This window comes from Myotis nattereri (assembly GCF_964212035.1).
Source record: "Myotis nattereri genome assembly, chromosome: 5".
Lineage (NCBI taxonomy): Eukaryota > Metazoa > Chordata > Mammalia > Chiroptera > Vespertilionidae > Myotis > Myotis nattereri.
Genome location: NC_138080.1, coordinates 58,691,442 through 58,763,530, shown reverse-complemented (window position 1 = coordinate 58,763,530; position 72,089 = coordinate 58,691,442). Strand labels below are relative to the sequence as shown.

The 72,089-nt window shown below is 38.6% G+C and overlaps 2 protein-coding genes across 3 annotated transcripts in view; one reads left to right on the top strand and one right to left on the bottom strand.

Moving 5' to 3' along the window:
* The window catches only part of ABCE1 (ATP binding cassette subfamily E member 1), a 28,724-nt gene extending 20,236 nt beyond the window's left edge, over positions 1-8,488 (top strand). For both annotated transcript variants that reach the window (XM_081091008.1, XM_081091009.1), the window contains exons 11-18: positions 261-482; positions 1,850-1,909; positions 2,009-2,067; positions 3,910-4,020; positions 4,096-4,238; positions 4,353-4,475; positions 6,277-6,388; positions 7,958-8,488. In XM_081091008.1, coding sequence (XP_080947134.1) covers positions 261-482; positions 1,850-1,909; positions 2,009-2,067; positions 3,910-4,020; positions 4,096-4,238; positions 4,353-4,475; positions 6,277-6,388; positions 7,958-8,005 — 878 coding nt within the window. In that variant the 3' untranslated portion in view covers positions 8,006-8,488. The remainder of the gene's footprint in view (positions 1-260; positions 483-1,849; positions 1,910-2,008; positions 2,068-3,909; positions 4,021-4,095; positions 4,239-4,352; positions 4,476-6,276; positions 6,389-7,957) is intronic.
* A 9,449-nt stretch (positions 8,489-17,937) lies between these two features.
* On the bottom strand, positions 17,938-61,396 carry OTUD4 (OTU deubiquitinase 4). The gene is made up of 21 exons (XM_081091007.1): positions 60,894-61,396; positions 54,924-55,007; positions 52,106-52,156; positions 48,433-48,479; positions 46,588-46,660; positions 44,329-44,410; positions 41,694-41,826; positions 38,507-38,564; positions 38,163-38,280; positions 38,006-38,070; positions 34,429-34,523; positions 33,308-33,411; positions 33,020-33,206; positions 27,598-27,760; positions 24,858-24,981; positions 24,513-24,568; positions 23,716-23,796; positions 22,698-22,836; positions 21,940-22,200; positions 20,887-20,927; positions 17,938-19,440 (listed from the first exon to the last, which is right to left on the bottom strand). The coding sequence occupies exons 1-21, from the start codon at positions 61,050-61,052 to the stop codon at positions 18,235-18,237; spliced, it is 3,327 nt and encodes a 1,108-aa protein (XP_080947133.1). The 5' UTR covers positions 61,053-61,396; the 3' UTR covers positions 17,938-18,234.
* Positions 61,397-72,089: the final 10,693 nt, after the last annotated feature.

The window sequence follows — 72,089 nt, the reverse complement described above, 5'->3', positions numbered from 1 at the left end:
CGTAATGAAAGGATGTGCTTTGTATGTGTGTGTATATATATAGGCCACATATATGTGCACGAATTATTTAAACTTTCATTAGATACATAAAACACTGGGTTGTCACTACATGTTACCATAAATCCACAGAAATTAAAAGCCTGTGCTTACAGTGATCCCGAGAGAGCCTGAGGTTTGAACTCTTATGTAATAATTTCTTGCTGTAGAGAAAGTTTTTTTAATTGATCTTTACTAATCTATTGTCAATGATTTTTCAATAGGCATAAACATTTTTTTGGATGGCTACGTTCCAACAGAAAATTTGAGATTCAGAGATGCATCACTTGTTTTTAAAGTGGCTGAGACAGCAAATGAAGAAGAAGTTAAAAAAATGTGTATGTATAAATATCCTGGAATGAGAAAAAAGATGGGAGAGTTTGAGCTAGCAATTGTAGCTGGAGAGTTTACAGATTCTGAAATCATGGTGATGTTGGGGGAAAATGGTAAGTTTTTCTAATTTTATGATATGTGAACATCTGTTTACCTAGTAACTTAATTTTAACTGCTCCATGAAAAACTAAGTTATAGGTCTGGAAGCTGGATTGAATCCATACATTTCTCAGTATAGTTCACATTTTGTAACATTATGTGATTTAATCTCACTGTCATTCAATCAAGTTCATATTATTTTGTCTTATAACCTTCAGTAAAAATAAGATTTTTTTGAAATCTAGTTTCTCTATTTATAAATTGATAGGGCATTTATTCACATAGAATACTGATAAGAAGGAAACAATATTTGCAATTCACAAGCAATCATGTTTTAAATGTTCTTGCACTCTTTCTTTTGGAGATTTTCTTATTTCAAATCCAAACTAGTCTACCTTTGTAAATAGTTCTATTACCAGCACTTTTTAATATTATGTTGCCATCATAAATATAATTATGAGATGAATTTGAGTACCAAATATCTGATATTGCTTTCATCATTTAAAAACAAACACAAAAAAACGTTTGAATGGTATACTATCTATAATAATAAAAGTTAAAAATGAGTTATTGAGCCACAGAGATCAATGGTTCTCTCATCATTGATATGTCTGTCTCTCTCTCCCTATCCCTTCCTCTCTGAAATCAATAAAAACACGTTTTTAAAGTGTCTAGAAAAGGTATTAAGACTATAGTCGTCTATTCATTTTCACTAAGAAAATGCTTTTAAAATCTGATAGGCATCTTTTCCCAAAATGAACCTTTAAAAACCTAATATGCCAATTAGACCGGATGTCATTCCTTCTGGACAAAGCCGCAGCGGGCAGGGGTCGCGGTAGAGGACCCCCGGCCGTGGCGGTGGTGGGCAGAGGCCAGGGCCAACACCCTTGCACAAATTTTGTGTATTGGGCCTCTAGTAGCTTATAAAGCTGTGGAAGAACATTTTTATGAGGGTTGTTCAATGTATCAGCCTTTAGTTAATGAAGGAATTTTGAACTGGGTTGCAATTAACTTAAATATTTCATGTAAATGGTCTTCATAATGATGGTATAAATTATACTATTCTGTCTTAATAAATTATATGCATTGACATTTTAGCTAAATATCATATTTTAAAAAGTAGCCAAAGTCTAATACTTAGGCCTATCATTTATTAAAGTGGTCATTATTAGTTTTAACTAGTTTATATTCCTCCTAATTAGTTTAGAATGATACTTGAGAGGTGAATCATGAAAGTATTTCTCTGCATGACCTTCAGAATTCAGTAGTGTCAGTGTATATCTTTAAAACTAATTTCTCAATTAAAACCCAGTAGTACAGAGTGATTTACACTAAATGTGGAGCATCTTTCAAGTCAATTTGTTGTATGTTGTGTTGCCAGGTACTGGTAAAACGACATTTATCAGAATGCTTGCTGGAAGACTGAAACCTGATGAAGGAGGTACTGTTGTAATCTTGATTCCTTTTATTCAGTTCTACATAGTAAATGTTAAAGATCTGGGCAGTGTTCAGTGTTTTATTTATTTGCATTATTTTGCAGGAGAAGTACCAGTTTTAAATGTCAGTTATAAGCCACAGAAAATCAGTCCCAAATCAACTGTGAGTTATTCTGTTATTTGGTTATTAAAGTTTATACACACACACACACACACACACACACACACATACATACGTACACATAAACATATATATAATGTTAATCTTTTCTATATCAAAATTCAAATTAGTTTCTGTACAGTTTTATCAAAAAGTGTCTAGAGTCCAGCCAGCGTTGCTCAGTGGTTGAGCCTCGATATATGAACGAGGTCATAGTTCGATTCCCGATCCGGGCACATGCCCTGATTGTGGGCTTGATCCCCAGTAGGGGGCATGCAGGTGGTGGCCAATCAATGGTTCTCTCATCATTGATATGTGTCTCTCTCTCCCTCTCCCTTCCTCTCTGAAATCAATAAAAACATATGCTTTTAAAGGTCTAGAAAAGGTATTAAGACTATAGTCGATTCATTTCCACTAAGAAAATGCTTTTAAAATCTGATAGGCATCTTTTCCCAAAATGAACCTTTAAAAACCTGAAGTAGTGTGCTGCAAATAACATGATCAAGAAAGTGAAAAGGCCTCTCACAGGATGGAATAAGCTGTTTGTAAATCATTTATCTCAAATATATAAAGAACTCTTAAAACTAATTTAAAAATAAACAACAGATTTGAATATGCATTTTTCCAGAGAAGATATACAAATGCTCAATAAGCACATTAAAAGATGCTCAGCATCATTAGTCATTAGGGAAATGAAAATCTAAACCACAATGTAATAACCACTTCACACCCACTGGGATGACTTTAAAAAAAGAAGTATTGGTGAAATATGAACCTCATACATTGCTGGTGGGAATGTATAATGGTGCAGCCACTTTGAAAACCAACTTAGCAGTTCCTCAAACAATTAAACACAGTTACATACGAACCAGCACTTTCACTCCTAGATATATCCCCAAGAGAAATGAAGACTATCTGAACACAAGAATTTGCACACAAATACATTATTCATAATAGCCAAAATGTGGGAAATAACCTAAATGTCCATCAGCTGATGAATGGAATAAACACTGTGTATATCCAAAAAATTTAATGTTATTCACCCATAAAAAGAAATAAAATACTAATACATGTTGTAATATGGATGAACCTTGAAAACATGAAGTTAATCTCTAGTTTCTGCAGGTGTTGTAATGAACTTCTTGACTACAATATCCATACTCAGTACCTCAACACTCTCTTAGGTCTATTTGAGGTGGCTTAGCGTACAATAAAAAATTTTACCATTGATACTTTCTATAAAGCTTACCTTTTTAAAAAATATTTTTTTTTTATTGATTTCAGAGAGGAAGGGAGAGATATAAACATCAATGATAAGAATCATTGATCAGCTGCTTTCTGCACACCTCCTACTGGGGATCAAGCTCGCAACCCTGGGCATGTGCCCTGACCGAAAATCGAACATGACCTCCTGGTTCATAGGTCGATGCTCAACCACTGAGCCACACCAGCCCGGCTAAGCTTACCTTTTAAGTTCGCAAACTCAGACCTCTCCAGAAATAATCAGCAGTGCATCTTAAGATTCATCCTATCAGTTTGTATTATCTTACTGATACATTGACCTTGAGAATTATTCCTACTCTCAATGACTTCTCCCCTGAAACATTCATCATTTATTACTTTCAAATTTCAAGATTATTGCTTTTCTTTTTATTGTTGGACATGATGGGTTTAATGTAAAATTTTCAGAACATGCCATAGATGACAGATAAGCATAAAAACACCATTGATATCTGTTGGTGGCAAATTGACATAGTTTTGCTCTGGAACTTAACTTTGTTACAATTCATAATTAGAGTAGTTCTGTACTAAAATAAAATTTCAATATTTATCCATTAAAAACAGGGAAGTGTTCGACAATTACTACATGAAAAGATACGAGATGCTTATACTCATCCACAATTTGTGACTGATGTAATGAAGCCTCTGCAAATTGAAAACATCATCGATCAAGAGGTACTCTAATTTTTTTGTTATTTTATTATTTTAAACTGGATGTCTCTAAATGGTTTGCTAACCTTCTCCAAATAGGTACAGACATTATCTGGTGGTGAACTGCAGCGAGTAGCGTTAGCTCTTTGTTTGGGCAAACCTGCTGATGTCTATTTAATTGATGAACCATCTGCATATTTGGATTCTGAACAAAGATTGATGGCAGCTCGAGTTGTCAAACGGTAATGACCTCATGAAAGTATTTTTGGTTATGTGTACTGGCATACAGCTGTGCTTAATATAGCATTTGAATATTTGATTATATAAAACTGTGATTTTGCAATTATGTGTTTTAGTTTCATACTCCATGCTAAGAAGACAGCCTTTGTTGTGGAACATGACTTCATCATGGCCACCTATCTAGCAGATCGAGTCATTGTTTTTGATGGTGTTCCATCTAAGAACACAGTTGCAAACAGGTAAAACTACTTTCTAAAATATTCAGCCTAATTATAACTTTTAATAATTAGAAAGTTATTTAAAATTTTCCAATAAGCTTATAAACACTACTCATACTATTTTTTTTTTTTAGTCCTCACCTGAGGATATGGTTTTTTTAAATGATTTTTAGAGAGAGGGGAAGGCGAAGAGAGAAACATTCCGTTGGTTGCCTACCATACTCGCCCTGACTGGGAATCGAACCCACCCACTACCTTTTTAATATATGGGACAAAGCCCCAACTAACTGAGCCACCTGGGGACTCAAACCATTTTAATTTTTAAGAAGGAAAGATAGCCAGAAATAGAAATTATACACTGACATCCAAGATTATTCACATGGAATACTGGATGGGATCCGGCAGAATCGTTTTCAGACAATGTATAGAACTCCTGGCCCAGGGGGATAAGCATATAGAGTTCTGAGCCTCTCACTTTTTTTTTTTTTTTTTTTATATAATATATATTTTATTGATTTTTTATAGAGAGGAAGGGAGAGGGATAGAGAGTTAGAAACATCGATGAGAGAGAAACATCGATCAGCTGCCTCCTGCACACCTCCTACTGGAAATGTGCCTGCAACCAAGGTACATGCCCCCGACCAGAATCGAACCTGGGACCTTTCAGTTCGCAGGCTGATGCTCTATCCACTGAGCCAAACCAGTTAGGGCTCGCCTTTTCATTTATGTTAAGTTTTACCTGCATTATGTGGATTTCCGAAACACATTAGGATTCCGAATTTGCAATAACCTTGAAAACGATACGTGTCACATAGGATATATAAAGATCAATCCACATAGGTTACATGATTGTGGTAAAGGTCACAGTAGACCCCAAATGTAATGATTTTACTATTTCTCTTTTTTTCCTATCATTTTTCTCCTTACTGGCTTGAGAGCATTTGTAATGTAGAGAAGCCTAACATATAAGGTTGACCCATATGAAATTACTATATTCAACCATTGTCGACCCATAAAAACAGTAATTTTATGTGATTCCAACATAACATTTTCTGGATTAGGGAGGAATGGAGTTGCTATTTGAATAATTCATTCATGAAATACAAGTATCTCCCACTGGCAGTCGATCGAAGACAGGGGGACGGGAGCACACCGGGTTTGCCGCTCCGGCGGCGCCCGGCCCACACCCGCTGGCGGTCGGTCGTGGTCGGTCGAAATATAAGTATCTTACTAAACTTTCCAGAATTCCATTATTTTCATTTTAAATTTATACATCAATTACTGATTAGGGACATTTCTTAGGCCATATAAGGCTTATTTATTCAAATAATGATCCTCTTTGTATTTATGTTTATAAAATGTTCCACATATGTGATGTGATTTAGCATGATTTAGGATGAATAAAGCAGACATTTTAAAAGTTCTTATTACTAGAAATCATTATGTTGTACAATACTCCCTCCAGTGCCTAATTTCCAACATAAATATTACCTTTTCTGTTAAAGTCTTTTCTCCCCTAAAAATGTCAGATTTGAAATTCTGTAATTTCCTAATTAATGATCTTTGCTTTTCTGTAGTACTTCTTAAATGTTTTTTTCCAGATCAGCAACAAGTTAAATTAAGTTTTGCACAAAAATATTATAGCCAAACTATAGAGAACACACGAAGACATTTCAGAACATAGAGTTTATAATATGCTGTGGTTATACTACTATCCAGATGACTTAGGATTGGGGAGTTAGAGGGAACAGTGATTCTTTATCCCAAAAAGTTAAATTTGAGGGGTAGAATGTAATAAAAATTGGCCTTATTTTTCTTCTAGTCCTCAAACCCTTTTGGCTGGCATGAATAAATTTTTATCTCAGCTTGAAATTACATTCAGAAGAGATCCAAACAACTATAGGCCAAGAATAAACAAACTCAATTCTATTAAGGTATGTAGAAAAACTATCTTAAATCTTGGATAACTCAAGGCATGTTTCAAATTAAAATCTGTATTATATTTTATTAATTCCAAGAGTCATGCTTTTCATATTTTAATACCTGGTGGCATACTTAAGTTTTACAGGCAGCAATTGGGATGTGGCTGCCATTGCTACCTGAACTCCTGCAGAGCTGTTCATGTCATCCGAGTTGTACCCACTCTTGTACCACCTGTGTTAATTGCCATTTAACTGCCTTCAGAAAGATTACACTAATTCACCAGTGAAACAAGTTTTTAAGAATACCTTAATCAGTTTGGTGTTTTTTTTGTGCATGCATAGGAACAACATAATTAAAATATATAGTTTGTCTAAATAAACTCCTTCAATGATCATAAAATTCTAAACAATGGAAAAATATTTTGTCAGTTTAATTGGCACTTTTTCTTTCCTTGTGGTATCTAAAATAATTGTGCCACCTACACTTGATGTAGTCTGTGAAATACCATTTGTTTCTGTGAAATACCATTTGTTATCAGAAGGCAATAATCTCTTGGTCACTAAAAATTCATTTTTAAAATGAGTTTAAAAAAAACACCATTTGTTTTCATATCCCCTGCAGAGCCTCTTTAAAATGCTGCTTACATTTTGTGGTCTCTGGCTATCATAATACTTTAGAAACTGTAGAAGTATGTTATACATCGTACCTGTAGCAATCACTAGATTTTATTGTTTTGTACTCTGCTAGCTTTATGACTTAACCATTAGTTTTTGGAAGGCAGAGACAAAGTCATCGTACACATCATGTTGCCTTTAGCCTTCTGTGTTTTATTTATGGCTGTTGCTCACTGGCCAGGAGAATGAAATGACAGATTTCAGTTTTGGAAAACATTAAGCAGAAAAGAGGACCTAAATTCTAGAACATTGATTATGGAGAACTTATTTTTCCTAAGAATTTCTGCTGAAGTATTATGAACACGGTTTTTTATTTTCTGTGTTTAGTTCCCCCCCCCTCCCCCTTTATGAACACTGTACTGTTTTGTTTTGTTTTTGTTTTTGTTTTTTGGGTTTTTTTTTGCAGAAATGTATGGTTTGGTTCTCTCTGCCCACTCATCGCAGTCATACCTTAACCCTAGTAAGTGAGCAGCTAGGCAAATAGGTAGATGGGTCATCATTACTGGCCAGTCAGGAAAGAGCACTGGGGACATTTTTACATATTTTGTGTAATAGGCAGTTCTCAAACCAACAATATGGACCTTTTGTACCAGGAGCTTAAAATGATGAAAATGGAATTTAATAATTTTCCTGGAAACAGTATTTTTCATGGCAACTTTATAAGTATTTTATGTGAAGGGCTTTGCTTGACGTGAACCAAGGGAAGTGTTCTGTAGTACGGATGGGGAGCAGAGGTAGTAATCTTGCTTCTAAGTCATGGACCCAGGAATATCCAGAAACAGACCTGAGTGCAGAGGAGATTGTAACTATTGTAAACAATGCTAAGTAATACTGTGAGTGAAAGTCTTACCTCTACATGTAGGAGAATGGTGTTGATTTTTGTTCCTTCTCTATTTTATTTCTTAGGATGTAGAACAAAAGAAGAGTGGAAACTACTTTTTCTTGGATGATTAGACTGAATCTGACAATATCGATAAACCATTTATTAAAAGAAACATTGGGATTTTTGTCATATAAAACTTTAATCAGGTTTAAAGTCCCACATACTCTAGAGCCTGAAGTAGAATTTACTTATTGTAACATAAGCCAGTTGTATTGTAAATTGTAGTCTGAACCACAAAAAACATGCCACTTTTCTGTTCTTGATGATAAGGCCCTTTTTGCCTCTTAACATTCTAAAATGAACACATTTCAAGCTATATTAATTACCTCCAAACTTTAATGATGTATGGGAAGATTTTTCAGTGGATGTACTATATTCATGTACCAAATGTTGACCAGTGTTGCCCCCTTTTAAAACTCTTGAAAAAGGTTTCTGTACTTACTTACATAGTTTGCCACGTATGTCAATATAATGAACTGCCCTTCTTTTAAAGTTGGTCTAAGATTCCACTGATGAAATTTGATAAATAAATATTAGGATTATATTTGTTTTCAGTCTTTGCACTATATTATCAGTGTGTTTAGACTTTCAAAAGATCATCATCTACAAACCACCACTGTCAGAAATTGCTGTTACCAACTTAATCATTGCTTACAATTTTTGGTACTTTTGAATATCTTCATAAAAATCATTTCAATATCCCCCAACTTTCACCAAGAAAACAACCTAACTTCACTTTGATATACTCAGCTTAGCATTCCATAAGATTCTATATTCTGTAGTTGCTCTCAAGGTAATGGTTCTCTAAACATACCTTTTTATAATCACTAATTAAAGATTTAGGAAAATGCATTATAAAGAATGCTTGCTTCCCTTAAAAGTACAGGCTCAAAAATCTCTCAAGTTGGTGCCTAAGCAATTATATATTTGTAAGTTTCCACAGGTTTCTGGTGGGCAGCCAAGAACTGTGAGCCACTTATCTAAAGGCAACATTAATTCAAACACTCCCCAGACAGCAATACAAAGTATCCCTGTACCAAATACACTTAATTCTAAGTTTGGATATAGAGCAGTGATGGCGAACCTATGACACGCATGTCAGGTGACACACGAACTCATTTTTTTGGTTGATTTTTCTTTGTTAAATGGCATTTAAATATATAAAATAAATATCAAAAATATAAATCTTTGTTTTACTATGGTTGCAAATATCAAAAAATTTCTATGTGACACGGCACCAGAGTTAAGTTAGGGTTTTTCAAAATGCTGACATGCCGAGCTCAAGAGGTTCGCCATCACTGATATAGAGGATATTATGTGCATCTATTTCACTCTTTTTTTTTTCTTTTGTTTAGTTTTGGATAATGCAAAGCAAGAGTTCTAATATTTTATCCAAGTCCTCAGTTTGAGCAATAGAAACCTCTAGTGTGAAACCACGTTCAGTTTATACTTCTAATTTTATTTTTTAAAATATTTTTATTGATTTCAGAGAGGAAGGGAGGAGGACAGACAGATAGAAACATCAATGATGAGAGAATCATTAATTGGCTGCCTCCTGCAGGCCCCACATTGGGGATCGAGCCTACAACCTGGGCATGTGCCCTGACTAGGAATCAAACCATGACCTCCTGGTTCATAGGTCAAGGCTCAACCACTGAAACAACCAGCCGGGCATAAGTTCTAAAAAATTTATCCAAGTCCGAGTTCTCAGTTTGAGCAATAGGAACCTCTAGTGCAGTGGTTCTCAATCTTCCTAACGCCTCGACCCTTTAATACGCCGGGTACTCATATGTGACCATATCTGCATGTGGGCGGACCCACCTGGAGACCGATAGAGGAGCGGTGTCTCGGTTCCTAAGACCATCGAAAATATGTGTTTTCCGATGGTCTTAGGCGACCCCTGTGAAAGGGTCATTCGACCCCCAAAGGGGTCGTGACCCACAGGTTGAGAACCGCTGTTCTAGTGTGAAACCACTTCCAGTTATGCTTCTGACTAATGCAATGAACTGGAACTACCATGCTATAAGTGAGGGAAAGAGTTTACTAAATGAATTAATGGAGCAAGCAAACTAGAGGAAGGTATTTGAAATTATTGAACAGACTAAATTTAGTTACTTGAAACAAAGCTTTGATTGATACGCAAATTGGACAAAAAAGTATAACTGGGCCCCATTAGGCATTTAAAATTAATATATAAACTAGAAGCCCAGTGCATGAAATTCATGCACTGGTACGAGTCCCTAAGCCTGGCTGGTGATCAGGGTCGATCTTTGGGATGACCAACGGGGCAATTGGGGGGCCCCGCTGGTACCCACCTTGGCCGGCTTGGCACCCCCCACTTGCCAGCCCCTACCCCCCAAGGGCGATGCAGGGGTGGCACCAGCCCACTCACCGGCCAGCACTGCCGCCAGTCACCTCCCTCGGTAGGGTGACCAGCGGGACAATCGGGGGCCCCTGCTGGCACACGCCTTGGCTGGCCTGTGGGCTGGAGACAGCTCCCGCGTTTAGCATCTGCCCCCTGGTGGTCAGTGTGCATCATAGTGACCGGTTGTTCTGCAGTTTGGTCGATTTGCATATTAGGCTTTTATTACATAGAAATACATATTTGTGAAAAATTCAAATGCACCGAAATCTATGGAATAAAAAGTTATGATCTCCCTTCACATTACCCTCCCAAAGGTTACCAGTGTTAATATGTAAAGGGCTTGTATTGTATATAAATGGGATTATACTAAAATATGTAGTGCCTATTTTTAAGGGTAGGTTAAATTTGTGAATGTTTATTTCAAAAAATTGAATAAAATAAGCCAAAAGCTATTTTTATTTACTGATTCCGTATTCTGTCCTAAAGAATATACAATATATAGAGCACAGTTCTACCTACCTACTGCTTATGACAGAATATGTATTACATTTTTCATGCAGATGAAAATTTAAAAACATAGCTGTTCCTTAAAATTTTGTGGCAATAGAAATGGGCCTACAGTTGCTAACAAAAAAAATTTTTCTATAAAATCAGTATTACCAACTCAGAAACACCGTCAATGCAGAAGTTAGCTATTAAAAAGAGACTGTTGAATATGTCCTGATTGGAAGAAATCTCTAGGCAAAAAACCATGGTGCAGTAGTGTTTACATAATACACCATTCATATGAAAATATACAAAATATTAAAGTACACAGAAGGATACTCAAGAAGCTTAATGCTTTGAGGAAGAATAACTTGATTAAAGAATAGGAAGGTGACATATACCTCTTCTGAATTTTATATTTTGTACCTATCAACTGTTTAGAAATAATTTTAATAATTCAGTGTATAGTTTGGTACCTAGTATGTAGTATGCCTCTACAGTATTGAAGGAATGGATCTATTTACCACAGACAATAGGAAGAAAGGATAACTACTCAGTTCTGTAATTTCGTTCATGTTGATTAACATTAGGCACGTGTATGTCAGACTTAACCCAGTGCCTGGTGTAATATGAGCACTCAATGGTTCAGGTGAGAAATAGTTATGTTGGAGAGTTAGAAAGGGCTACGTGAAGGAGGAAGCTACCAAAAAAAATAGTACCTGTAATGATAAATGGTAAAATAATCCATGTAAATATAGCAGAACATATCAGGTCAGAGGCAGAGATCAGCATGGGCATTGAAGAGATTAGTGAAAGGATGGACACAGGCAGACTGTAGTGGACTCTCCATGCTTTCAAGATTCAAGTTAGAGGTTTTTACATGCTCTAAGTAGGGACTGAAGAGACAAAGCAAAACCAGTTAGAGAAGCAGCTAGAATTACCAAGAAAGCAGTGGTTCAGGAGCTTATAATTTTTTTATTCCATTGTCTTTTAATCTTTTGAAACACTTAATACTTGCATTACTCTGCAATTAGTCTATGTCTTACTCTTGGATTGTTTCCTTTTGGTTTGTGAGCTGATGTTCAGTGAGGCTTTGTCTTTCCTTCCCAACTTCCTACTACAAGCACCTCCTTCCTTACCAACTTGATAGGGTAGGCAGTGTGCCCAGCCTCAGATGGTGATTCATAATTGGGCTGAGACACTCATGACAATCATCTTCTGCATTTTCCTAGTCTCACAGCTAGGCATAGCCATGCTGACCCAGTCCTAGCCATGAAATTGAAAGTAAAGTAGCAAGCAGTCTCTTGCGGGGGGAGGGAGAGTGTTTCTGGAGGCCCACTTGCTTTTCCAATAAAAGGATATCTGGTACCTACCCTTGTGGATGTGCTGCGCCCATAAAGTGGCACAAGAAATACCAAAAATGCTAGTCTGAGGTGTGACCAGCAGCTACAGATTATCTTATGAAAGGGAAATAAATCCCTATTTGTTTAAGCTACTATAAGTCAAAATGGTTTTGTTAAAATAACCTTGGCTCCTTGACTGAGGTCTGCCCAAAGGCTTTCAGTTTGCTTCTACCAGGTGACCCAAGTGTATTTCCAGCTTGGAACCACTTTTAATCTTAGCTTGTAGATTTCTGGACCTCAAACCTAAACAAATGTGAAAACATTTAGTGTTTTGTATTTTTCCCTTTAAGAATCTGGAACCCAGGCCAGAAAAGGCTTGTTTATAGGAAATTTATGTTATTACCATAAGTGCCCATTTTACTGGGGTGCTCCTGGCTGTAAATTTGTTTCAGTTCCCAGCCTTGCCTGTGCCGTAGTCTGTCTCACCTATCCACACAGCTCTCTGCTAATGCGGTTACCAGTCATGTCCATCCAATAATCCCTTCCCGAAGAGCATGGCTTCATGCCTATACCTCTAGTCTCCACTTCTGGCCCCTCCCTGATTTGTAAACATACCTTACAAAATTATAGAAGACTTAACATGCTTTTACTACCTCCTAATTTAGAAAACAACTTACAGAAAGCATGCAACAAGTTACACAGTAACATGTATCGTAGGTAGTATATAGCATTACTTTTGTTTTTTCCACCTGGAGATCAGTAAAAAAAAATTAGCTTATGCAGTTAGGAAAAAAAAATAGCTTACACAAATTTTGTATGGGAATCAATAACTTGCCAGTTTTGTTTCATTAGACTATTGAAAGACATAGGAAGCCTTAAGAACACCACTCTTCGTTTTTTATATTTACAGCTTTAATCTTTACAAGATTTTTCTGTAAATGTGAAAAATAAATTTAATCATAAGACTGGTATGTATTTTTATTTTTTTTTTAAATATATTTTATTGATTTTTTACAGAGAGGAAGGGAGAGAGATAGAGAGTTAGAAACATCGATGAGAGAGAAACATCGATCAGCTGCCTGCCTCCTGCACATCTCCTACTGGGGATATGCCCACAACCCAGGTACATGCCCTTGACCGGAATCGAACCTGGGACCTTTCAGTCCGCAGGCCGACGCTCCATCCACTGAGCCAAACCGGCTTCGGCAATAAGACTGGTATGTATTTTTAAATGGCTGACTTTGAGCTCTAATGAATTCCTAGATCAATAAATATCTAGTATGACATTTTTATGAATGGCTGTAGCTTCACTATTCTGCGGAGTGCAAGACTCAACTTTTGAAAGAATTTAAATTAGTGTCTCTGAAGAGAAGTTGTGTTTACTAATTTTGTAGTTTAAATATTCTCATACTACTTATTCCCTATACATGTACCTAAAGTTGAATGAAAATATAAAATATTCAAAGTGAAAAAGCAGGTCCATCCAATTATAGAAAACTTCTGGAGAAACCCTGGATAGGGCACGCTTCTTGTGGACCAGTGGTCACTTGGTCTTACCTTACTGTTCCATTTCAAGTGACCAGTTCTGCAAGGGTCCCAACAAACACCAACCCCCCTCTAGCTTTCCTCCCCATGCTCTGGCTTCTCTACTGACTTACTGGCAAAAGAAAGAGGCACTCACACAGATAAATGCTTCCTCCCCCCTTTCCTTTCTTTCTCCCCCTGATCCTTCAAGGTTCTGTGATACTTCACTCACCACCTCAAGCAATCCCTAAAAACTGGCCTCTATGACTAACCAACTTACCTACCCTATCACTTTCTATTGAACACCTGTAATGAAGCCTTTGCTTCAGGCTCTGCATTCTGGAGAAGCCATTCTAAAACAAAGTACCTGTTAGTAAGTAGGTTAATCAAGTACTGACTAGCCATACACTTAGGTGACTTAATTTAATGAAAAAACACCCTTAAGAAAGGGTTTGCTTTTATTTTTCAAAAAACAAAAACCAATAAGTTGCCTTACCTTTCTTCAGAACACAAATATTGATTAGTAACTTTAAAAAAAAAAAGGGCCATTTAATCTAGAAATTACTCTTAGATAGTATACATTCCCATCATGATTGCTGAAAACATGGCAGAGAGCACTAGCTTTAAAACCTCTCGGCTAGGTTCAAAATCCAAATCCTACCACTTAGTTGCATGACTTAAATTACTTGCCCTGTCTCCGTTTTTTACATATATATAAAGTAGGGAAAAGAACAGTACCTATCCCATAGTTTATAAATTCCACGTGGTTTTTAGTCGCACACACTAGAATTCTGACTCAATTAAAAACCATCACTTATTTTCACAAGTTCACTAAGCTCCTCTTAAGATTTATATGCTATATACTGGGTTAACCCTGGAACCAAAGAATCACAAGCAAAATCAACAGACAAAATTTAATATATGCACACAGTTTCATATATAATGCAGCATCACACCATGTAGGGCATTTACTCTGATACATTCAGATATCTTTGAAACACTTCTTAAGGCTACAAAACAGAACATAGAAAAATAAACAGGAATATATGCAACACTTACAAAAAGTGGTATGATAAAGAATATAAAGTACTATTTTCCTTTCAACACTTCAAAAGATATTTATATATAGTTTTTTTTACAAGTAACATCACAAATGATCACATCTTCACATGCTTTTAAAGTATTATTTATACTCAGTATAAGGCTATTATTTTTCATACTTAAATTTTTTCTATCTCTGTAACAATGCAATTTTAATCCATTCAAGTAAATTCAACACCAAAGTTGCTGTTCCCCAGCATTAAGACATGCAATCTCCCCTTTTCTAGGATTTTCTAAAACTTATTTGGGGGGTTTGGGGGGTATCCCAATTAGTGGGAAAGTAAGTGGCTGACACTAGTAGTAAAACCTTAGTTCTTTGAGACTGACATGCTGGAACTGAGCCATTATTAAGGTTTTAAACAAGAAGCAAAATATAGTAAACAGAAATAGTGTAGCCAAATATGCATTCTCTTCAGCTACACCAAAATGGACCTTGCTTAGTACCCACAAGTGAAAGACTACAATTCCCTCGTCTAAAACTGAAGGTAAAACAAATGAGACATAAATAAATATTGCTAGTTTCTAGGATGGCTGAATGTTTTCTAAACCAGAAATGGTTAGAAAGGAACTTTATTGCACCAAGTCAATCATAAGCAAGTTTGCAGTTCACAGGCATTTTAATTCAATCTTCAGTCACAAAGGAAACATAATGCAAAATATACAGTTTGCATCAACTAAGCACTGTGGTTTGGGAAAACCTACTCCTGCCAAATCAAGGCAGGATCTGAGCTCAAGTCAGCATGAAAATGAATCTATGGGTTACCAGGAAACAGGATGAGAATTACACAGATGCTAGCATCCTGCTGCCAAGGAGTACATGGAACAACAGGAAGATTTTATCTGAGAAGAACTTGAAGAAAAATATACCCAATACTAAACGGGAAAAAATCAAGTTTAGCACAAGCCAAGAGAAGTGACCTTTGGTCATTCTAAACATTTGTTCTTTAAAATGTATATGATCCTGATACAGTGAAGTTCCATAATTTCCAACTCAAAATACAAATGATTCTCACTTCTAAGCATTAGTTTCTCTTATATGGAAACATTGTATGATAAACATTGTATCTCATGTCAACATACCATATGACTCAGTCAGAATGAAGGACAAAAGCTTGCTTGGTTTGACCTCAGCATAAGGCAAATCCCCTGAATACATTTAAAACAAATCTAAAAAAAACAAAACTGACCTTCATGCAAAGACTCATAATTTTAAAACTAATGATCAAAACTCAGAGTTCTTTTATTCCAGAGGTCACTGAGTAAAGTACCATCTGTAAAGTTCTCTTTCAGCATTGTTTCCATCATGTCCTGGAGGTAAATATGGGAAACAGCAAGCAAATCAGTATTTCTTTCAGGAACTATAGAGTATGTTGTTACTCAACTGAGGTAAGACAGTGAAGAAATGAACAGTATTCTTTCCTACCCAATTTTCAACATTTCCAGAAGAAACTGAGAAGATCAAATCCCAGTCAGTAAAAGACACTGGAAACACCAATTTCTTTTGGTCTCCTGAGTTTAAATTTACATTGAACTTTTAAATCTGGCCATAATATCTAAAGGTGATTTTCATAAAAACTATCAGATAAACTAATCTTACATTAAAAAATATGAGCTGAGAATAAAGGACCCGCTAATCTCATTCCATAACGACTGATGTTAACTAAGAAAGAAATGGCTTAAGCAGTACCTTCCCCAACTGTTAGAGCTTAGAAGGTGACAACAGAAATTCCTTTCGGCAGGTTCTCTCAGTATTTCCACACAACCATCTCCGTCTTTAAAGTTTTTACTTAGCACCATCATAAAATATCTTTCAAAGTGCTCTCTAAAATCCTGTTACAAAACGTCTAAATGATAATCACTACTCGAATCAGCAGTTACACAGACATTAGGTAATTAAAACAGAGGTAAAATAACCATTATTACAGTACAGTGGCGATTCACTGAGCCTAGCTGGCATCCCAAACAATTCTGTTAAGTTATCAGAGAACCCAGAAAACTCACCTGTTTCAGTTTGTCAAATTCAAGTGAATTGTATTTGCTTTTTTTAAAAAAAAATCCATTTTTGGCTAGGTATATTATACATGGCATGCAAAGAGAAATTACTACTTTATTTGCATAGCACTCAAACTTCCTGATCAAAAGAGAACATAAAAAAGGGTAGATTTTCACATTAGTATATACAAATGAGAAATAAAAGCTATAGTTATACAGTATAACACAGATTAATGAATACTGTGTTAATTCAAAGTCAAATCTCCAAATGAGGACAGAGTGCAACATGCAAAGGAAACTTCTACTGAAATACTGTGAAGACGAAGACAGGAAGGAAGCAGGATTGACAGGTTACCCAAGAGGTAACAAGCTATAAAATGCAAAGCAAAACCACTTTCTAGCAGCATCCTCTAGATAAGAACTAGAAGTCACAATCATCCTTTTCTGTATAATAGTTCCAGCTGTGACAAATTGAACATGCAAATATAAAGTGATGGACACAGCCAATGGTGCAAAGTGAAAAAACAAAACACAGAACTCTATAGAAACCTGTCAAGCTAAAAATTTTTAACATTTCGTCTCTCAAAATATTTAAATCTGTCAGTGCATTAGTGTTAAAGTGGCATTAAAAAACTTCTGCAGTTTTAACAGATGCAGATTATTTTCAAAATGCATAGCATCTACATTTCTTTCGAGTAGGCACCATATTTACACCAGTGCTAAGAATTCTTGGTGGAAACAGCCATTTCATTGTATTTCCTATTATTTCTTAAACATATGTTCTTGTATGCGATCTCAAGTTCAACAAATACCAAAATTCAAAAATATACCCTATTAATATTAAAAGAACTATATACAACATTTCTAAGACACAGGTTAATAGGCTGCCTTATGTGTAATATTAAAAAGAAGACATTATTCAAGTTTGACAGATATTGAGATGAAAGGCCTTTGGGTTGGAAGCATTTCAAAAGACAACAGTGTTTTAGCCTAAGAACTGTTTGAGCCCAGTTTATGACTAAGGCATTGCATAATAAAATATACATTTCTATTTGGTGCAATGTTATGTTTTGGAATCTATCATGTGTCAAATGGTGTATTTTCTGTCACTTTAGTAAACACTATACAGCACACATTTCCAACATTTGAAATTAAACTTATTTTAAGGAAAAAAAAACAAACACTAAATCTATAATGTTTTATATTAAGCTGTTTATAAAAAATACTTTAACAAACTTATTTTCTACTTATGGGGGCAGTCACCCCATAAATAAACAGATTTTGAACAAAGAGAAATGGCAACGCCAGGAATTCACCTGCCCCCTTGAACACATATCCAAAATCTCTTGTCCAGGATAGAAGTGAGGGTAAAGGGGGAGGGGAGGAGATAGTTCCAATTTGGGTTTTTATTTTAATGTATTTTTTTAAAGCCTTTAGAAACATTCCACCTAAGAAAAGTTTCTGCTCTAATACACTGCAACAACAGCCATCAAGTGTGTTGTCCCCGATGGCCATCTCCCATCCCTGACCTCCTCCTATCCCCCCTATAGGGCCGTCCTCTGCCATTTCGATGGTACTGATAACCTTCATCTCGGCTTCTGCTTGGCTGCCCTTTCCACGACTCCTCACCTCTTGTATGTTGATATCCTCCCCTACCAGAATAGCCCCAATCGCTTTTGTACTTCCTGCCTCCATACGTCTGATTATAGAACTGCTTTGATCTACCACTTCGCAGAATATTAGACACTTCATTCTCATCTTCTGAACTCTCTTCTTTTGGTCTCTGTAGTCTGCTATCCACAGAGTTGGCCCCACTGACCACATCAGCAGCAGTCTTAGGATCTTTCACTTTTTCTGTTTTTTCTTTCAGACTTGGAATGGTCCTTTTAGGCTCAGGTTCAACAGGCACAGTTTCTCTCTCTCTGTTTAGATTCTGAGTGGGAAGATGAGCCTTTCCCTCCGCTACTGGAGGGATGGAAACCAATGCCAGATCTGCCTTAGGTGTCTGGGACGACTGCTCTGCCCGGCCTTCATGCTCACTCACATCTGCTTCAGGGAGAGCATGTTGTGTGTCTTCACATCTGGCCTCCTGAAACTCACCTGTTGGTGAGCCACCTTGTTTAGACAGATCCAGATTTTCCAGGGGTAGATCCAATTCTCCTTTCTCATCAGAAGGCATAACAATATTCTGCCTCATTACTGGACTTTCTATGAATCCCTGAAAAGGGTACCCATACCAAACAGGAGGAAAGAAAGGAGGTGCAATGGGAACTGGGCCTAAGAATGGATTAGGTCCAAAGGACGGTTGTGGGAACATATTCTTGCCACTTAGTGACTCTTCATATTCAGCATGAAGAAGATGCCCAGAGTTTTCAGATTCAAGATCAGCCTGGTAAGACAACTGTCCGTGACTTTCAGACACCTGAGATGGAGGGATAACCAAAGGTGAAGAAAATGTTGGTGGTCCAATCTCTGCTTGTGGCATTTGACCATTAACACTGGGCTCAGTCTGCATAGGAAAGTGTGCATCAGCACAAGTACAATCACTTTCATTCTGAGCAGGGGCTTCTTGGAACCAAGGGTTTTGAGGATACACAGGAACAGGGACCTTTGGGTACATCCTGCAGGCTGCCAGGTAAGCCTGGTGCAGAGGATACAGGTAAGAATGTGGGGCCCACATAGGACAACTATATGCCTAAAAGAAACAAACAAACAAAAAAAAAAAAACAGTTAAAAAGAAAAACAAAAGGTTGAAAGAAAGTTTAAAGTAGGCTCAAGGTAAGTTTTTTATGTCTACAAAGAGCATATAATCTGCAGTCCAAGAACTACATCACTATGAGACTCAACATGGAAAGGAAGTACAAAATCAAGACTGCTCTAAAGCTCCATTCCTTGTCCTATCCTGAAACCAATCCCAAGTCCTGTATAGATGTTGACAAATGACAATAAATGAACCTACCCAAGATTATCATGACCATTAATTTCATTCTTTGGATATAACTGCACGAAAACAATTATGGGTGATATGGATCTCAAAAGCCACCAACAAGCACTTGAGCCTCCAGCTTCAAGTATCTCAATCACTGGCTGTTTAGCTCGACTTGCATTTGTATTTTGGTTCTATCGCTAGCTCACTGTGTGTGACCCATGCCAACTAAATAACTGGTCTGGACCTGCTCTACCAGAAAAATCTAGTATAGGAGTAGATGACCCCCAAGTTTAGCACTCCATAGTTCTAGGAGACCCCAGAGCACTCCGCAAAGATAAAAGTGAGACTCCTAATCAAAGGGTGATACTGAAAATGAAGTATGTCAAATCCTTTGCCTACAAAGTATCAACAAAAGACCAAAGCACACGCACACGCACATGCACACACACAATTTACCAGCTAAGTGGCTACCTTTAGCCAGAGCCAAAATTAACTAGATAAATATAAATTTAGGCAAAGAAATGCAGTAGATGGTGAAATTAACCAAGTCTCCTTGTATGAACTGGTCAGTAGGCTACAGGAGGGCACTTCATTTCATATTTTAACAGTCTAGGACCCACAGAAATCAATCCAAGACAGGAGACAACACAGCACTGACAAGGACAAAGAGTTCCCCAGCCTCTCTAAGACAAACTATTGTTTGACTGACCACTTCCTAAAGGAGACCTCCACTCCACTAGTGAACACCCCACCTTCTATAGGGGTACTTTTACATGGTATTTCCTTGAACCTTTAAACAATGAGGCAAGTCGAAGACTGCTACCCTCGTTCCATAAATTCAAAAAGCTAGGCTCAGATACATTAAATGACTTGTCCAGAGCTAACCAGCTAAAAAGTGATGGAGCAGAACTTCAAACCCAGATGGCTCACTTAATCCCTCAGTGAGGGTATTTCCATTAGGCCACCCAGGGACAGAGGCATCTCCTAAACATACTCACAGGGTTAAATCACTGCCCATTAAAAGGAAAACCAACCAAAAATTGGAGCCCCAATCACCACCAAAAAGAGACATACTGCACAATTCTGAAAATGCTAGTACTGAAGATAATGAGGTTTAGTAAATCTTAGGGTATTTACTCTTAGGATAATTAAATAATTAGAATTTAAATCTGTTTACTTGAAAATAATTTTAAAATGATAAAATGTAAATACCTTTACACCAAGATTAAAGAAGAATCGAAGAATGTTCTTATCTAAAAATAAATAACAATCATCACTCAATATACATTCAAAAGCTTTTTTTCATTATTCTCAAACAATATATAGTTCTAAGACATTTTTACCTACTAGAATTGTTTTCTCTAGCCTGTGCTATAAAACATGGAGAAAAAACTAATATAACCAAAACGAGGCTCTGTTTCTATAGGGTAATTCCAGGTTCAATATACTTTGTCTATGCTACTTACAACTAAGTTCCAAAATACCTTAAATTGAGATTTTTATCTGATTTAAATTAACTCTTTGTGAAGGAAACTCAGGTGTTCACTGTATTTCCTTTTCAACTTCTCCTTGGGATTTAAAATATTATGAAATAAAAATGTTGGGGGTTAAAGGTAAAGCCAACATAAACCTAACTCATTACTAACATAAGATTAATAGGATAATATCAGCTAAGGTATTCATTTGACATTAGCCAAGTTTACTCACAGACTCAAACATCAAGCCACTGAATAATAAAACAAAAGTATCCACAAAAATCCAGATAGGGAGCATATAGACAGTCATTGCATTACCTTTTCTAGACTTAGGAAATTTTGCACCTTTAAAGAAAAGGGGACAGGCAAATTTAAAAAGAATTCTTTTAAAAATATATATATTGTTGCATGTAGTACTGTAATGACAGCTATTATTTATTATATTCGTTCCCTATAATTTTTTCATTGAGTAATTAGTGATGGAAAAAGGCAGTAAATGTTTAGTTATTTGGTTATTAATTCAAAATGGTTTTAAACAGTTCTTTAAAAAATGATGGGGCGGGGGGAGGTGAGGAGATCAGGGTGCAGCTACCAAACACATAAAAAAACATAATCCAATCAAACACAAGCTGAAGCAGAGAGTGAGTGACTAATAGCCAAACCTCTGCTATCCTTTCCCAAGTAGAGACTAACATGACAACATGACCTCTGACCTCTACTTACATCTCTCACTGAACCTGTATCAGTACATGACAAATAAAATCAGTTTTAACTTCGAGAAGCAGCTCACCTTTAGGCAGGTCCTCCCCAGTGTGACACAGTGAATAAGGTGGTGCAATGGCTCTGTCTCCCTTTTCATTACAAGGAAACCCAGGGTAGAGTGGGTCTTGGTAAAGGCTCAGTGTCTGAGGCAAAGGCATCAAGGGCTGGTTAACTGCCTGTATTGACACAGGAACTGGAGAGGGTGTTAAATGAGCTTGGGACACAGCAGAATCAGGTCCAGTAGTCAGGGTCTGTGTCACTGATAAAACAGGGATTTGAGCAGGGACACCTACAAAAAAAAAAAGAAAAAACTATAAAAAGATGAAAATAATTTTCTACAAATATTTTTACATTAAGCTAAAAAGTAAAGAATGCTATATTAACCAGGGACCCTCCTGACATACAGGAGAAAATGAACCCAGGAAACAAGCTCTGCATCAATGTGGTCTGAGTGTAGCTCTTACAAACATATGTGCACAGAGCCTGGCAAAGGGTTCAATGAGGGTCATTAGAACTGGTCCATGGGGAATGAAACTTTTGGTGTCAGTGCTGAGCAACCAAAGCAACCAGTGGAGATAACCAGCTCACACATCTTCCTCCTGGGATGTCGAGGGCATATCTCAAATGAATTCCACACTGGAAGCAGAGAAGAGCAGAGGATTGCAAAAAGAGGCTCCATATAGCTAACCTTACTCTGAGGTCAAGCTCTCACTCGAGCATTTGAAGTCTCTAACTTGGAAAGCTTATGTTGGATGGGTCATTGGATATTTAAAACTAGTAACTAACCTGTTGGTCCAAAAGATGTAGGCTCACTTGGCCAGGCTGGCACAGTGGCTGGTAAAGAAGGCACCGCAGGAGCTAGATGTACCTCTGGAGAAACCAGAAGGGGAGCTGGATTTGACAAAGACACATGTTCTGCTGGCTTCTTCAAAGAGAAAGGGTGGAAAGAGAGATCGAGTTCATTTTAACCACCAAATGTACTCTGAGTTGCCTACCTTTCTACTGCAGCTTTTATATAAATGGTTTTTCTGGTTTTATAAATGAAAGGAAAAAAGCTCAGTGGCTAAAAATCCCACACAAACAAATTTGATCCTAACCAGGGATTGCCTGCCGAAAGTCACAGAAGTCATTGGCAGAGTTAGAAACAAACTTTGAAGCATTGAACACAATGCTTTTAAGGCAAGGAAGCAAAACCATTGAAATCACTTTGAAATTCATGAATTACTAAGAACAGTTCTTCACACGAAGACATGCCACAAAACTGAATATGCTTTCTAACTGACATAAGGATGTTAACTGAATGGCAAAGACTACAACCTTTCTCTACGCCTGTATTAGACCAAGAATCAAAATGCCTGCTGGAACTCAGGTTTCTTCATCATTAAATTCAAAAGTTGGTGATATGGCTCTTTAAACATTTTTTTTCTAATCTCTTTAGTACAGTCTAACCATTACATTCCCTACCATCTATAAAATAACTGTTAAGAATGCAGACAACTGAAAAGTTTTTAAAGTAGAAATTTCCAAAAATCAAATTTTCAAGCCAACCCACCAAATATAAACTTATTCAAAATCAATTCAGAAGAATGACTTCTATGTCCAAAAAACAGTATATCTAAAAATAATACCCAAAAAAACTGGGAACATTCTAAACAACAGCATTATAAAAAATCACAGCTATCCAAATTATGATGTTAAAATATATCCTCCCATTTTCTATATAGATGTTTTCTGTTTTTAAATGTTATCAAATACAGAGCTAAGAGAAGGGAGCCTTCTATGTCAGATGCAACAATGTACTTACTTGTTCTGCAGGAGGTGGGCACTCTAATTTCTTTGACTTTGATGGTGATGAAATTCTTGCACACTTATCATCACTAATATTCTTTAGAAGCAAAAAAAACAAAAACAAAAAACCCATAATTTTGTATTTCAAACACCCACCCACATTCTAGGATCATAGTGGTTGCCTTTATTGTTCACTCTACCTGCACCTGATTGAACCCTCTCGACTATCTCTTTTTCAATTACATCTGGTCTTCATCAGATAGTAATACTACCTGCACATCTTTATATCAAACTACTGGGACATTTTTATTGGGGACATAGTTTCAAAGAGCACACTTTTCCTTTAAAAACCTCAACCTACTGCCCTGGCCAGGTGGCTCAGTTGGTTAGAGTGTCGTCCCATGCACCAAAAAGGTTACGGGTTCAATTACTGGTCGGGCACTTACAGGTGGCAGCCAATCAATGTTTCTCTCTCACACACATCAATGTTTTTCTCCTTTCCTCTCTCTAAAATCAATGAACATACCCTCAGGTGGAGATTTTTTTTTAATCTCATTCTACTATAGATTATTGGAAAAGCTACTTCCAACCAATTCAGAAAGGTCACCATAATGTACCCTACAAGAAATGGTTACAGTATGTGAGTGAATCCTCCTCAAGCACTACTATCTTTTCCCCATTTTTTCTCTACTTTTCTACTTCCCTAACAGTTATCAAATGAAGTCACCATCTCCTACTGCTTCTTCCTGATATATTATTATCACAGTGTTACAAGGAAAATGAAAAGATGCAATTAGTATTTAAAACATTTACCTCTGATGTGCTTGGCCCAGGTTTTTTATCCAGGTGAGTATGTCCATGGCTAGAGTCTGTAACAGATCAAGATTTAAAAAAAAGGCCAGCATCAGCCACTTTGAAGACAGAAAAACAAAATATAAAAATAAAGAAAGCCAAAAGTACTATTTGCATCATGTTTAGTCGGTGAAAATACAGTTTTCAGAATGATATTTATTTAAAGGAGCATTAGCCTGAGTCAGCAACAGTGAGATATATGACATTAAACTGCTCAATGATTTTAAAACAGTTCTTTTTCCAATGGATGACTTTAAACCAGACACGGAACTCCAGTACATGCTTTCAAATGATGAAGTAACATACCTTTATCTTTTCGTTCTTCGGTATCCATTCTGCGCCTGCTTCCTTTTCTATCACTCACATATGGTGATTTTCTCTGGACACATGGATTGCTACTCTGAGAAGATGACTGATTGACTGATGAGCTCTTCACATAAACAAAACCCAACACTTTGTGTTAAAGATTTACCCATAAATATACTCTTTGTACATCTGATTAAAAATCTCAAAATTCATAGCCATGTCTTTATACTTCCAAAAATAGGGCCTAAGATTCATACTTAATTATGTCCTCTATAGTTATAGGCTTATTAATAAGTCTAAGTATTAGGCAATCAGACAGACCTTTGGCCTAAATTATTTTAACACTTCTTCGTACCCTTATTTGGGAAAGCTGCTCTGACCAAACTTTCATCTTGTAATTTATACTTTCATTCTTTGCACAAATAGCAAGCACCCTTCATACAAACCTTCAAAAACAGCTATTACAGAGCCACAGTCCTTTGTGGGGGAAAGATACCCAAGTGCAAATTAACAGATACAGTGCACTGTGATTGTTATTCACTGAAATGCTACTGACCCTCAGCAAATCATGTAAGCTCTGCATGAGATCTAACCTTGTAATTGGTGTAACAAAGGGACTGGAATAAGTCAGGTTTTCAAGCTAAATTATCACTGAAGATCCTCTCCTGTTCTGGTACTAAGTAAATATTGCACAGAGCTGAGAAGAGGATCTTAGCCTTTTGTGACAGGAGTTTACTAGAAGACAGGATTCCAACTGTCAACTAGTAATCTAAAAATGATGAGCATGACTCCATTCTGACAATCAAAAATTTCACATTGTATTCCTACATTACAGTAGTCATATTCTTACCATTCACTAACTGAAAACGGACAAAAAGCTATGAATACAAGCTTAACTGATTTGTGCCTTTTTTAAAATCTAAATATGGGAAAATAACATGTTACATAAAGATAAATATACTTAACACACAACCCATGTCTAATTCACATATGGATGTGGGCACTTTTTCCAATAATTCCTAAGCTCCAAACCCTATGCCAGACTGAACTATTAGTCCAGAGGAGCTGTTTTCAATCAAGCATCTCACACCTCTAAAAAGATTCCACAGAGGCCAGTGGACAGATAATTGAGTGTGAGGGACATTATTTAATGTTGTACATCGGTATACTGGGAAGCCTCCTGTAACATTTCATTTTGTTTAATCTACTGTTGAGAAAAGGTGTCCAACCAACATTCTGGATCACATGTCATTTAGTACCACTTTCCAGTACTTAAAAGACCATGGTTTCCAGTGTCCCAAACTGAATCACATTCCCCTATCCTGCCAACGAACCCTCTTCACAGACCACTGACTTCACTCTACATGAGAACTGTTTCCCCTTCTGACTCCACCAAAATAATTAAGAAACCTAAAGAGCCCGACCTGGTTTGGCTCAGTGGATAGAGCCTTGGCCTGCGGACTGTAGGGTCTCAGTTCAATACTGGTCAAGGACACATGCCCAGGTTGTGAGCTCGATCCCCATTAGGGGGCGTGCAGGAGGCAGCCGATTAATGATTCCCTTTCATCATTGATGTCTCTCTCTCCCTCTCCCTTCCCCTCTGAAATCAATAAAAATATATTTTAAAAAAAAGAAGAAGAAACCTAAAGATAGAGATCATATCTTTCATCAGTGAAGCATCCATCACAGCCGTGTCAAACACAGAGCAAGGGCAAAGACACCAGATTCCATGTACTTCCACCTCCAACAGCAAACACTGAGCAGCTCTTACTATATATAATTTTAGGTGCTGGTGTGTTTAATAAGGAACACTGAAAAGACTTTCTGATTTTATGGATGTAGCTTAACTGAATATAAATGTATCTTGTTACTTTGGCTAGCAACATATTTTAATTCAAAATACTAACCTAGAAGTGAGCTAACCAATTTACTTGCCTCAGCTCTAACACCAACTAATATCTTTAGACTTCACATTCCTCATGAAAAGGAAGGACGATTACATTCAGTTTATTTTTTTGTTGTTGTTATTTAAATCCTCTCCCAAAGACATTTTCTTTGATTTTTTAGAAGGGAAGGGAGTGTGAGGATGGGAGGAGAGAGAAAAAAACATTGATGTCTGAGAAACATCGATCAGTTGTCTCCGGCACACACTCCAACCAGAGCCAGAGACCTAACCAGCAACCTAGGCATGTGCCCTGACAGGAACACGTCTTTTGATATACAGGATGATGCCTCTATCAACTGAGCCACACCGGCCAGGGCAAGGTACCCTTCAGTTTACAAATTATTAGTCTTATAGATTAATATAAAGTTACGGTTTAATATAAAAACTACAGTTGACCCTTAAACAACATGGGACTTAGGGGTGCCAACTTCTCCCAGGCAATTGAAAACCTGTGAATAACTTTAACTCCCCGAAAACTTAGCTCCAGATGCCATCAGTATTACATAGGGAATTTGTACCTGGACTCCAAACAGACACCAAAATCCATGGATGCTCAAGTCCCTTATATAAAATGACCTAAAAGAATGCACACAGCTAGTCTTCCATATCCACAGATTCTGTGGTTGAATCTGCAGATGGGGAACCAGGGGAATTCAGAGGGCCAACTGTAGTTACTGAAAAAAAATCTGCATTGTAAGTGGACCCACACAGTTCAAACACATGTTGTTCAAGAGTTAACTTCTATTAAGGAGAGATTTCAAACCAATAACTTTTAAAATCTCTTTTTATACATACAGAAAGGGCTGGGAAAGCGTGTTCATCTCGGTTTTGAATCTCATAAAGTAATCGAGATTCTTCTATAGCTTGCTTCTCTCTGCGCTCTTCTGGGGAGAGGCCAAAATAATTAGATTCTCGACTGGCGTGCTCAAAATCCTCAACTCTCTCACGATCAGGTTTTCTGTTAAATAAAACATTTTTGTCACACACACAAAAAAAAGCAAATGTATTGATTACCTAAAATAAAATAACCTGTTTTGTCAATACAAATATTTGACTAATATTTTGCTACAGAGTGACCACAGACCTTTTGGCAACCTGATTAATAAATGTTTACCAAACGGAATCTCCTGTAGCATCATGCACGCTACATTAACAGAATCAAGAAGATAAACTTACAATAGGGAGAGGTAGAAAAAAAAAAAGTGATACAGAAATAATTGAGGGTTTTTTTTTCCTTTTCATCAGAGCAGAAATTTAAGTACTGAATATATTTCTTTACCCCACATTTTAATACTTTCATAAGAATTCACTTTCAAAAGAAAGGGAAAGTTATTAGTTTAGGTCTCAAAAGCATTCTACTTCTCATTTCTAAGTAAAGGGCAACATCAAAGGAAACAAGAGGACCATCCTCTGCTTTTTGATACCACCAAGGGAGATGTAAAGCTACAAAGAACAAATATTAAAATGTGCCAGGCTAGATACTAACCACATCTCAGTATAATTTTGGTCAAACAAGGATGAAAAAAAATTCATGAATACAACTTAGTAGCCTATAACACATTCCTATTGATTTTGTATGACTTGTAATTATAGGCAATATGAATACTATTTGCACCGTGTCTAACAGTTTCACAACAGTGGGAAACGAAAAGTCAAAACCTAAAGGAAAAATTCGTTGTCACAATCTGAACATATAATCCGAACAAAAGTGGGAAGTGATTTTTTTACATCTGACATAAGGAACAGCCACTTTGCCCTCAGATAGTCCCACTTAAAAATCACACCCTAATTCCAACAGGGCAAATGTAACCCCAACAGTACTGGGGGGGAAAAGCAGGGGAGCAAAATGGACCCTCATAATCTTTGACCAGTCCTTCTCAAACCCCAATCACAGAAGACTCCAAAGAGGACTCAGCAAATGCCAGCAGTCTGGAAAGTTAACACAACCTTATACCATGTCCATCCTGTCACCAAAACTGTCCATCTTATCCTCACCCACTACAAAGAGAACCAAATCCTCCCTATTTGCAGCTAACTGTAGGAAAAATATTCAGCAGTGATATTACTATCATTTTCAGCATTCACATAATGCAACCAAACAGCAACCCTGCTTGGTTTTTATTACACTTTTATTTTTTTTCAAAGAAAGAGACAAATGAGAAAGAAATGAAAGGTGAGAGGTCATAGGGGGTCTCATGACTAACATTAAGATTCTGTTCTGTAAGTAGAATAATTCAAAACTAATGCGTTGAACATTAGAAAGATAAACTCTAATGGGCTTAAATCCAGGGGACTGTTAACTATAAAATTCTAGACTTAATTTTTTTAAGTCTTACTTTAAATATTTGATCATCAGCAGTCTCCAAATTTCTTTTAATAATAAAATCCACTCCATACATACAGTGGAGAAGGCATACTAACTGCAAATACAAATAGGTTTCTATATAATCAATCACAATGGCAAACATTCTCTAAAGCTTCATGCCTATGTATTACGTACTGCCTTCTGCCATCATGTTTCATATACCAAGTAATATACAGCTAACACACAAAGCAGAAACTGATCCTAAGGCTACAGAGACATTTCATATCTGTCTGATCATTCTACCAATGCCTAGGAGATAGGATTGATTCAACAGCAGAAACATACTGGATATAAATTGTTTGTGGTAAACAAAAGTATATTTCAAATTAGCCATTTAGTAGCCCATGTGTATTTGCTTTTTTAATCTTCAAGACACTGAAGAGTATAGAGTTTCCTTGTATTCAAGGGGAAAAAATGCTTCTTTTCCAGTCTATTAAAAAAAATAAAATTCATTTCTATCTATGACCTTCCTATGTTTACTTCACATTTTTAAGTTTCCAAAGTCTATATTCAAAATAAGTCAGATCTCCTAGGTACTTCGCCTGCCTTGAGTTAGATGCCACCAAATGCTAGTGGAGTCTGGTCAATATCCAAACAACAGGCTTCATCCATAACTAGTTGATTAATGAGCACAAATTCTGTCTGTTGGGAGAGGTCACCCACCATGGGCCGGGACTGTCCCTGCACAGAGAGGACTACACACAACAGCAGAAGCAGGAGAGATGCATGGAACAGATTATCCCCTGGAGTCTTGGAGACAGCATGGCCCTAGTAACAACTTGAGTTCAGAATTCTAGCCTCCAGAATTTAGTCAATTTCTGTTGTTTTAGGCCAACCCGTTTGTGGTACCTTGCTACAACAGCCCCAGGAAACTAACACAGTAATAGTAACATGTCAGCCTAAGAACCTACAATTGTCTTGAAGATGTTATGTTATATAACGATCTTTAATGAAAAAATGTTAAGTATATCCCAGCCGTGGGCAAACTACGGCCCGCGGGCCGGATCCGGCCCATTTGAAATGAATAAAACTATTGAAAAAAAAGACCGTACCCTTTTATGGAATGATGTTTACTTTGAATTTATATTAGTTCACACAAACACTCCATCCATGCTTTTGTTCCGGCCCTCCGGTCCAGTGTAAGAACCCATTGTGGCCCTCGAGTCAGAAAGTTTGCCCACCCCTGGTATATCCCAAGAAAGGGAAATGCCCAAATGCCAAAAACAAAGGAACTAGAGACTAGAACTTGTCAAGCACATAAGCTGATGCTACAGCTGTTCAGATAATAGGGGAGAGAGAGGCACAGGTCACAGTCACCTAGAAGGGCTGCAGTGCCCAGAGACATGGCAACATTTGCATGAAAGAACAGCCTCCACTTAAGACACACCCTCTCAAATAAAGCTTCTTTAAAGGGATATAAACTACTCCATGGAAGGGCAGATTAAGAAAAAAATAAAATCCATAATACAGGAAATTATGACCCTGAAGTTCACCTGTGTCTGGATATTCAGTCAGAATGCTGATAATCATGATTACATGAACCTCAACTTGTAGTTCCATTTGGTATTAGACACATTAACCCAAACAATATAAAGTTATTAGAATAAAGTAAACCAACCATCTTAACTGATTTAACTTCCTATATAAAGGAAAACATCCTCACCCTCCAAAAAATTAGAAATGCCATTTGGAATTCAGTATTTAACTTATAACAAACTACCAGACAACTATTAAGTGCCAGAATAAGACCTGGCTAAGATCTCCCAAATCATTGGGGGGAAAAAATTATTCAAAAATAATGACTAACTCTCCAAAAATTCATCTGGAATAAAAAAAAGACCCCGAATAGCCACAGCAATCCTGAGAAAGAAGAACAAAGTTGGAGGGATCACAATACCAGATATCAAGCTATATTACCAAGTGACGGTTCTCAAAACTGCCTGGTACTGGCACCAAAACAGACATATAGACCACTGGAACAGAACAGAGAACCCAGAAAACGACCCAAGCCATTATGCTCAATTGATATTTGACAAAGGAGGCAAGAGCATACAATGGAGTCAAGACAGTCTCTTCAATAAATGGTGCTGGAAAATTTGGTCAGATACATGCAAAAAAATGAAACTAGATCATCAACTTATACCATACATAAAAACAAACTCAAAATGGCTAAAGGATTTAAATGTAAGACGGGAAACCATAAAAATCCTACGAGACTCCATAGGCATCAAAATAGCAGACATATGTTGCAGCAATATCTTTACAGGCACAGCTCCTAGGGCAATGGAGACTAAGGAGAAAATAAACAAATGGGACTACATCAAAATAAAAATCTTCTGCACAGCAAAAGAATCCATCAACAAAACAACAAGAAAGCCCACTGAATGGTAGAACATATTTGCCAATAACATTTCTGAGAAGGGTTTAATCTCCAAAATTTACAGAGAACTCATACAACTTAACAAAAGATAAACGATCCAATCAAAAAATGGGCAAAGGATCTACTAAATAGACACTTTTCAAAAAAGGACATACAGAAGGCCCATAGACATATGAACACATGCTCAAAGTCATGAATCATCCGAGAGATGCAAATCAAAACAACGAGATACCATCTCACACCTGTCAAAATGGCTATCATCAACATATCAGCCCTGGCCGGTTTGGCTGAATGGATAGAGTAGGCCTGTGAACGGAAAGGTCCCAGGTTCATTTCCAGTCAAGGGCACATGCCCCAGTTGTGGGCTCGATCCCCAGTAGGGAACTTGCAGGAGGCAGCTGATCCATGATTCTCTCTCATTGTGAATGTTTCTATCTCTCTCTCCCTCTTCCTTTCTCTCTGAAATCAATAAAAAAATAAAAAAATTTTTAAAAATCAACAAATGACAAGTGCTGGTGAGGATGTGAAGAAAAAGGAACCCTCCTGCACTGCTGGTGGGAATGCAGACTGGTGCAGCCACTGTGGAAGACAGTAATGGAGTTTCCTCAAAAAGTTAAAAATGGAACTCCCATTTGACCCAGTGATCCCACTTCTAGGACTATATCCCAAGAAACCAGAAACACCAATCAGAAAGGATATATGCATCCCTATGTTCATAGCAGCACAATTTACAATAGCTAAGATTTGGAAACAGCATAAGTGCCCATCAGCAGATGAGTGGATGAAAAAACTGTGGTACATCTACACAATGGATACTATGCCGCTATAAAAAAGAAGAAACTTGCCGAAACCGGTTTGGCTCAGTGGATAGAGCGTCGGCTTGCGGACTGAAAGGTCCCAGGTTCGATTCTGGTCAAGGGCATGTACCTGGGTTGCGGGCACATCCCCAGTAGGAGATGTGCAGGAGGCAGCTGATCGATGTTTCTCTCTCATCGATGTTTCTAACTCTCTATCTCTCTCCCTTCCTCTCTGTAAAAAATCAATAAAATATATTAAAAAAAAAGAAAATTCATTTAAAAAAAAAAAAAAAAGAAGAAACTTTTACCATTTGCAACAGCATGGATGGAACTAGAGAGCATTATGCCAAGCAAAATAAGCAAGTCGGAGAAAGAAATATCACATCATCTCACTCATATGTGGAATATAATGATCAACATCATTTGATTAACAAGAAAAAAAGAGACAAATTGGGAGGGGGGGTCAATTGGGGAAAAGGGAGACACATGTAAAACTTTAGACAAAAAATAAATAAATAAATAAAATAAAGATGACTTACTCTGCAAAGTTACTTTATTTCTTTAAAGAGAACTATGAAGAACTGAAATCCTCACATAGTATTTTATCAATACTTTTAATATTCTATAAGTAAAAGCATGAAATGTGGCAAATAAAAGAAAATGCCCCTCTCTTACCTTATGATCTGTGAAGGTGTCCTGCTAAGATTCTTGTGCTCACTAGAGGGTTTCTGAGACGGTGACCCTGCAGAATGACTAGAGAATGCATGCTGTCTTACTCCCGAAGGGTGCTGGAGTCGAGGAGGTAGTGCTGATGGAGCTTTTACTGTCTTGCTTGAATTCTTTGGCCCTCTATAATCTGCATCTGTGACAAGAATCCAAAGATACCTCATAATTTCCTATGATCAACAATGCCATCTATCTTTACCCCTCCCCCCAAAAAAGAATAACTTGATGTGCTCTTACCAGAATGGAAATTTTGTCCAGAAGGGGTAGGTTTTTTCATCTTCTTCCCTGACACTGTGTTCCAGCTTTCTGAGGGAGGTGGTTTGAGGGTCTTCGGTGAGTGCCTTCAAAAGGAAGGAAAAGACATGTAATAATTTAAAATGCTCATAGTAACAATATCTACTTAAGTATTCAGCATAGCTATTTTATTTGTAACTTACATAAAAATTTCCAGCTTTAGTTCTTATATTAAAAATAAAGTACAAACAAAGCCATTTAGCAACCCAGATGTAATTCTAATAAATAAAAGATAACATAAATCAAAAGCATGTTTTCAAACCCAAAAATACCAGAAGACAAAAAGGCCTTAAATCACAATCGAAGCAAAAGATTTGAGGAATGATTGCTATTAGCTGTGATAAACGTACTGTCATTCAGGTGGGGAGAGGCAGGAGCCCTTACTGTGCTAGAGACACATAAAAGTACCTACATGTCTATGAGAAATGGTATAACGTCTCAATTTTTTGAATTATTCCAATTCCATTTATAAAAAGGGTTAGGGAAAATAGGTTAGGAAAGACTGCTAAATGCTGTTAACTGATGAACCAGGATGATGGTATATTAGAGTTCACTGCACTATGCTCCTGACATTTATGTATGATTGAAGTTTTCCATAGTAAAGTTTAGGTGTGACTTACTACCTTTATCTCTAATAAGGGCAGCAGCAACTAAAATAAAAGGTATTCTAAAATAACATTGTAAATCTACCATAAAATTTTACTCCGTCTGACATTTATTTAAAATTAATTACATGCAATTCAGTACCAAATAATATTAGGAATGAATATGATCTCTATCCTCCAAAGCTCCCACTTTATAGTTATAAAAGTCAATTTCCCAAACTGCCTTTGTGAAGAAGGGCACATTTTAAACAGTAATGGGCAAAATGAGTTTTCTTTTATATCATCATGCAAAAGACTAAATTTAAACTCTATTTTTCAAAAGCTCTGAACAAATATTTCTACACATAGGCAACACCTTTAAGTGAATCTGAAAATGCAGAAAGCCATTTTGAAATGCTCGTGATTACATGAGGCAAGTTGAAAAGACAGTAAATGCCTTAGTTGAAGAGCAGTACATACTTCCTTCCAACTTCTTCAACCAAAACTGGTCCGTTCTCAGAATGAACCCCTTGAAGGTCTGCAGTAGAAAATTTTCCATTGTGATCCAACCTAACCTGGTGAACAATTCCAGAAAGATCAGTCATCTGCTTCCTTGCATTAATGATCAGTTTTTAAAATTTATTGTTTCCAATTAAAGAGAAAATGAAATGTATATTGTTAAACACAAAACTAATTTCAAAACAGTATACAATAATGTTTCTCTGTGTTTACCCTTCCAAAATTGTTCTAAATTACTATCCTAAATAGTTCAAGAAGTAGTAGCAACATCTATTAAGGCTCCTAACAAGAGAGGCATCTTGTCCTGGTCCTCCAAGTCAGGACTGTGGCACAACACAACCAGGATTCCAGGCCTGGGATTTTTACTTACCGGCAATATGACCTTGGGCAAGTTACTTCTCATACTTCAGTGTCTTCATATGCAAAATAAGGCTAATAATAGTACCAAAGTCATAGGACTCATGGAGATGGAATGAGGTATGTATCATATACATGAAGGACGTGACAGTATTATTATAATTACTATGTGTAACTGTGACCTTTCTCCTCCCTAAAAATAGATCTGTTATCTGTTCTCTACATGGTATTTTCCAAGAGTAAACTGTGATAGGAGAGTAAGCCCTGAGGTGTTTCTATAATCAAACAATACACAATGAATAGGGGATCTGGCATGACTACACCAGGAGCACTAAGAGCCCACCCGTGTTGCATGGCTTTGAGTACCCTCGTACTTTTATTAGTAGACAAAGTCCTCTAACTGAGGTTTCATTCTTCACAAATCAAAATAGGACACTTAGCCTTCCTCTCTTTAACAATCAAAAATATTTTCCCGACGTTTTTTATCAAAAGTTAAAACTGTATCTTACATGTTCACCTGAGTAAACAAGTCATCTTTGACTCCTAGCAGTTTACACAATAAAGTTTCAATTAAATTTTATCCAAGTTAAAGTAGTAGAATTAGAAACAAAATACTCTAAAATAGAAAAAATTAAAATAGGTATCTGCTTTATCATCTACCTTATTAATGGCATCTACCAAAAGTAACTGCAACCTCAAAGAAGATATGCATGATTTGAAATAATGAGTAACAAAACTTTAGTGATGCAGCGTAAGATAAGCAATCTTCTCTTCTCTGTTGAGGGGTGGGGAAGAAGGGGAATACTAAGCCTTGGTTTTATTCTTCTCTTTTGTTCCCTTCAAAGATTTCACAATTCTGTTCTATAATTAGAGCATAATTCTGACAATCCCATAAGGAAGAACCTAAATGAATTACATCCTCTTCTTCCTTTCAAATACCCCAGAACCAGAACACTATGAAAAGTGCTCAAAAGTGTACAGATATAATCCTGGTCAATCAGATACTTTTCACAAACCACTTTATAACAAAGGAAATTAGCGTTTCCCCCACAAGTCAAGGAGAAATGTTTGTCAAGGGCTATTGTAAGGTAGTTTTGAAAAGGCAAACACTTTTTTCCTTTTAATCCTCACCTGAGGATATGTTTTTATTGATTTCAGAGGAAGAAAAGAAGGGGGTCAGGGAAGGAGGGAGGCAGGGAGGGAGGGAGGGAGGGAGGGAGGGAGGGAGGGAGGGAGGGAGGGAGGAGGGAAGGAGGGAGGAGGGAGGGAGGGAGGAAGAGAGGGAGGAACGGAGAGAGAAACATCAATGTTGAGGAGAAACATTTGATTGTTGACTCCCATACATGCCCCGACTAGGGATCAAACCCAAAACCTAGGTATGTGACCTGACCGGGAATCAAACCCCAAACCTTTGGTGTACAGGATATCGCTCCAACCAACTGAGCCACCTGGCCAGGGCAAAAGGCAACACTTTTTGATGGAAGCCATTTTGATGAAAATTATCTTCCAATTAATTCTTGTGTACGTGGATTGCTTTTATTTTGGAAATAGTCCATTTTTATCATAAACAACAGAAAAGGGACCTTTGGAAATTACCTTTTCCAGAGTTTCTCTACACTTGGCATTTTTGACACTTTGGGCCAGATAATTCTTTGCCATGGGAAGTGGGAAAGAATGTCCCTGTACACTGTAGGATATTTGGTAATATCCCTGGCCTTTACCCACTAGATGTGAGTAGCATCTTCCCAGTTAGAAAACAAAAAAATGTCTGCAGACATTGCTCAGCAGGGAGGGGGGAGGGGGCGTGCAAAATCACTCCAAGTTAAGAAACATTGATGTGTCCTGGCAGGTGTTTCTCAGTGGTTAGAGTAGTTCTCAACCTTCCTAATGCCGCGACCCTTTAATACAGTTCCTCATGTTGTGGTGTCCCCCAACCATAAAATTATTTTTGTTGCTACTTCATAACTGTAATTTTGCTACTGTTATGAATCGTAATGTGAATATCTGATATGCAGGATGTATTTTCATTGTTATAAATTGAACATAATTAAAGCATAGTGATTAATCACAAAAACAATATGCAATTATATAGGTGTTTTCTGATGGTCTTCGGCGACCCCTGTGAAAGGGTTGTTCAACCCCCAAAGAAATCGCGACCCACAGGTTGAGAACCGCTGGGTTAGAGCATCGCCTTGCACACCAAAGGGTCTCGGATTTGATTCTCAGTCAAGGGCATGTACCTGGTTTACAGGTTCACTCCCCACCCCCAGTCAGGTCACGCTCGAGAAGCAATCAATGTGTCTTTCTCACAGTGATGTGTGTCTGTCTCTCCCTCTCTTTCCCCCCCTCTTCCCTCCCTTCTACGTTCTCTCTAAAAAGCAAGGGAAAAAATATCCTCCGGTTAGGATTAAGCAAAAATAAACTGATCTAATCCAACTTTCCCCTTTAATAATCTGCTACTTAAATCCAGAGCAATAGTTTATTCAAAGTAAATGAAAATCTCCTGTCAGTCCACTTTACTTTCTTAATTCAACCAAAAAACATTATGTACCACCTGGCTGGCTTGGCTCAGTAGGAGCATCAACCTATGAACCAGGAGATCATGGTTTGATTCGCAGTCAGGGTACATGCCTGGGTTTCAGGCTCAATCTCCCCAGATTGGGGCGTACAGGAGGCAGCCAATCAATGATTCTCTCTCATCATTGATGTTCTCTCTCTCTCTCTACCTCTCCCTTCCTCTCTGAAATCAATAAAAAGATACCTTTTTTTTTTTTTTTTTAGAAAAACATTATGTACCTCTCAATTTTCCAGGATAACTCTTATAAGCAAAACAAACTGACTTATAATATCAAGCTTGAACCAATTATAAAATATTTGCCAACTGTAATGAAAATATCTAAAAATCTGAAATGTAACTGTAACTTCTTTGAAGCAAGAATATCAAATATTAGATTTTTTTTTTAAAGATCATGTGACAGGATGCCATGGTTTTCGATACATACAATTTTGGTAATGTATTCAAATGAATCAAAATGCTAAATATTTAAAACCATGAAAATGTATACATGAAAAAATATGTTCTAAAATTCCAAATTAACAATACATTCAAACTTATCTGTTTACTTGGTTCCTATTATAATAAGATGTCAGGTAAGATCTTTTCTTCTATATAATCACTTACTTGGCATTTATCCCCAACTTCATACTGTAAGCCAGCAGCAATGGAATAATCACGTTTCTGTTGAGCTGTAAATAATATCAGAATAATATCAAGTTGACTTAATTATTTTCAAGTGCCACAAAACAAATTTATGGAAAATGCAGATTTTTAAACTCACCTTGTTTAGACTTGAGCCAAATTTCATATTCCACATTTCTATAAACCGCTGGATTGAGTGACTTAAGAACCTTTCTAGACAAAGGAAGGCTTTGGGAGTTCCCATTGTTTTTCAGGTGCTAAACAAACAAAGTCAGGATTAAAAAAATAAAACATTTTTGTTTGACATATGTACAAGAATAAAATCAAAAGAAAACTTCAAAAATTACTAAGTTGCTGAAAAATGTACTAGTTAGTTACGCCTAACTCTATTGAAAATGTACCAGAAAAGATTAAAAATATTAAGACTACATTTTTATAAGCTCTTATATTGAAGAACAAGTTAAGACCTTTAGAAAAAAATACCTGATCACTTGACAGAGCTTTAAATCCATTTACATCATTAGCGGTGGTAGTTTTTCTCCTATAAAGGAAAAAACATAACCATAATTAGTACAAAATGTGTTCACATGCAATTAATTTATTCTAACTTCACATAAAAATATCAGAAGTCAGAGTTATATTCCACAAAGTCAAAGCTATCTTCCAATGAGCCTTTACAAATTTTAATAAAGTGCACAAGTGGCACTGACCAGTTTGGCTCAGTGGACAGAACGTCGGCCTATGGACTAAAACAGCGGTAGCCAACCTTTCGGACTTCACAGACCCCCAGCGTCCCCAGACCACTGGTCGGCAACTGCTGGACTAAAGGGTCCTGGGTTCAATTCCAGTCAAGGGCACGTATCTAGGTTACAGGCTTGAGCCCTGGCCCTGGTGAGGGCGCATATGGAAGGCAACCTATGTGTCTCTCACATGGATGTTTCTCTCTCTCCGTCTCTCCCCTTCCCTTCCACTCTCTCTAAAATCAATGAAAAAATATCCTTGGGTGAGGATTAAAAAATATACAAAAAATAAAGTGTGCGTGTGTGCGTGTGTGTGTGACTTATAAAATATAATTCAAAGACTTTTATCAGTAGTTCTTACTGGCTCAATAAAACAAACAGAAATAAACTGAAATTCAGGTAAGTAGAATAATTGGGTTTATAAAACATTCAATGTAGAAAAATTTCCTTTCAATACATAGATGATGATCCATTAAACAAAATATTCCACTACAAAAAGATGTACAGTCTAGTGATAATGAATGCAAACCATATTCAGTATGCTAATACTAATAAGTGCTATTGGGGATGTTAGGAAAAAATTATAGTGTTGAGCCATAGGCTCAAATAAGAAAAAGTGGGATGAGGAAAGAACTTGTTGAGATGTCTTTTTGAATAAGTAATTAAAGGTAACAAGATAGCAAACCATAAGTCTATTCAGTATTCCAGGCAGAAAAAACAGAAATCAAGTGCAAAGACCCTGGTGTGGACAAGGGCTGGCTGGCAAGGCTGGAACAGAGTGATGGCAAGTAGAATGGGAGATGAGGTGAGGAGCCACCTGTACTCTTCTGTCCAACACTCCTTCATAAATCAATTTCTAGTCTTTGGGACAATTTCCCAAGTCTGTACCCTTAAATGCAGCAATCTTCAAGAGACTCCAAGTAGCCAGTGTCTAGATTTTTAAAAAGCACCCATAATTTCCAGTACTTCAACACTGTGAATGCGAAAAGAATCCAGGCACAAGAGTATAACAAAATCCCTACTCTTTCCTCCTTGCTATCACACTATGCCTATCTATGGTGCCATGGTTATATAGCATTCTTCCCTACTTGAAGCCTTGTCTTCCCTAAGCCAGATATGACACAAGAAATCTGTAATAATGCAAAAAGTTAACGAGAGAGGCTCCAATGTTACAATAGTAAAAAGCTACAATAGTAAAGTATAAAAAGAAAAACAGCATTATAATGAGCACACCTTCCCTAATTAACTTTCTCCTATGTTCAATGACATGTCTTAATCAGAGAGGTGCTGGAGAGGACCATGGAGTAAAATTTTTCCCTGTGCACAGTCAGTCCATTCTAGCATTAAACTTATAAAGGCAGGCCCAGATTCTAACTAACTGTTCATTTCTTTCTTATAAAGAAATGGTAGACAATTTTTCAATCAGGATTAGAAAAATTTAAGAAATGCCTTGAATTACAGATAAAAAGATAATTAAGTACTTAATAAAGAATTAGATATCAATTTTCATTTCTTTCTCTAGTTTCACAGTATGTAACACCAAGTAGGAGGCTTTCCTTTTTAAGATACAACAGCAATAATAGTTTAACTTCATTAGGATTGGAATATGATTAGTTGCTATAAAATGTCCTATATAATAAAACCCTAATATGCAAATCAACCGAATGGCGGAATGACCAGTCGCTTTGACGCGCACTGACCACCAGAGGCCAGATGCTCAACGCAGGAGCTGCCGCTGGTCAGGGCCGATGAGTGGGCGGCACCAGGCCGCCAGCCAAGGCAGGTGCCAGTAGGGGCCCCCCCAGATCGCCCCGCCCGCCAGTCGACCCACATATCGGCCCTGATCGCCAGACTGACCTAGGGACCCTACTCATGCACGAATTTTGTGCACTAGGTCTCTAGTATTCTTCTTATTGATAAAAACTAACATGTTGGACACTATATTTAGGAACTAGCTTATGCGCTTTACGTGTTATCTCATTTAATTATTATAAACTGGAGGCCCGATGCACGAAATTCGTGCATAGGTAGGGTCCCTAGGCCTGGTTGGTGATCAGGGTGACTGTGGGGCGACTGGCGGGGCAATTAGGGGCCCCCGCTGGCACTCACCTTGGCTGGCCTGGGGCCTGCACGCAGCTTCTGCGCTAAGCATCTGCCCCCTGGTGGTCAGTGCACATCATAGCCACCGGTCATTCTGCCATTCGGTCTATTTGCATATTAGGCTTTTATTATATAGGAGGATTCTGCCCTTTGAGGAACTACTAATATATCTCATTTTACAGATGCAGAATTGGGGCTTCTTAGTGAATTTAAGTAATTTTCCCCAAGTCTAGTAAGTTGGCAGGAAGCCAGTATTGAAACCAGGTTTGGAAGTATACAGCCCAAGCTCTTATCCACTAGTTTATACGTCCTGGGGGGGAGGGGGGGGGGAATATCATAGACTCAAAAAGTGCTTATTCACAATCTAAACAAAAACATTATCCAGAGCTGTTCCCACACTATACCCTAATTTGGGATTTTTATTATCTAAAAAGAAAAAGAGGTGGCATTATTTAAGGAAACAATAAAAGAAAGTCAAGGAAATCAAAATGGCCATTCTTTTAGCACTGAATACGCAAACAGTTGACAGCTTAACCTTAAAATTTTATAATACCACAGATATAGGTAGACCAAATCTATTCCACATATACACATCCAGATTACATAGAATTAGATGCTTTCCCACCCAAAACAAGTTTTTAAAAGTAACAGCTCCTTAGAAGAAATGAGGTAAAATTAGTGGCAGAGATAAAGAACCTTCTACTGCAGATCAGTATATTTTAGGAATACCGTAATATTTCAATTCCAGGGAACTCCTTGCAGAATCATTTACTGAATTGTTTCTTTGTACGGCACTATAAAGATATCTTAGAATTTAAATTCATTCTTACCTGCAACTATCATCCTCTGAATCTGATATTTCACTGTGGCTTTCACCAGCTACTTCAGCAGTGTTGAGTCCCATCAAGATTTTACTAACATCAGTTTTAAATACCTTCTCATACAGTAATTCATAAAGGAGAGCTGCAATTAACAAGAGATATGTTATGCAACATTAACTAATTTTATGTTCTAACATAAAATTGAGTATCTACTGCCCAGGCTTCTAAAATCATAACTGGATACCTGCAACATCTATGATCAAATTTAATCATAGAGAGCAACCAGATTTGTGTGTAATTAGTTTAAAATCATTACATAAGATAACTGTCATTTTTAAAAATATCAACACAAAAAGGTATCACAACTTTGAAACAAGTATGATGACAATAAAAGATAAACATGCATATTAAACAATTATTACACTTCGTGTGTTAAGCCTTTACATTATCTGCATATTTAATCCCAGCACAGTGGTATAATTATTCTAATTGTACAGATGAGGAAACTGAGAATTATAGATGGCATACAACATACCCAACCTTAAGAGACTTGGATAGAAAACATTAAGAAACATTAAGACTGCTTGCCCTAACCAGTTTGGCTCAGTGGATAGAGCATCGGCCCATGGACTAAAGGATCCTGGGTCCGATTCCGGTCAAGGGCATGTACATATCTGGATTGCAGGCTCGATCCCCAGACTCAGTTGGGGAGCGGGGACCATGTGGAAGACAACCAATTGATGTGTCTCTCTGTGTCTCCCCCTTCCTTCCACTCTCTCTAAAAATCAATGGAAAAATATCCTCAGATGAGGATTAATAAACAAAACAACAAAAAATTAAAAAAAAAAAAAGACTGGTAGGAAGAAGATAACTTTCCATAAGGGACTAAAAAGAGACTGTTATAAAATGTATTCTCAGCCCAGCCAATATGGCTCAGGGATTGAGCGTCAACCTATGAACATATGACTGAACTACGGTTCAATTCCAAGTCAGGGCACATGCCTGGGTTACGGGCTCGATTCCCAATAGGAGGTGTGCAGGAGGCAGCCAATCAATGATTCTTTCTCATCACTGATGTTTCCATCTCTCTCTCCCTTTCTCTTCCTCTCTGAAATAAAAATATTTTAAATGTATTCTCAGCAGCCAATGAGGAAGCATATTTAGACGTTTTGCTTAAAAAAAACCACACACACACACAGAAAACATGGAAATATATATTACCAAATATTCTCAATTAGTTTTACTACAGTGATTCTTATGGAAACGAGAGTACACTAAGAATTCATCAACAATAAGTTTCCTAAGAGACTTCCTTCTAGCAAACCATCTTTCTTCTACACCTTATATCAAGGGTCCTCAAACTTTTTAAACTGGGGGCCAGTTCACCGTCCCTCAGACTGTTGGAGGGCCGGACTATAGTTTAAAAAAAAAAACTATGAACAAATTCCTATGCACACGGCACATATCTTATTTTGAAGTAAAAAAACAAAACGGGAACAAATACAATATTTGTATTTGCATGTGGCCCGCGGGCCGTAGTTTGAGGAACTCTGCCTTATATCATCCAACCCACAGGCACTGAGAAGTATAGGAAAGGAATCTCCATGAGCTATCCTTCCCAAAGCTGACATGTCCAGATTTTGACTAGCTGGAAAAAAAAGGACACAGTCCAGGATAGTCAGCTAGACTTTCATACCTCAAAACAGATGAATTAATTTTAAAAATTTACATTACATATTATCTTTACTGATCACCACTAGCTTAAGAACAGAGGACTCCTGGCCTGAGAGTTCAGTGGTTAGAACATCAGCCTGCAGACAGAAGGATCTTGAGTTTGATTCCCAGTCAAGGGCACGTACCTGGGTGGCAGCTTTGATCCCAGGCCCAGGTCAGGGCTCATGAGGGAGGCAACCAATCGATGTTTTTTTCACATCAATGTTTCTCTCTTTCGCTCTCTCCCTCCCTCCCTCTCACTCTCTCAACCTCCTGTGGGAATTTCAAAAAAAAAAAAAAATGAGGAAAAAGCTGTTGTATGCCCAGCACTACTGTTTTGTATGAGTGATGTGCATTTAGAACAGACAAAGGAAGGAACTAACTAATAGAGCAGTAATTCTCAATTGGGAAGGAACTGTATCCTTCCAGGAAATATGTGGCAAAATCTAGAGACATTTTTGGTTGTCACAATGGGAGATCTACACAGTAGATGCTAGGTATACTATTAAATATCCCACAATGTACAGAACAGCCCCCACAACAAGAATTACCTGGCCCAAAATGTCAATAGTGTCAAGGTTGAGAAACCCTGCTCTAGAGCCAATATAATCAAATGTTTGATTTGCTCGGTCATGTAAATTTTCAAGCCATACACTACCCAGCTTTGAAAACACATACAAATCCTTATTAATGAACTTAATTACTGCAGGAAATAAATAACTTCGTATTTATAAGTCAAACTCTAGCTACTAGATCTTTTTTTCCTATTGAAAGAAGTTTTTAATACAATATTAATATTTTTGGTAACCTAAGGTTTTTAGAAATATCTTTTTATACAACAAAACAGAGTATATTTGCCCTGACTTGTGTGCATTAAGACTGTATATCTTAGGAATATAATTTCCTATACAAACACAAGGGTGAAACTTACACTGACACATAGCAGAGCTCTCTTTATACTTAATGGGATAGACAATATCATAATGATTTCCATTTGAAAAACACAGTAATACCTGAAAGGGAAAAATAAAAGACATCTTTCAGCACTTCATATTTGGTATTTACATAGCAACTTATTATCTCCAATATCTCTCAATCACTAGTAAATAATTTTCAAACAGAAAGTGAGTATTTTAGAAGCAATCTAAAGCTCCAATGTAGTCAACTATGGTAAATTCACATGCAGAAATGTTATACAGCTATTAAATCAAAAAGTTCTTAACGACTTGGGGAATGCTTATGGGATAAAATATAAATACATTGCCCTAGGTTTGGCTCAGTGGATAGAGCGTTGACCTGCAGACTGAAGGGTCCCAGGTTCGATTCTAGTCAAGAGCACATGCCCAGGTTGTGAATTTGATCCCCAGTAGGGGGCATGCAGGAGGCAGCCAATCAATGACTCTGTCTCATCATTGATGTTTCTATCTCTCTCTCCCTTTTCCCTATCTGAAATCAATAAAAATACATATATATTAAAAAAAACCCAGCATGATTTCAGCTACTTAAAGAACAAGATGTAAGAGACCGTAAGAAAACATTCCAAAATTTTATTAATACTTACCTCTAAGAGGCAGAATCAAAAGTAAAATTTTTCTGCTTCTTTACAGTTAAAGTACAGTTAACCCTTGAACAATGTAGGGGTTAGAGGTGCCAACTCCTATGCATTTGAAAATCCAAATATAACTTTTGAATCCCCCAAAACTTATCTACAGTCCTCCCTAGGTATCTGCAGGGTACTGGTTCCAGGACACACAAATCGCCATACCATAATCCACAAATAGTCAAGTCCCTTATATCAAATGGTGTAGAACAGCAGTTCTCAACCTGTGGGTCACGACCCCTTTGGGGGTCGAACAACCCTTTCACAGGGGTCGCCTAAGACCATCGGAAAACACATATATAATTACATATTGTTTTTGTGATTAATCACTATGCTTTAATTATGTTCAATTTGTAACAATGAAATTGGGGGTCACCACAACATGAGGAACTGTATTAAAGGGACATGGCATTAGGAAGGTTGAGAATCACTGGTGTAGAACAATGCATACAATTGGCCTTCCCCATCTGCAGATTCCCAACGTCTAACCTCAAGTGAGAAAATACTGTTCTCAATCTGCTGTTGATTGAATCCAGACACCTTGGGATGCAGAAGACAGACTATATTCATTGAACAAAATCCACATATAAGTGAACTCAGGTAGTTCAAACTCATGTTGGCAAAAAAATCAACTGTACTTTCTAAATAGTTAACTACTTATTCAAAGAGAAATGCACACTGATTTTATTTAGATTATGTCATATTCCAATAAGTGTACTGGAAAAGGCCAGATCCAGAGACAAGCATGTTAGGAACCCCTAAGTCCTTATTAAGGTAGTATTTCACTCAATTTCCCTCCTCCTTACCACCATTAGCTTGGTGACAGATACTTCAAATGGCCTGGATGACTCCAGAACAAGTAATTAAAATAAAGTTTTCTTATAATGAATCAGCTGGGGGTTTTTCCTTTCTAGATTACATATTTTTCCAGTTGTTTCTGCTTTGAACAGATAATAAATAACACCTTAGCCAGCAAATTATCTTTTTTTTTAAAAATATATTTTATTGATTTTTTTACAGAGATAAAGGTTGAGAGATAGAGAGTTAGAAACATCTATGGGAGAGAAACATCGATCAGCTGCCTCCTGCACACCTCCCACTGGGGATGTGCCCGCAACCAAGGTACATGCCCTTGACCAGAATCGAACCTGGGACCTTTCAGTCCACAGGCCGACGCTCTATCCACTGAGCCAAACCGGTTAGGGCGCAAATTATCTTTATAATGGGAAATATATCACGATTACCAAAGTACCTCTGGATGAAATGGAAGAACCTATTTTTACAAGTTTTTTTACTAGTTAATGTTTATATTGACACAAAAGAGTAATAGTCTAGTTAATCATATACACTAGTATCTCAACTTATTTTCCTCTAGTGATAGGGTTCAACATGGTGAATTGTCGAGAAAAACTAATACAAAAAATTACAGCTCAATGATGATTAACAGGAACTACACTGTATCAACTCAGTATCAGCCTTCATGCACAAATATTTCCAAAAACCACTTTAAAATTATAGCTCAGGAGGTCAAGGTGGCATCTGAGTAGTTCTTTCACTTAAAGCTTTTAAAAACACTGAAAAAATTCTTACCTTTTCAGGAAAATTATTTTCAGTTACTTGTGAAGGAGAAACATTTGGTTCCCGATAAATTACAAAATCTTTCCTAAAAATAACATTTTTAGAAATTACTTCTGATGGAATATATCCTATAAACTGAGATATATCATTCATTTATTCAAAAGCCTAATTTATGTAAAGTAATGATTTGTTTAGGCACTGAAGATATAGCTGTAAATATAAGATAGTAATGGAATACTAAGTTGTAAAATCCTATCTAATCTAATAATAGACAAACATGGTAATTGACCATACCTCTGCTACGCTTCCCATTGGCTAATCAGCAGGATATGCAAATTAACTGCCAACAAAGATGGCGGCCGGCAGCCACGCAGCTGAAGCGAGCAGGAGGCTTGCTTGCTCCAGTGATGGCGAAAGCCAAGGTTCCCCGCCTGCCGCGGCCCGGCTCTGAGCTCCTGAAGCAAGAGCTCCAAAAGCAACGTTTCAATTATAGAAGCTAAACAAACCCCAGATACCTGCTTTCAGCCAGCCCCAGCCTCAGAGCTGGAGCCAGGTCTCAGAGCTGGAGCGGGCTCTCAGCTCCAGTGACAGCTATAGAAGGTAAATAAATCCCAGAATAAAAATAGAAAGAAAAAAAGGAGAGGCTGGGAGCTTGTCGCCCGCCAGTCTGAAAACAGCCATCAGCCCCTCATCCAGGCTGGCCAGGCACCCCAGTGGGGAACCCCCCCTGAAGGGGGTGTGACCAGCTGCAAACAGCCATCATCCCCTCACCCAGGCTGGCAGGCACCCAAGCGGTACCCCCACCCTGATCCGGGACACCCTTCAGGGCAAACAAGCCGGCCCCCACCCGTGCACCAGGCCTCAATTCTATATAGTAAAAGGGTAATATGCAAACTGACCCTAACAGCAGAAAGACTGGGAATGACTGGTCACTATGACACACACTGACCACCAGGGGGCAGATGCTCAATGCAGGAGCGGCTCTCTGGTGGTCAGTGCACTCCCACAGGGGGAGCTCTGCTCAGCCACAAGCCAGGCTGATAGCTGCCAGTACAGCGGTGGTGGTGGGAGCCTCTCCTGCCTCCTCAGCCGAGCTAAGGATGTCTGACTGCAGCTTAGGTCTGCTCCCCGCTGGCAAGTGGACATCCCCGGAGGGCTGCTGGGCTGTCAGAGGGATGTCTGATTGCCACCTTAGGCCCAATCCCCCGGGGAGCAGGCCTAAGCCAGCAAGTGGTCATCCCCCGAGGGGTCCCAGACTGCAAGAGGGCACAGGCCAGGCTGAGAGACACCCCCGTAGCCGAGTGCACAAATTTTTGTGCACCAGGCCTCTAGTACCTATATAAAAGCAACTTTTCAAAAAAATAAAATTTCAAATATAGCTTGTATATGTGTGACTTCATATATAATTCTTAAAGGAAACCTCAAAACCACAGAAGTTGTGAAGAGGAAATATACAAAGACATTTTGAAAAGAAAATATAAAGCATTCACCTGCTCCTCTACTAGGCAATAGTAGTAAAATTGATAACTGACAGAGGTGTTTTGCCTCTGTTCTAGTGGCCCTTCAGTTCTACTGGCCTTGAGAAAGTAGGAAATCATTTCTCTGTAAGGTTGATAAATGATAACGTTTAGAGGTTTGGAAAATTTTCTGTACTCCTTTCCAAAAATATCTTGAAAATTAAAATTTCTAAACATTGATATATCTAAATGTCAAAATCTAATTCATACAATAAAAATAAACTTAGAAAAGATGTTTCACAAACAAGAATAAAATCACTATTTTAACTATTTTAGTAGAATGTAATATATTAATTTTCCACTAACTTTATTTTTGTTGAATTATGTTATTAGTGCTTACCTGTACATAAGAGAAAGGGCACTTATTTCCACCTGTCCAACCCATTCCTGTATTAAAGAAAAAAAATGGCCCGTAAATGTCTCAGACTTTTTTACAATATATTTCTAAACCAGCGATTTTCAACAAATGTACTACAAGAATTTTTAAAACATGCAATACCTGACTGTTTAGTCAGGGGCACTGACCTCTTTTCCCTTAGACTGTCAAATTAAAAAATGACAACAATAACCATCAGGTGTAAATGAATCAAAATTATACCTATTTTTTCTGTCAGATTAGTAAAAAATATATTTTTGGTGTACCGCAGATTTTGAGTAATTAGTTTGTGTCATGAGATGAAAAAGGTTGAAAATCGCTACTCTAAACAACATCTTCATACATACCTTTATACAATATAAAGTTCAGAAAGCTTGTTATTACTATCATAAATATTATAAAAACATTTACATAAAACATGTTATATATACTAAAAAGCAGCCCAAGTCCCTGTTGCAAAAATCCTTAGTAACGGAGTGGAATGACAGGTCCTAGTGGTGTGGTAAGACCAAGAAGTGGTATCCCTAAGTTGAGAACTTGTTGAATGCAAGGGTTCTGTCCTCTAACCTAGCACCCAGAACAGAGCTTGGGACATGCTGAAGGTACAAAGAGAGTCTCCCAGCAATCCTTTTCAAATGAGGTAGAGATTCTACAATCCTAAAGGAGTCACTTTAAGTCTCTAAGAAGGAAATGGCCAGCATATATAAAAATCGTAGAATATGTCCATAAACTCTTAGACAAAGCAATTCAACTTCTATAAACCTATCCTACAGAAACGTTTCCTATGTCCACAAAAATAAACAAGGATGTTCACTGTAGCCATCTGTAATAGTTTTAAAAAATATTTTGTTAAAGCCCAAAATCCCACCAATAGGTAAGGAATAATTAAATAACTTAGACATTTTACCCACACTATATATAGAACATGCAATCATTAAAAAGAATGAGGTATACCCATATGAAGTGACTTGGAAAAAAATCACTGACTAGTATGAAAAGTCATAGTAAAAGAATCCTATTGTATAAAACAAAAAGTTATGTGTATAATACATGTATGCATACATTCCTTGAGAGGGGACTGAAAGGATAACATCCTAAACTGACAGTGGAGACCGGGAAAATAAAGAATTTATTTTCATTCTATATTAAATATTTTACCATAAGAATGTATTCTACACTATTTGTGAAATTAATAAAGACTTAATACCAATAGTCACTAAAAATAATGAGCTATGGTAAATGAATGCTGCCATCTTTTCCTTGAAAGAAATTTGAGGTAAGAAAAAGATTTTAGACAATGAACACAGAGGAGGATAATAATCTTTTCCCCAGAGACTTCATTTTAGTAGCTCTTAAAAATTGGTTCTGGTTTTCAAAATGAAATGGGTGCCATATATTAAAATAGATTTCTTAAAATAGGTCTGTACCTAACAATCATGGCTTCTCATCAACTGCTGCAAGCAACACCCCTCTAGTGTAAAGGAAATCCCTCAGATCACAAACACAAGCAACACCTAATGCAAAATGTGTTACATCACTTTAAAAAATGGAAAATTATTCTACTCAACAATAAAATACAACCTCTCAAATAATGTACTATGTTAAAAGTATTTAATCTTAAGAATAAATTCTGCTGTAGTCTGGTTAAGCAGACAATGGCTATCACAGTATCTTCTCATCTTCTCTAACCAGGGTCAATTTTAAATCTATCTCTCTCTCTCTCTCTCTCTCTCTCTCTCTCTCTCTCTCTCAAAAAAAGAGAAAAAAAATCAATAAAATAAAAATATCTTAAAACCACTGCAATTGGTATTCTTGCTTCTGATCTCATCTCCCTTGAAACCACCTTTATACAAAATTCTTTCATCCATTCATTCAGTCAACATAAATGTCAGGAACTGTTCTCTAGTTCACAGTGGTGAACAAAACACACTCACTCACTTCCTGCCCCCAAAAACTTGCAAGGTTTCCCAATGCCAGTTTCCCAGTCCCCAGGCACAGACTTTGATTCAGATCAGTAATAAAGAGCAGGGAACCTGCATGTGTACAACTACCTCAGGTGATCCTGATGCAGACGGTGTGTAACTCACACTGAGATATGCTGGTCTAAAGCATACGCTCCAACCTGGTGAGCTTAGCACTGAAGGCTTCCTCATGATCTGACCCAGAACTTGCCCTTTGACTTATTTCTCATTACCTCCTACTTTCAAATGCTCCATGCTCCATAAAACTAGACTGCATTCTGAATCTCCATTGCTCACAATTTTCACTACCTGAAATTGCCCTTCACCCCTGGCATTTCTTATTCAGAATCTATTCAGACTTCAAATGCCAACTCCAACTCTTGCTTTGCCTCCCCAGCTAGAAACAAAACTCTGAATGTCTATAGCAGTGGTTCTCAACCTTCCTAATGCCGCGACCCTTTAATAGTTCCTCATGTTGTGGTGACCCCCAATTTCACTGTTACAAATTGAACATAATTAAAGCATAGTGATTAATCACAAAAACAATATGTAATTATATATGTTTTCCGAGGGTCTTAGGCACCCCCATGAAAGGGTCGTTCGACCCCCAAAGGGGTCGCGGCCCAAAGGTTGAGAACCACTGGTCTATAGCATCATACCTGCCCTTCTTATGGCATATGTACTTTCTCACTTTTGCATCCCCAGGGTGACTGGCAATTCTTGGCCCACAGCAAGCACTCAAACTAATGTTAGGAAATCAAACTGAGATACCAGTTGCTGACCAAAAACCCTGATCTCGTGTTATTATTCCCTTCCCTCCCTACCTGACTCCTCTCCTTAGCTTCATCCTTTGCTAATGTCATTTTAAAATTGACAGTAATTACCTCTGGAGATAATGGAACATCTACATGACATTCCATGATATCTGGATTTTTTACAGGAGTTTCGTAAGCAGAAAAAAATTTATTTTAACATCAACATGACTGAGGAAGTGTGGCAGTGAGACCTGGTGAGGAAGTGCTGACCTTTTACTCTCAACAGAGTCTTCCTTCTTCTCAAGCTAATCATGGGAAATAAAACCTCCATAAAAGAACCTGTCTTCTCAGATACCTGAAGAAGTAATCAAATCTTGCCCTGTCCACCAATCCCCACACACCTACCAACACAGCATCATGAAAGTCATCACCAGTGTTATTTTAGCTCTTTTATACTACATTCACATGCCATTATAACAAAGATAAAGATACCACAATCCTGTCCCTAGGCAACATCTAGTGTACAGTACAGTACAAAGCTCCAACTGTCTTCCAATTATATGCTATGTAAAATGTGCACCTAAAAAATGTTTACAAGGAAAGAGGGTAACTCATTGTAACCCTTCCATACACTGTAACAGTGATGGCGAACCTATGACACACGTGTCAGAGGTGACACGCGAACTCATTTTTTTGGTTGATTTTTCTTTGTTAAATGGCATTTAAATATATAAAATAAATATCAAAAATGTAAGTCTTTTACTATGGTTGCAAATATCAAAAAATTTCTATATGTGACACGGCACCAGAGTTAAGTTAGGGTTTTTCAAAATGCTGACATGCCGAGCTCAAAAGGTTCGCCATCATTGCACTATAATATTGATCTTATATATAAAAAATAGATAAAAGATTACTGCATACCTGTGGATTTTCCAAACGTTTTAAATACTCTTCAAATGATCCTTCTATAAACTGAAAAAGGAAAAAAGTCTATTAGGAATACATCAAAACAACAGTTAAACTCTCTACTGTGAATTACTGAGTTTTTACATATGTGTATATATAATTTATGAAAATACATACAAATCAGTAAGTGAAGATCATAAACACACACAAAGAATTTAAAGAAGGAAACACTGTCAGAAAAGGTTTCCTGAACAGGATGTGGACAGAAACAGGGACAATATGGCATGTGGAAACAGAGAGGACACTGTGTTGGGCAGACAGGAGTGGCATGGTCAGCAGGAACAGAGCACTTTCGTGGGGAGAGCAGAGAGAGAGAGAACTCAGACTATCCATCTGTTTATAGAAAGGTGTGAGCCCAGGCAGGACTTTCAGAAGAGGGAGAAAAGGCAATACAAGGTCACTGCAAGTGACATTATGAACAGAGAAATGATATGATAAAAGCAGCATTTTAAGGTTAATTTGAAAATGGCCAATATATAGAGAATAAACAGACAGATACATTAGCTAAGACATATTAGTTTACTAATACAGATATGAATATTCACTGTTCCTTAGGTCAGTTATACTAAAAGCAGAGATGAGAATTAATAATGCTAAAGATATTTTGAAAAAAATAAATAAGATTTTTCTAATACACTTTGCTTCACTGTCATCTTAACATAAAAATAAAAGTTTATTCAAGCTATGTGAGCCCTGGCTGGTGTGGCTCAGTTGGTTGGGCATCATCCCGTGCACCAAAAGATTGCAGGTTTAATTCCTGGTCAGGGCACATGTTTTTCTCTCTCTCTCTCTCTCTCTCTCTCCCTCCCTCTCCCTCCCTCTCTAAAAATCAGTAACGGCCGAAACCAGTTTGGCTCAGTGGATAGAGCGTCGGCCTGCGGACTGAAAGGTCCCAGGCTCGATTCCGATCAAGGGCATGTACCTGGGTTGCGGGCACATCCCCAGTAGGAGATGTGCAGGAGGCAGCTGATCGATGTTTCTCTTTCATCAATGTTTCTAACTCTCTATCTCTCTCCCTTCCTCTCTGTAAAAAATCAATAAAATATATTTAAAAAAATAAAAATAAAAATCAGTAACAAATCTTAAAAAAAAAAGAAAAGAAGCTGTGATAACATTTTTTTTTCTAATAGCGATTATACTAATTTAATCGAGAAAGCCCTAAAACACCATCTGAAACATCAAATTCAATTTTATTTAAATTACAGGCCCAGTCAATTTGCAAAGCAATACACTCAAAAACATTAAAGTACACTACCAAGTCTATAAAAATCTTTTAAATGCCCATGAATTTTTTCAAGACTGAGATTTTATAGACAGTATACTGTCAAATTTCCAAAAAGTATCTTAAGATTTCAACACATATTATAATAAAATAGCTATTTTAAATATCCCACCAATCAGAGGCTACTGTTCTATATTAGGTGATTATTTATAGACTTAAAAACCCCACAGAACCAATTGAAGTTGGAAGAGACCCAAGCAGTGTTCTGCAAGCCTATATCCAATATAAGACTCTCCTTTCTAATCAGAAAGCATCCACCTAGGTTTTGACTGAACATTCTCAGTCACAAGGAACAACACCCCACCCCCTTCCCATGACAGCCTTTTCCCATTTTGGCCAACAGAAATGGTAAAGTGAAATTTACCCCTTTAGAACTTTCAACTTCTGGTAACCTCAAAAGATTGCAAGGGTTAAATAAATATATGCAAAGCATTTAAAATGCCTAGCACATATTAAGTGCTCAACCAGTGTTAGTAATTTCCATTATTGTCAAGAGAGTTTTACCCTCTGGGGTCAATAATAATGACTAACTTCAAATACTTAAAGACCACTCCATATACCTTTCTCTTCACCACACCCTAATATTCTATCTAGCCTCACTACCAGTTTTCTTTCTGTAAGACAAGTTTTCATATCTCCTGATCAAGTAGGTAATTCTCCTTCCTGAAATGCATTATTGTCCATCTGATAAAATAGCACTCAGAAAAATGTTACCAGTAATAATATTTTGCTTGAATATAGGAAAACCAACCCAAGAGCATATCCAAACTAAGAACCATTTATCTATTAACTCTCAGAATTGAGTCATTTGCAAAACACCAACGTTCTTTTAGCAGTCCACAGGGGAGAATACCATTGAAAGTTGTCAGATGACTTAATTCTAAGCAAATCTTGTAAGGCTTTCAATGTAAAATGAAAATAGGTGACTGTCATATTTCACAGCCTACTACATACTACTGAGAAAATTCCAGTAAAGTATTCTACAACATTCTATTAACTATTAATCATATTTACATAATTATAGCATTCTGATATGATTCACAATGATGAAGCCTGAAAATTAAAAATATATACATGCCTTCTGATAAAATAAAAGACTTAGTATGAATTTTTTTTTAATTCATAGGGGGTTACAAATCAGGGAAAACTCTATTAACCACAACGCTCCATTTACCCTGACTGTGTCAGACAAAACTCACTCTTAATATGCCAGGATCCTGCCCAAGTCACCCTCTATCCCTCATAGCTGTGTCTTATCTGTCACAGGAGCTTTCTAAAGGCCAGAATAATAAATGAATACCACTAAATGTCATAAAAACTATCACAAAAGAATATAATTGGATTTAAACTCAATAAAGCAATTCTTTTTTATAAGGGGGATTTTCATAACCCCCATTAAGATCCATCCTGTGAAATTCCCACTAGACCACTTCTAAAGGGTGAACTGTAAATGCAAGTCGAGATAACATTTCGTTTAAAATTACAAATTACCGCTTCAAATTTCTCTCTGTTCTCTCGAAGATAGTGAATACAGGCCATTCTGACTTCAACATGTCGAGACTGAGAATGCAATACCTAAAAAGAAAAAGCAACACACTGTTAAGCATTTTGTTAAAATAAGATTTAAGTTGCAACCTAGACATACCCAAAAAAACTCAACCAACAAAACACACCATTTGTCTTTCTATAATTTCTAGACCTTTATTCATTTCCATTTCTCTCTCTAATCATAAGGATGGCATGACACATACAAACAGTATTACAGTACTTCTTAAACCAGATGCCATTCTACAAAGAGTTTACTTCCATTTCTCCTTTAGGTCACTGAAATACTGAAATCATTCCTTTAAGAAAATCTTTGTGAACTGAAGACACTTTCCTCTCTTGGTCAGCCCTCTACTGTAACTTTGCTCTTCACAAAGCAGAACTAACTAATCTGCGCGGTGCTTAGATTCATCCCATGCATTTTATTTTTTTTTTAAATATATATTTTATTGATTTTGTACAGAGAGGAAGGGAGAGAGATAGATAGTTAGAAACATCGATGGGAGAGAAACATCGATCAGCTGCCTCCTGCACATCTCCTACTGGGGATTGTGCCCGCAATCCAGGTACATGCCCTTGACCGGAATCGAACCCGGGACCTTTCAGTCCGCAGGCCGACGCTCTATCCACTGAGCCAAACCGGTTTCGGCCATCCCATGCATTTTAAATTACTTGCCTTATGTAGAAACTTAAGTCCCCTGTAATTTCAGAAAAATTAAGGTACTCATTCTTAAATCCTTACAGGACTCTTGAAAGAACATCCAAGTGAGCAGCACACAGGATGCAAACACACTGCTGTTCTGTCATCCCAATAGCCTTGAAACTTGCTCTTATGCCCAAAATATTTTTTAAATATATTTTTATTGATTTCAGAGAGGAAGGAAGGGAGAGAAATAGAAACATCAATGATGAGAAAGAATCATTGATTGCCTGCCTCCTGCATGCCCCCTGCTGGGGATTGAGCCACAATCTGGGCATGTGCCCTAAAGGGGAATCAAACACTGACTTCCTAGTTCATGGGTCAATGCTTAGCATTGAACCACACGGGCCAGGCTGCCCAAAATCTTAAAGCATCACCTGAAATAAGCCACACTACAAAGATGAACCAAATCCTCTCACTCTGTAGCATGTGTTCTTCAATTAAGCTACTAATTCAACAAAAAGATAATTTATTGGCCTTTTGTCTCTTACTAAAATTCCAAAGCTTTGGTTTCAAACAAATTATTATCAAATAAATGCTTAGGAACCCTTTGGCTAGCCTCCAATACTTTAACTTCCACACTTAAGAGAAGATCAAAATTATTTTCTATTACTAGGTGTCTCAAAAGAAGGTATTCCTGGTACCCTATAGGACCAAGGTGGAGAAAAAAAAACAAACTGACATTTAAAATAACCACTTCTCAACTACTACGAAGGCCACTTGAAATTTTATTATAAAGTAACTTTAGGAGTTACAGCTCAGATATATCTGATAAGGAATTGATATCCAAAATACATAAGAAACTCATAAAATTCAATAATAAAAAAATAAACAATCCAATAAAAAATATGGGCAGAGGACATGAAAGATTTTTCCAAAGAAGACATACAAATGGCCAACAGACATCAAAAGATGCTCATCACTAATCATCAGGGAAATGCAAATCAAAACCACAACGACATACCACTTTACAACAGTCGGAATGGCTATTATCAAAAAGTCAACAAATAATGTGTTGGTGAGGATGTGGAGAAAAGAGAACTCTGGTGCACTGTTAGTAAGACTGCAAATTGGTGCAGTCACTATGGAAAACAGTAAGGAGACTCCTCAAAAAATAAAACCAGAAGTACCATATAACCCAGAAATTACCCTTCTGGGCATTTATCCAAAGAAAACAAAAACACTAATTCAAAAAGATACTAGAGGCCCGGTGCACGAAATTCGTGCGGGGGGGGGGGGGGGTCCCTCAGCCCAGCCTGCACCCTCTCCAATCCGGGATCCCTCAGGGGATGTCCAACTGGGATCGAGCCTAAACCAGCAGTCAGACATCCTTCTCACTATCCGGGACCACTGGCTCCTAACCCATCACCTGTCTGCCTGCCTGATCACCCCTAACCTCTCTGCCTACCTGCCTGATTGCTCCTAACTGCTCTCCACTGCCGCCTGGTCGCCCCTAACTTCCTCTGCCTGGGGACCCGCCACTGTGGCTTTGTCCAGAAGGCTGTCTAGAAGATGTCTGGTCTAATTAGCATATTACCCTTTTATTAGTATAAATATGCACCTCCATGTTCACCGCAGCATTATTTACAATAGCCAAAATATGGAAGCAAGGTATCCATAGATAGATGAATGGATAAAGATGACGTGGTGGGTGTATACATACACACACAATGGAATATTATGCAGCAATAAAAAAGAATAAAATCTTGCCATATGTAACAACATGAATGGACACCTAAAGAGTAGTAATGCTAAAATAACTCAAAGAAAGACTACTGTATAGTAGTTTGACTTACATGTGGAATAAAAACAAAAAAAATGAACAAACAAAACAAAACCGACTCAGAAATAAAGACCAAAGCGATGGTTTCCAGAAGTGAAAGAGATGGGGAATTGGGTGAAAAGGGTGAAGGGGAATATAGTCAGCAATATTGTGGTAACTTTACATGGTGACAGATTATTAGATTAGTGGGGTGATCATACTATAAAGTATAAAAATGTCAAATGACTATTTTGAACACCTGAAACTAATATAATTAATATTGTATGCCAACTATACCTTAAAAAGTTACAATTCCAATTGAGAGATTCTCCCTTATGCTCACAGTAAGCAGGAAAAGGGACACCTCAGCTGCACATTTTACAAGTCTCTTTGGACAACAGCCAAGGCTCATTTATATCCACAGAACCAGAGGCCCAACTGTCTGGACAGTTAATATGTCCCTTTACTTTGAGATATACTGAAGATGCACTGTCTGAGATGAGCAATTAGTTTGTTTTCAGTATAGCAGCTGATTTTGCAATGCTGTCCTGGGAACTATAAAAAAGCATCTTTACATACTGTTAGCTTCCTGCACTAGAAGAACTGTCCATATATAAAAGTAAACACCACACAATTTTTTTTTGCCAATACATAAATGATAGTTAATGACACTTCACATAAGTTAAATCAGACACCATTATGAATCAAGGTATTATTAGTCTGAGTAAATTGTAGTGTCATTTGATAGGGCTTTCTTGCAGTTAGCAAAGTGAAGCTAGTCTTAATGCAATTTACCTAGCAACAGGTGGCAGACATAAGTGAATAAAGCTTATTTTCCATCAAAAACAATGGTAGGCATACTGTTTTTTTCTCCTTTTAATAAAGATTTTATTAGCACATGAAATCTGAACCTGTTACTCAGAAGCAAACTCTAAGCCAACTTCCATAAAGTGTTGGGTGCTGGTGCTTTACAAAGCCAAGCACTGCGAGAAGCAACAAGGTTACAAGACAACTGTTTAAAAAGTATAATACAGTGCAAGTTCAAGGACACTCAGGAAGATGTGAAGTGACAAATATCTTTGCAAATTATTATAGATGAAATAAACTAAAAATAGGAGGCTTTTCTATCTTTACTTGAGACAAGATAATGATAAACACTGGGAAAGACTGAGATACACTGCTTTAGCAAGTCCTCTAAGAGTGCCCTATTTTTAGCTCCATGGCCACAAAGCTGATTCAGGTCAGGCCTCCTGCAGGCCCAAGTCCAGAGTGTAAAAAGGGAAGGGCCTCTCTAAATCAGGTAAATTGGAGGGAAAGCCTATTCCTAACTCAAGTCTCTACCCCACTCCCCCCAATGACTGCCATTTAGATTACTTACTCTGACTCCTTCTTAGAAACGATAAATTATTTTGATACTAGAGAAAATGTTGGCAAAAACAAATAAATCCTTTGTACATATTTTTAAAGGACAGCCTGAGGTTGGTGTTACTTCCCTTGCCCCACCCCCACACATACTTTGCCTTTGGCCATAAAGGCTCCATGCTTAACCCATGTCTACTGAAGAACTGAGCTTTCCCAAAATTCATGGCATTAAGCTTCCGAAACTCTGTATACTAAAAATTACCAGTCGCACAAATGGAGGGGATGTTCCCTTAGGCCTAACTTAACACATTTTATTGTATCTCATTGTCATTTATCTGATGTTAGCAATGAGTTCTCTGTACAACTAGCTCTTGCCCCCTTCTACTTAAAAACAGAAATCCCACTACAAAATAGAGGATTCTGTATAATCAAGTTCACCAATTATCTATGGCATGGAATACTAAAATAAGGCACACCTTTCAGCTTCAATATAAAGCAAAATCTGGAAATGCAATTCCAAATAAACGCCACACTTTTGTTGGTTTCTACCTCTTCCAGACGGAACTCTAGCTAGAGCTAACAGAATATATAGTATACTTTCACCTCTCCCCTCTGCTTCCGGAGTGCCGAGGCGTGCAGGGAGGCTGAGACAGAAGCAGCAGGACAGACGGAGATGTGGAGAATTCATAAATGGGACATGCTGTGTGCCTACTACTAATAGTGAAGGCTGGGGTGGGTGTGTGTGAACACACCCACAGCGACACTGGGACATCCTAAATTTCTAAAAATTAGAGAAAAATAATGAACTGGAGAAGACAGAGCTTGATTTGGGAAGCTTTAAGAAGAACGTCTGAGTGACAATGACACCTACTACAAAGGGGCATACCAGTTCAACCAATTTCTTGTTTTAAAAAAAGATTTCATGCTGCTGATGTGAAGAGAGGGCCTTTGGAAAATATAAATGACTGGCCTACATTTTTTTGATGTTGAAAAAAAAAATTAGAATAGACTGGTCTACAGCTGTTAAGTAAAACATTTTTCACAAAGAGAACTTTTGAAAGCTCTTTAGCATTCAAAAAAGGTGAGAGAAACAGAAACCTAAAAACTCCATGGAGGGGAGGAGTGAATCCCCTTAGGCAAAGGAAAGCAACCAGCGAATGGTATGAAACACACACCAGGGCAGTAACGTGGAAAGTTTCATCCAACTATTTCGGCAGATATTTTCAATACAGGACGGGTTCTGGTGGCTGCATACCTACCAACCACACGGTGTTATATAACGCGGAACCGGCTCTCTTACCCCCCAAAAATCAGAAACAACTTCCTAAGCAACTGTGTGAGAATGTGATTTTGACCATTAACGGGAAAATCCGGTCAAGAAGGGCCTAAGGCACCAGGAACACCCTTCCTACTTACCAACACCAATACAGGCTTAAAAAAAAAAAAAAAAAAAGCAAATTATTTTAGTATACCTACACTGCCTTGCAAAGCAAAATAAAGTGTGGGAACTACGGAGACAAATCTTTTAAGACATTCCCTATTCCTTAAAGGCTGGCTTTCCCTCCGCGCCCCTTTCCCCCTCCAGATTCGGGCGGCAGCGGCGGCCCGGACCGCCCCGCAGGCCAAAGTCCGGCCGCGGGAAAAGCAATGTTCTCCGTGTCCACCGCCTCCGGTAAACACCGGGTCTGCGGGCGAGGACGCTCTGCCGACGAAACGGAGAGAAGGGGCACGCGGAACAGGATGGAAAAAGCTCATTTCGCCGAGTCCCCAGCAATCCATCCACTACCGACGCCTTGCTCTCGGCAGGCCTCGCAGGAGGCGGTCCACGACTCGCTACCTCGTCCCCAGGAGGGGCGACACCCAGTTCATCTGCGGGTTTTTGAGTTTCGATTTGCAGCGTCCAGACCCAGGACAGCGTCCCGTTCCGGCGTTACAATGGGCGGCTGTGACGACAGCGGGGCCACGCGCAGCCCCGGACGCCAGGCCGCCCGGGTGGCTGCGGGCCAGCGCTTCCCCCTCCCCACGGCTCCCCACGGCTCCCCACCCCCACCCCGGCCCCACCGCCCCCGACCCCCGCCCTCCGCCCCATTACCTGCTCCGCCACAGCCCGGAACAGGCAGGACCCGTCCTTGGCGATCAATTTCCGATACAAGCCCAGTTCCCGCAGATAAGCGTCCATGGGCGTCACGTCCTCGCGGGGCCCCGCGCCGCCCCGGTCCCCGCCGTCGGGAGCGCCGACGGCCGCCTCCATGTTGCCGGTCCTGCTGCAGGCCAGGCGCGGCGCGGGCTAGCCCCACATGGCCGCGACGCCGGCTCCTCTACGCCCCGGCCTAGGGCGGGCGGCGGCTGTGTCTAGGGCTCCGCGGGCGGCAGGCGGCGACGGCGGCCCGAGGCAGCGGTCCGCGCGCTCCGAGCGCATAGGGGAGCCCTGCCTAGTGCATGGCTGTGCGCACGCGGCCGCCTTCCGAGGGGCCGCGCACCCGGGAGGAACTGTAAGGAAAACCCGAGAGTGAGAAGTCACTCCTCGCCGGCCTCGCTGCCGTGCTCCAGACCCGGGCCGGGGTCGCCTTCCCCACAAGTTTCCTCGTCCCGACTGGGGTGAAGCGAGGAAACCCCGCCCCTCACGCGCGCGAGGCCGGCTCAGGTGAAACAAGGCCTGCGTGCCCCGCACTCCCGAAAGCCGGGGCCAAAGAAGCCACGAGAGAAAAACGCGGCCTTTCGCCTCCACGCCTCGCAGCAGGGCACCGGTGGGGCAGGGAGCGGGTGGGGGAAGCCGGCAGAGGGCAGCTCCCCTCGCAGTCCAGAATTTGTTTTCGCTTTCGGCCCGACAGCGAAGAGGATGCCGGGAGGTGTAGTTTGGGCAGCGGCAGGAAGTCGGCCTGCGACGGGCGGGGACGCGCGCCTGGGAGGCCCGCGGACTACAGATCCCTACAGCGCTTGCGCCGCCGGAGCCGGCTTCGCGTTTCCCGGGCCCGCGCGCGAGAGAGAGTGAGCGCAGGCCGAGGGTTCTCCGCGAGCTGACGCGCGGTGACTTGCGCGCGCCGCTCGCCGGGCTGCCCGCTGCGCCTCGTGGCCGCGGGAAGTGCGCGCGCCCTGCGTGCGTGGAGTTGCCAGGGACACGGCGGCGGCCGGGTCGGCCCTTTGTGTATTCCCAAACAGAGGGCGCACCTGTCTGCACCCCTCCCCCCGGCCTCTTCTCCGGGCGTTTCCATGGCGGTGGCTTTAAGGGCTTAAGTAGAAAACAGAGCTCCTGGGCGAAGCCTGCCGAACTGGCGCGGGGTTGGACGACACAGACTGTCCATAGAGCAACCGCGAACTGCGGGTTCCTGTGAGACATTCCAAGTGCCGCTCACGCGCTTTGGCAAGAAGCCTTTGCCACAGACGTTTTGGTCCCCCCTGCCACTGCTGCTGCGCACCCAGCGCAAAGACATGTCAACGGTCCGAAAAATGTTAGCGGTTGTTTTTTTCCTTTAAAATGTCAGCATGTAGTTGCTTGATAACATGCTGGTCTTGCCACGGCTTCCAGTCGTGCCTGGAGGCTTCCTGCTCCACTCCCGACCCTGTGACGTTCAATGGCGCGTTTACGTTGAGAATCCGGCATGTTTTTGTGCCTCCGGGATTTTATTTTGCTAAAATTCAACAGCAGCTGATGTCCTAATTACCTAAACACATGGTTAATCGCAAAATTTACTGCAGTCTGAGGCCAAGGTGGAGTTGGGGGAGAAGGAAGCTGGGGTGTTGCAAGGGTAGACGTGTAGTCAAAGAAACTGGGTTGGAGCTGAGGCGGGCCAGAGCGTGAGCTGAGCGTACAGTGCAAATTACTGAAACTCTAGAAATTAGTTTTCAGTGCTTTTGGTGCAAGCAATTAGCGACTGGCTTGTGTATTCACCTTGGAGCTTCTCTATGATTTTTTAAATATATTTTATTGATTTCAGAGAGGGAGAAAGATAGAAACATCAGTGATGAGAGAGAATCATTGATCGGCTGCCTCCTGCACGCCCCCCACTGGGGATCATCCCACAACCCAGGCATGTGCCCTCGACTGGAATGAAACCTGGGACCCTTCAGTCCGCAGGCCCACCCTCTATCCACTGAGCCAAACCAGCCGGGGCTCAATGTGTTTCTTAATGTTTAAAAATTCTATTTCCAATTGTGCTGTTTTTAGAGAATATTTAAGTTACTGTGACCTAAGTATAGTTTCTTGTCCCAATATTAAATTTTGTACATGGTGTAAAGAAATAAACATTATGGAATCACTTAGAAAAATCTAGTTTCAAGTCAAACCTGTTTCTTCAAAAATATTTACATTGCATACACTTCTCATTCCACTCAAAAAGAATTACAGAGGTTTGCCACTACTTACAACATAGCTTGCCTTTTTTTTCCCCCAATAGGTTTGATTTTTTGTTTTGTTTTTATTGATTTCAGAGAGGGAGAGAGATAGAAACATCAATGATGAGAGAACCAGTGACTGGCTGCCTCCTGCATGCCCCCTACTGGGAATCGAGCCCACAACCTGGGCATGTGCCCTCGACCGGAATGGAGCCTGGGACCCTTCAGTCTACAGGCTGATGCTCTATCCACTGAGACAACCGGCTAGGGCTAGCTTCCCTTTTTAAACACATAGAAGAATTCAAAGTAACATCTGAACCATAGAGCTTAAATATTGAATTCCTCACGTGAGTAGATCCTATAGTGTTCATTTTATAAGCAACAGACTTTCTGATATGCAAAGAAAACCATGCCTTTCTTAACATTTATTTTAATACTAGAGGCCCGGTGCACGAAATTCATGCACAGGTGCAGTCCCTAGGCCTGGACAGCGATCGAAGCGCAAGTGTCTGGCCTGGAAGGGCAGGTCCCAGCTGACCTCTGGGCCCTGGGCAGCACCTGGGCCCCTGGGCCCCCGCGCACCCCCCTCCTCCTGAGTCACGGTGCCTGAGTCCCCATGTGGAGATGTGGTGAGTGTGGCCAGATGCCACGGGCCAGGGCGCAGCATGGACCTCGGCCACCCAGCAGCGCCACAGGGAATCCGGGTAGGCAGCGCACTCTCTCCTGGCCGGCCTCACAGACCAGCTCCTGGGCGAACCCACCGGGAGCCCGACCAGCCCCTATGGTCCCAGAGGCTGTGGCCCAGCTCACCCGAAAGAGGCCTCGCACGTGCCAGTGGGCTCCTCGCAGGCGCCCAGCACCTGAGAACGGGTGGCTTCCTCGGGATGGGAGTCCTGGTGTCCCAGAGGTGGGTAGCAGGGGGAGTGAGCTCGGGAAACACCCTGCATTCTCAACGCACCTCCATCCCCATCACCCTGCCCCCAGGTAGCTGGCTAGAGGTCGCAGCGCAGCAACATGTTCCACGACGCCCCCCCTTGGTGGTCAGCGTACGTCATAGCAAGCAAACTCCAGGTCTCTCAGTCGAACAACCACCCAAGGGGACAATTTGCATATTAAGCTTTTATTATATAGGATTTCTTCAATAAGAATTTCTGAAATTAATCTCATTCAGTGTGTATTTATGGGAAATGTACTGTTTATATCATGCTGAGATTGCACTGAATATCTTGAGGATATATTTGAAAGGACATTTCCAAGGACTTCACATTTGAAAGTTTATGAGCCCTTGTCTTGTAATTGAAAACTTCATGATAACAATTGCTTTAATTTTTTAAAGTCACTCAAATAAAAAGGTTGCTCACATACATATGCACAAAAACTTCATTTGGGGTAGCTAATAATGTTTCAAGCATATTTTATATTTTAAAGGCTTATCTATATTTTAGTTTTATTTTAATGTGCTTCCATATATTTTAATAAAGTAATATCACCATCTTCTAAAGCCCCCGAATTCATTTAAAATATTTTGACAAGAAAAGGAAACCAAATGTATGCTTAATTCTACAATGTCTTTATTTCTCATTGCAATAAATTAATTCACTGACAATAGTATAATAGAAATAAGAATGGACATAATTATTTCAATAAGTATTCTATGTAGAACCTGAGACACTAGAGTCTACTTTCAATATTTTTTAATGAATTGTTAAATACTGAGAAAACAGAGGCCTTTATCAGAATTCATCAAAATTCTGTTATCTTGTAAAAATGTGGTTATCAGAAGTATGAGAAGAATAACACATTTCCGTTTTTTCCTGCACTTGATGTCTTGGCAAAATTACTTATTGTCCCCACTCCTGCTGAATGAGTGCATAACAGCCTCATTCTAAACTGGCTGCCCCTGCTTCCAAAATTAGAAGTAAAACACCTGTTGTGTCTGACACTGGGCCTGTTTAAGGAAATCCTTTAGGTATTTTGAGACCTAATCCAAGACAGCCCCACTGTATGCCAAATCCCCAAATATAGCTTGCTGTTCAGACAACCTTAGAGGATCCTATGCCTTTAAACTGGACCACTTACTTTCAAAGGATCTTTACTTGTTAGCATTAACTTCTGAGACTTTTTGAGAATCCACATCTGAAATTAAAATGTTCAAATCTACAGCCATCCCACCCTGGATACATCAGATTTTCTCTAATCTTGGAAGCTAAGCAGGGTCAGGCCTGCCTAGTACTTGGATGAAATGAAAATGTTCACTCTGACCAGCAAAAGTTAAAAATTCTTTAAACAGTGATATTTTAATCAAATAAAACCAGAAAGATTCAGTACTTCTGAGAACCCACCCCTCAGGTGTTGCTCAATAGTTGAGCGTTGACCCATGAACCAGGAGGTCACAGTTCAGTTCCTGGTCACGGCACTTGCTGGGGTTGCGGGCTTGATCCCCAGTAGAGAGTGTACAGGAGGCAGCCAATCAATTATTCCCTCTCATCATTGATGTTTTTTATCTCACCCTCCCCCTCCCTCTCTCTAAAATCAGTAAAAACATATTTTTAAAAAATACTCCTGAGAACCTAATGAAATTAATCAAATTCATCTTATCCAAATGGGTCAACTAGCTTTCTTTCCTTGTATTCAATCAAGTCCGTTTAGAGCTAATAATTGTACTGGATGGAATTTTTTATTTAAAAAAAAAAAATGATTGCCCTAGCCGGTTTGGCTCAGCGGATAGAGCGTCGGCCTGCAGACTCAAGGGTCCCAGGTTCGATTCCAGTCAAGGGCATGTACCTTGGTTGTGGGCACATCCCCAGTAGGGAGTGTGCAGGAGGCAGCTGATCGATGTTTCTCTCTCATCAATGTTTCTAACTCTCTATCCCTTTCCCTTCCTCTCTGTAAAAAAATCAATAAAATATATAGTTTTTAAAATGATAGGTGTGGACGAAAGAAGCCACATGTTAACCTGACAAGCTCAGGGAAGGCCTGCATGGCAGTCTTGCAAACTCAGAGACCTAAAGTAACCACAAAGGATAGTCTGAAATTAAACTTTAACTAAAGGCAGTTGTGGTGGGTAGTCACCTCTTAGGCCAGTATCTTCACTGACAAGGTCAACCTTTACCTTAACTGAGCCTGTCTGTCTTTTTGCATCTATGATAACACACCCTTGAAATGTCTGGGTAACTTGTAACTTCCCTTTTTTTGGACCCCTTGGGGCACAACCTAATGTGCCTGGGCGCCAGGACAGATACCACAAATTCCTTCATTGTTATCATATTAATTGTTCCTGCACCCACCTAAGTATGTGTCTATTGTTTTACTTATCCAATCCTAGAGGTTTCTGGGCTTTGCTTTCTCCCACCTCTCTAATCTATCACCAGTGGATTTCATGTAACCCACCTACGTCCCCTCCTTTGATTGCAATGCATAAAAAATAGATAAGAAATTGCCATTCTCTGTAGCATTATCTCAATCCATTGAGGTTCTGCTTCCTGGCAATGGTCTACAGTTTGGCTCAAGTAAACTCACAAAAATTCTTTACAGGTTTCAATGTTTTTACATTAACATAGATTTTCTGGAGGTTCCCCCCCGCCAATAAAAGTTTAGATAATATAGTAGCCAGCCTCTGAGATGATCCCCAATAATCCCTGCCTCCTAGTATTCACACTCTGACATAATTGTCCCCACCTTGTACCAAGGTTGGTCTACATCAGTGGTTCTCAACCTTCCTAATGCCGCGACCCTTTAATACAGTTCCTCATGTTGTGGTGACCCCCAATTTCATTGTTACAAATTGAACATAATTAAAGCATAGTGATTAATCACAAAAACAATATGTAATTATATATATGTTTTCCGATGGTCTTAGGCGACCCTTGTGAAAAGGTCGTTCAAGCCCTCACGGGGTTGCGACCCACAGATTGAGAACCTGAGAACCGCTGGTCTACATGATCAATAGGATATAGCAGAGCAAAAGTGATGGTATGTTGCTTTTACTTTGAATGTCACTTCTGAGATTAGGTTATAGGAATAGAAAACACTTGGCATTTTGTTGCTGTCTGACACGCCCTCTCTCAGGGATAGGTGACTTCAGTGGAAGTTCATTGCTATAGGTCCTAAGAATTTCAGAGAGGTTCTCTTGGTAGAAAACCACAGCCTTCTGCCAACAGTCATGTGAGAACTTTGAAGTGAATCCTCCAACTCAGTCAAGCTTTCAGATGACTGACTGCAGCCCTGGCTGAAATCTGGACTGCAACCTCATGAGAAAACCTGGAGCCAGAACCATCCAGCTACGCTCAGATCCTTTTTTTAATTTTTAAAATATATTTTTATTGATTTGAGAGAGGGAGAGAGAGATTGAAACATCAATGAGAGAAAAACATTGATTGGCTGCAGGCCGAAGCTCTATCCACTGAGCCAAACCGGCTAGGGCTAAGCTAGATTCTCAATTCTGAGATTCTGAGATTCTTGACCTCAGGAACTGTGTGAGATAATAAATGTTTGTTGTATTAAACTAAGCACTTAGATTTTGGCATAATTTGTTATACAGCAATCAATAAGTAGCTCAGATACAATACTTTATTTTCTGTTTACTAGGTAGGCATAGAATATATTTCAATAATTCATCAAAATAATTACTAACTTAATATCCTTAAGTTGTTTTATTAGTTCTCTAATAAACTAGCCAGTAAGTGGAATTTTTTAAAATATAAAATCCTTTACAAAAATAGAGTAACCTTTCCAGCCAGCATAGCTCAGTGAATGAGCGTGAGCTTATGAATCAGGTGGTCACAGTTCAATTCTCAGTCAGGGCACATGCCCAGGTTGCGGGCTCTATCCCCAATGTGGGGCATGCAGGAGACAGCCGATCAATGATTCTCTCTCCATCACTGATGTTTCTCTACTCTCTCTCTCTCTCTCTCTCTCTCTCTCTCTCTCTTCCTTCCCCTCTGAAATAAACAAAAATATATTTTAAAAAAAGAGTAGCTGAAGAATCTGAACTTTATTGCCACATAGTATTTTGGTTTGCTTTCTGTAAAAATTCAAGTAATTGAATCCTACAACACCAAATTGATCATTATATAGCTTTGCTATTAATCCTAGGACTGAAACTTTGCAAATTACTTTTCCCAGAGTCCTTTGCCACCTGGCTGTTGAATTCTGCCATTAGGAAGCACTCAGAGGTAGCGGATTCCCAGCTTCATGGGAACATTTCTTCCCAAGAGGTGAATAGTAATCCCATTCTTTTCCCTTTTGTCTCCCCAGACCTAAATGTAGCTGCTGTTTCTGCTGTTGGCTCTGGGTTAACCCAGTATTCCACTCTTATTTTCTCAGTCCTATAATTCTTGAGTAATCAATTCTCTACATAAAATCTCATGTTAAAATACCTAGTGCCCTTCCTTTTCTTTTCTCTCCTCTCCTCCCCGCAACTGAACTCTGGCTAATACAATATTTCACTCTGCTACCTGTAATATGCAGGAATATCCACCTCTTCCTTTATAAAGACATGGAAAGACTGAGTCTACTCAAGATTCATTTGCTGTAGTTCACATTTCAACTCTACATCTGTTCCTGGAGAGAAGCTTGAAAAGATTGACGGGGCTGTATTGACTACTTGCAATCAGAAAATGCTTCGGTAGCTGTATTTATGATGTCAAAACAGAGAAAAGGCAAAATACTTGTTGTATCAGTCAAGTTTTTGTTCTCAAGTATGGCAAATAACTGATTTATCACACAATAGACAAAGTTTTCTTTCTATTTTCCTTTCTCTTTTAACTGAAATTACAAGCCATCCAGAATTCAAAGGCTAATTTTGTACCAATAAAGAAACAGCAAGGATAAAAAAGTCTTCACTCTGAAAAGCATCAGAAAGCTGGACCAATTAAATCAGGCTTCATTTAATGTTGAATTTGAATTTAAAATTAACATTGGAAAAGGAGATCCTAGTGAAAGCTTAAGCCCTCAGAAACCTTTTGTTTTAAATACTTCCCTATGGTTTAGCCCACATGCAAAAGACGGTTAATCTGCAGATGGGCACACATTCACAAATGAACTATTAAGTGTTGCAAATAAATACATTCACAGCCAATTGTATCCTTTCTTCAAACGGGCAGATTTTCATCTGGACCCCGAGAGCCAGGAACACACACATACATATCTCTCTGGTGTTTCTGAAGGCTACCTAAAGGAACTATTTTTCCTGTAACCAATAACACTAAGGATTGTATATGTGTTTACTTCATATGTTTACTTCTGAGAGATTTTCCAGTAGCTCAGTTGCATTCTTTTTTCTGATTACTACTGAAATGAAAAAGAAAATCAGGGAGAGGGATAGAGAGTTAGAAACATCGATGAGAGAGAAACATCGATCAGCTGCCTCCTGCACACTCCCCACTGGGTATGTGCCCGCAACCAAGGTACATGCCCTTGACCAGAATCGAACCTGGGACCCTTGAGTCTGCAGGCCGACGCTCTATCCACTCAGCCAAACCGGCTAGGGCTATTACTCTTAATTCTTAATAGCAAAGAAAGAAAGAAAGAAAGAAAAAAAGAGAAAGAAAGAAAGAAAGAAAGAAAGAAAGAAAGAAAGAAAGAAAGAAAGAAAGAAAGAAATTCAAATGTATTTAAGTTATCAAGAGCCACACCAGAAAATAGCAAAATTCTCCACTTAGAAGGGCTGAAAATTAAGTGCTAACCCATAATCACCCCCCTCCCACCCTGCCCTCTTGCCATGTTCTTCCAGTAAAGAAAACAGATTCGTTTCTCAAAAGCCAAAGAGCAAAACTGAAGAGGACCTCAGAGAGCAAAAGAACATATCCCTAAATACACACTAGAAAAATGCCTGAATTGAACAATCGCCCTGCACAGGAAGCAGCATATGCACCACTGTTCGCCTATGAGGATTTTTCTTATCTCTTTCCTATTTAAAACATGAAGTGGGTAGAACATTTTAATCCAGAGTTTTTACTGTTGTAACCTAAGGACAATAATTTGAGGTTTTTAAATAGGTTAAGTGTCACCATGGAAACAAAAAGAAATCTCTCTGAGATATGCTCCTGCCTGGAGGTTAACACGAAAAAGAGAATGTGGGGCTCAAAGTATATGATCAAGTCTTGCACTTTGGAGCCAGCTGGACCTTTGGTCTGCGACTGGGCCTGAAAATGGATTTTTAATGTCCAAGCATATTATTGTTGGTTGCTTTATAAAATGGTGTGATCTCTCTGGGGAACAATTTGCAAATAATCATCAAAATCACAATTACACATACTCTCTGACCCAGCAGGTCTTCTGGGAATTTGTCCTACACATTTACAGAATTTACCCTACTGATATAAATAGCATATACATATATGCTAAATAATGCATAGATGAGGTTACTTGTTGGAACATTATCTGTAACAGCAAAAGCCTGGAAACAACCTAAATTTCTATTAATAAGGCACTGGCTAAAATAAAGTTTGGACTATTACACAGCCATATTGATATGGAATGATAGACAATATATAATTAAAGCAAAAAGGGTAAGTGCAGTAACAAGCAACTTGTGTAGCATGCTACTATTTATGTGAAAGGAAGGGATCGTGTTTATTTGTTTTTATGTGCATTACATATCTTGTATGGATTCACCAGAAAAAGTGCTGGCCTTGATTGCCTCATAAGCAGGAGAGCTGGGTAACTGGGGGGGGGGGGGGGGGGGGGGGGAGGGGTTGGGGGAGGGGGCGGGACAGAGATGAAAGGGAGCTCTTTCATTGAATATTTCTTAGTAGTTTTTGAATTTCAAACCATGTAGATGTACTATTTGAAAAAAATCAATAAAAGTAAAACAAAATGAAAATATACGGTATACAGGTGAACAAACTGTTCACTGATCCACAAAAGTGTCACTGGTTCTGCCCACATTTAGAGATATCTTATCGCTGTCTTTCATCTTGTACAAAAAGATTTCCTAACATGGAAAAAGTTTGTTCTGAAAATGTATTAAAATAGTAATAGCTAGTTGAACATATGGCATGTGCCAGGCAATATACTCAATTTTTCACATATATTGTCCCTTTTAATTATCATAGTTCCATGAGACAGCTATTATTCGTATCTTCACTTACACAGAAGGATATTCATGTAACTAATACAGCCAGGATCCACACCCCAGTCTTACTGACTCAAAAACTTGTGTTCAATCACTCTGCCATACTGTTGGGCTTTTCTTCTTTTAATATACTTAAATTCTTCAAAGACCTTTGGCTGTACATCAGCTTACTAAAATTGGATAAGTGGAAAACAATGTTTAGGCATCATTTGGCAACTGGTTATCTCATTTGATCAGTTAAAAAAAAAAAAAGAAAACATTGTTTCAGAATAGAAGCCAAAAACATTGGCTGCATTTTTGCATGACAATACAGTGTAATCTTGAAACCATCTGGTCAAAATCATAAATCATTAAATATAATTTGTGAGTGAAGAGGAACCTTCACCAGACTAGAATTAACCGTCAACCCCCCAACCCCCCAAAAATAAAAATAAGTGAATAACCTACTGTTCTTTCATGGCTTTGTACCAAGAGCCAGATGTGAAAACATTAGTTAGCATTGGGTATTGTGCAAATTTAAAATGTCTTAGGTTCACTGGACTTGAGTCTTGTAAAGTTCAAGTTTCACTTAGCTTTGGCAGGACTCAACCTTCATCTTCAAAGGATAAAGATATTTGAAAAGCATCATAGGCCTTCAAATGTTTTTTACCAAACAATGCTGATTGCTTAACTATAAACAAATCAGTAACATCTGGATCACTTGCAACTTCACATGCAATTTTAAGGAGAAAAAAAAAATGCCTGGAAGAATTTACTTAGGGCTTAGTCAAATATAAAATTTGGGAAATAGACTTCTTTGGGTAGGTTTGTGAAATTTCATCCATCAAAAGATTACCTACATCCATTGTATATATCAAGAGACTAAAATTTAAAAGGTCA

What these genes read in the sequence shown, in the direction of transcription:
- OTUD4 (XM_081091007.1), bottom strand. Translation starts at nt 61,052, where the DNA reads ATGGAGGCGGCCGTCGGCGCTCCCGACGGCGGGGACCGGGGCGGCGCG. An exon ending in GCCCTTTCTCTTATGTACAG is followed by an intron (nt 46,661 to 48,432) that starts GTAAGCACTAAT and finishes TGTTATTTTTAG; the next exon opens with GAAAGATTTTGTAATTTATC. An exon ending in TCTTTAATCTTGGTGTAAAG is followed by an intron (nt 19,441 to 20,886) that starts GTATTTACATTT and finishes TGTTTCTTTTAG; the next exon opens with GCATATAGTTGTCCTATGTG.